Here is a 72,089-nt window from a genome sequence, read left to right on the forward strand (position 1 = left end):
AATTACAAACCTATACTACTGTACGTCAGTGGTGAAGCTGGTTCTGGCAAAACATTCTTAATCAGAATCATCAGCAAATTCCTTCAACAATTGACAAACAACAAACTGTCAGCTGTTGTCACTGCCCCCACAGGTTTAGCTGCCTACAACATAGGCAGTGTCACTTTACACTGATTACTACTCCTGCCAGTAGAACACCAAAACAAATTAGATTATTACAAACTTTCTACAGAAGCTGCAATGGAACTAGGCAGAGTATTAAAAGAAATGAAAATGGTACTAATAGATGAAGTGAGCATGGTCTCCAACCTAATGTTGGCTTTGATTCACCTCAGATTACAAGAAGTACTCAAAACAAACTACGAAGAGCTCTTTGGAGGAAAACACATTATTGTTTTCGGAGATCTTCTTCAATTGACACCAGTGAAAGTTGAGCCTATTTCTAAAACCTTAGAACACACACTCTGCCGTAAAACTGTTGGCAGCATAGGAAATGTCAACCTTTGGCATCATTTCCAATACAGAGAATTAACAGAAAACATGCGACATTCTGCAGATCTCACTTATGCCAACATCTTAAAAAGTATTAGAGTTGGTATGCTATTTCAAGAAGCACAAACAATATTGAAAACCCGGCACATTGATGCACCTTAGGCGATAATGCATGTGCTACGGATGTTATGGAACAATTAGCACACAAAAATATCAATTGTATGGCCTTAATGCCAACTCTTGCAAGCTGTTCCAAATTCAATTAAACAATGTTGAAAAAAGAAATGCAACCAATAATTGAACTTAGCGCCATGGACAAACTAGACGTACACGGTATGACACTACCCATGTGTGAGCAAGCCACAACAAGACTAAATAGTTTAGAAAATTCAATCTCCAACACAGCGGGTTGGAAAAAATCTTAAAATTATCCTTAAATTTTAGAGTAATGCTTAAACGTAACCTTGACGTGGATCAAGGACTAGTTAATGGAGCACTGGGTACAGTTGTTGCCTTTCAAACATACCCACGTGACAACAATTCAGTTTGTCAATATTCTCTTTGACAAACTTTCAGAAGTGAAAAGGATAGGACGCTCAACAGCTTGATTCCTTCTCTTCAAAGACATGTATGTACGCAGAGAACAATTTTCTCTAACTCTTGCATACGCAGTCACCATTCATAAATCACAAGGTCTTACCCTAGACAAAGCATTGATAGATATTGTTAACACAGTCTTTAAAGAAGGCATGAGCTACGTAGCACTATCACGCTTACGTTCACTTGACGGTCTATTTCTAATCAACTTTGATGCAAGTAAAGTAAACTCTGATATTCCTTGCATTTTAGAATACAATAGACTTTGTTCACTATACACCCCCCATTTAAAAACATATCCTGTTCCACAAAAAGTAAAATGTTGTAAAAGAAAACTAAATCAAACAGAAATGCAACAGGACGTCACTGCAAATCCCCCAAAGAGAGTAAAAGAAACTAATACTTCATCAATTACCACAACCAAAGAAGAACCTATTACTCAAAGTAACTCAAGTACTTCTTCAAAGAAACAACACACATTCCTTAAAAAATGACTTGGACACAGACTTATCTGGTCCATTTAAATTTTTAAATATAACTGGTTTAAGTTGCTATGCAAATGTAGCAATGAATATTCTAGTTCAATTACCACTAATTGTTGACAACATTTACTTACACAGTACAGACCAATTGTGTTTGCAAATGTTAGTACTTCATAGAAACTCAACAAATAATCCTGACAACACATATAGTGTTTATGGAATAAGACAACAATTGGACTACTGTGTTGGATTGCTGAAATTCACTATAAACTCACAGGAAGATCCACAAGAATTTCTAATGTACCTACTGCAATACTGGAAAACTAAAACATACCTAAAAATGAAATCTTCCAGATTTCATACATGTGGAAACTTACATGCACTCTCTGCAACAATGTGACACAGGAACAAATCCCAATGGGCGCTTTGTGTATGTATCCATACCCAATTGTGAATCTGTTCCATTTCAGCAACTTGTAAACAATGCAAACCATGGTAGATTATGTACTACCTGCAATTCGGATAATCGCGCCACCTTACTAATACAAACACATAGTAAATACGTAGTACTAATGCTTCTACGCTACAATGCAGATGGTACCAAAAACAACTGCAAGCTGACTGGATTCACACATGGTCAAGTATCACTTGGTAAGAAAACCTTCACAACAATAGGTATAATCTACCATACAGGAGCCACAACCAATGCAGGTCACTATACTGCATATATATAAAAAAAAAATGTGGATGTTCGAATGTAATGATAGTACCATTACTCTAAAGCATAGATTACCAGCAAATCTTACAAACACTTATTTAATCTTCTTAAAACCAAAATGTATTAACTAGTCTGTACTTAAACATTAACAACACTTCAATTAAAAAACTATAAACTGTTTAAATATGCCAACAAGTATCTAACTGCCCCAAGATTCTACAACAACTAAACAGATAAATGAATACCACTAAATCATATAAAAAAATGGCAGTTAGAATACGCCAACTGGTATCTAACTGCCCCAAAAGTTTGCAATAACTAAACAGATAAATCAATATCACTACATTATAACAAAAAATAGACATTTAGAATACACCAACTGGTATCTAACTGCCCCAAGATTTTACAATATCCAAACAGATAAATCAATACCACTTTATTATAACAAAAATAGACAGTTAGAATATGCCAACAGGTATCTAACTGGCCCAAGTTTCTACAACAACTAAACAGATAAATGCTTACAACTAAATTATATAAAAAAATAAACAGTTAGAATACGCCAACTGGTATCTAACTGCCCCCAGATTTTCAATAACCAAACAGATACATCAATACCACTACATTATAAATTGACAGTTAGAATACGCCAACTGGTATCTAACTGCCCCAAGATTTTACAATATCCAAACAGATAAATCAATGCCACTTCATTATAACAGAAAATACACAGTTAGAATATGCCAACAGGTATCTAACTGCTCCAAAAATCTGCAACAAGCCAACATATAGAACATTAGCCAGAAACAACAAGTGAACACTGAAAACAAACAAACAAATAGACTGTAGCATAACAAAAAAGCTTTTTTTTAAATCCAACATGGATTTTTTTTTTCCCACAGACCAAATGATTTTATCAACAAACACAGAAACTGAGCAAATTGCAGAGTACACTGGTTTGCAATCTACTAAATATGAGGGTCAAAAAAATAAAAAAAATGTTGATTATTCAATGTTATAAGCGGTTACAAACTACCAATACTAACATGATCTTTTCTTTTATCACAAAAATTAATAAGGAATATATGTACTCCAGTTACTAAACCAAACAGTAAGTATATTATAATAAGTACAACCATTGCAGCAAATCACACCCATAGTGGCTTATAACTTCGGTGCTTATAAATTTGGTCTTGGCCATGCACCCAAGACTCTAGGCCCTGGCCACAACCACCACAGCATATTACTCCCATAGTGGCTTATAACTTCAGTGCTTATAAATTTAGTCTTGGGTGCATGGGCTTATAATTTTGTTGCTTATAAATGTGTCCTTGGGTGCCAAACTTATAAGCCACTATGGGTGTGATATACTGTGGTGGTTGTGGCCAGGGCCTAGAGTCTTGGGTGCATGATATATATATATATATATATATATATATATATATATATATATATATATATATATATATATATATATGTACCTATATATACATATATTCAATGAAAACTAAAACTTTAGTTAATGATCAGTTAGGTTAAATAATGTATGCTACAAAATCCTGTTAATTCAGTAAGAGTAGAACTCCTGCGCACAGACAATGTGTTGACACCAGTGATATCATCAGTGAAGTAATCTGTGATGTCATTGTTGTGATCATAGGCTGTGCAACAGGGGGTGCAATGTTAAGGTGGCTTTAGGTGCATTTCCAGGGTTTTATTGCAATACGATGTTTACCTTAACTGATCATTAACTAAATATATTTTAATTGAATTTCAAGGTTTATGTTATTCCATAGATTTGTTCTGCCATGCCCACTATATAATTTAGAACACTACAAGACCACTAGCCATGGTCTTCACACATGGCCTGTTGGCCCGTCATTAGGTTGTGCCCCCTGTCCATTTTACAACACTACAAGACCACTAGCCATGGTCTTCGGCCATGGTTAGTGGGCATGACCTCCCGCCGTACCCACTATATTTTTAAATCACTACCTGACCACTAACCATAGCCTTCGGCCATGCCCATGTCCATTTTAGCACATTACCCGACCACTCCCATGGCCTTCATCCCTGACCCGTGGGTACGTCCGCTGGCTCTGCCCACCATGCACATTCCATATTTTAAAACACTTGCAATCTCCCATTGATCTCCCCAATAATACTATATCCTCTATACTGCCATTTTCTATGGCATTGTGAATTCCTTCTTTTCTATTAAATATTTCCTTTTTGACTTCGTCAAGCAAGTCCTGAGTTCCACAATGCATTGAATTTCAGGGGGTTTGTTGCAATACGTTTCTTACCTTGAATGATCATTAACTTAATTTTTCATTGAATATATACATACGTAAATATGTGTTTTTATAAAACATTGTGTTATCAATGTGGCTATGAGAGACGCTGTGGAATAGGTTCCCAGGCTCCATAGACATTCATTGTAGTTTTGGCTAATGGCATTACTGTCATTGTACACGCGGCTACAATGAAGGACACCTGCGGCTATAATAAAAACATTTAAACCATGCTTTATTTTTAGCACACAATATATTAAAATTACCAATGAAGGATTATTGATCCATTTATAGTCTGTGTTTTTTATTGTAAATTTTTTTAACTTAGAGGGTGGCCCTTCAATGGGCTATTTTTTGGTATGGACATAGGAGGGAGGAACTGGGAAGTAACGAACATTAAGGAAGGAAAATAACTCAAAATTGTACTCAAAAAACATTTTTTACTGTGACAATGGCCCACATTACAACTTTGAGGGTGTGGTATCAATGTGCCAGTAATAATGTTTATTGGAATGTTAACGCACCAGCAAAGTACACGCTTGCCAGTGAGAGGCCTAATTTACCTCCAGCTGAGAGATGGAGACAAATCAGGCCCCTAAGCAGCAAAACCTGCCGGTATTATGAGCACCAGTATTACCGCTATTATGGGTGCTAGTAATACTGGCAATTTCCCCTTATGGGACTCCATGGAATGGTGATTTACCACCCTTACTGGCACTTGTAATCTGGCGGTTATTGCGCCAGACCAGGTGCTGGTAATGGTAATACTGTTCGGTGGTATCCCACCAGATTTACCGGTGGGATTACACCAAACATGTACTGATGCCCAATGTGTCTACTTTAGTAATCCCTGTATTCAAATAAACTTCCTCTGTATCTCTGATATTCCTTCAGATGTGTTATTAATTTTCTCTTAATATACATAAAATACCCCAAACTCCCAACCAAAAATATCTGTCCACAGCTCTTACAGCTAGCTGCTCTTTCTAAAACGCCTTCCAGACTTCTGTGGTGATACCAGAAACAGGTACTTAGTCAATGCTTCTCCCATACTTTCCCAATTTCCTCACCATCACTGTTTGTCCTAGTTTGACAATAAATGATTTCCTCAAAATTATCTGAAGAAGTAGATTTATCACCTGACAAATCAGATACTGGATCACAACTTCGCTCCATTTCTTCACCTTTCTCCAAAAATAATATATACTTCAAATGTCCTCCAATAAAAGTCTGTATGAACTCCTCAACTCCTACAACTGCTAATGACAATGTTCTTTCCCAGTAGAATGGAAAATACATACCACCATTCAATAGCATACCTCCTTTCAACATGTAGCTTGGAGCAACCAATTAAATAATCACTTCAAACTACTATTGTGATGGGACAGAAATTGCAGATTTATAACTTACCTGTATAGCTGTGGCTATTCTGTACCTGTGGCTGCCAAGACAGTTTTAGATGTGACTAGACCATCATGACAAAATACACGATGTCCCATTTGCTTACCTGTAACCTTGAGTAATTCAAAGCCGCCCATATAGCCACAGCTACAAACCGTGCCACCTGATTGGTTGGTGTGCTGGACTGCCCATGTGGGCGGGACAAAGACTGATATGCAAATGGGTATTTCCCATATGTGAAAGGTACAGTGAGCAAAAAGCGTGTGCTGCAAACTCTCATCTCAGAACAGGTTATCATGCCATGTTTTTTCTGGAGAGGAGCGCCTGCTACCTTTTTCGAAGTATTTTCAAGGAACTTGGGGCTGGTCACCCTGAGTTACCTGGGGGCAACCAGACATGGACTCCCTGCTCAGTATGCTGAGAGAGGCACAGCTTCACCTCAGTGATGAGGCCCAATATTGCTGAAACCCGTGTGTGGGGTTGCTGTTGGTACTCTTGTTCGGAGAGGAGAATTGCCATAGCATTTCGGTGCTGGACTGCCTATGTGGGTGGGACAAAGACTGATATGCAAACGGATATTTCCCATCTGTGAAAGGTACAGTGAGCAAAATGCGTGTGCTGTAAACTCTCATCTCAGAACTGGTTATCATGCCATGTTTTTTCTAGAGAGGAGCGCCTGCTACCTTTTTTGACGTAGCCACAGTTATTCACCACACCCAAAGACAACTCCTTTAATTTTCCTCATTGCTTCTTCTTCTGACTAAAGAGCGGGTTGTCTGTAAAGTAGAATAAGGTAGGTGAATGGAGGTAGAGAGGATGGGGTAGACAGGGTGGGGTAGGGTGGGAGGGGGTTAGAGAGGGTGCAGGTAGGACACTTGGGAGTAGAGAGGTTGGGGGTAGAGTGCCTGGACAAACATTTCAAAATAGTAAATTAAAGTAGCCCATATATATATATAGACATGAAAGAGAGGCAGCCAGGCCAGAGAAATTTGGGTGTAAACACTATCAAAGGACTAGTTCTCCTAGAATGCTGCAAACCCAGAATTACATTTCGGCCATATTAGCCTAGTATTTTAGGTGAGTAACAGAAAACTGACTGCGAGTAATCTTAACATAGCTCTTTTTGTTTTGGCTGATAGTATGGCATATTCTATATATCTAGCTGGAGGACAGTTTCAGGGCAAGTGCCCATAAAGCATTTTTAATATTACACTGGTTTAAGAGACATTACACATGGAAATTGTGAGTATAAGCGCCATGTGTTAAGGCAATCTGCTGTAAAAGGTAAAGTGCTTAGTGCGTTAGCAGCATGTTCTTAACGCGATAAAGTGCACAGTGCCTCCAGACATTTGACATTTAGTCATTGCAGCTTTGCTTCGGTGCTGTGATTAAGTCGCATACCTGATTGTATCAAGAGTGCCTAATACATACCTGGCAATTCTTATAGAACATAAGGTGCATAGTGCAAAAAAGCATAATTAACTACATCACAATCAAATATCACCAATAGTTTCATAAATTGCATTTTTAAAGTGCTTCAAGCTCTAGCAGTGTATTGCCATTATTTCACAGTCCCAACTTTATGCCAGCTCAACAGTTTTTACATACCAATAAAGTGCATAATGCAAGTCATGGTTATTCAATCTGCCATGCCGATCTTAAGAGTGCACCAACAAATCAATTTAATACTCACATTTGCTTTATGCTGATCAGTATGCTCACCAAATAATTTTGCATGGGATTACAGCCACCTTTTTGTGACACCTTCTACACCTCTTCTTCCATCATCAATACATTCAATATTTATCATAAACATAAGTGCAAAGAGAAACAATCACCTAAAAAACACATTAGAAAATGTAAAACTTTTAAAACCTTATTTTAAAACATTGTTGGTATTTGTGCTGTTACGATTCACCATAATCACATCTTATCTTTGCAACCATTTAATGCGGGTACTGGAGAGCTTAAAGGAACTAAGGAGAGACTGCTCTTTCATATTAGGTAAGGTACTTTGATAACTATACGCCTGTTTCCCCACTAAGTTATTTAAATGTGTGTGTGACAGGGAAACATGGGAGTTTGTTAGCACCCCAGAAAGGTATATTACTCTTTGTCGATATTATGTGCATTGGGTTGTTTACTTTCAAAGTCCAGGGTACAACGGGTTTCTTTTTGTCTTAACATTTTCTCCTTGTTTCCTCCCCTCGGGCCCATTTCTATTTTGTGTAGTCCAAAGAAACTGAAATTCTCGATATTACTTTGGTGACAGTCAAAGAAGTGTTTAGCCATGGGGTAGTTTGCATCGTTGTGAAGAATTGCTTGCACCTGTTGTTGGATACAAATTTTTAGTTTATATATATTCTATTGAGCTTCGGAACAGAAGCACACCAAGTTAAGCTGGTCCTGAGTTCTCCAAGACATTGAATTTTCAGGTTTGTTTTGTGATAACCTTATCACCTTCTCCGCCCTGATGCTATATTCCATAATGCCATTTTCTAAGTGATTCACAATCCATTCTCTTCTAAAATATATGTTCGCTTGGACTTTGCAACAGGAATGCGCCAAGTTAAACCAGTGCTAAGTTCCCTAATGTGTCCAGTGTGCACAACTTTTCATGATGTCATCAGTGATGTCATTCATAATGTAATTAGTGAGGTCACCCGTGTAGTTTTAGCCATGGTTGATCATACAGATTTGACCATTTTATGGTTTCATACAGTGGGCACAGCCCAAGGCCATGCCCCAATCATCTGGACACTAGCCATGGCCACAGTAATATGTGCACAGTGATTATGTAATGAATAAGAACATAGTAAATAGAATAATGCAGATATTTGGCTTACAAATTGCATTAAGCATCATATTAGTTATTGACACTTCAATATGGTGAGAAGGGTATAATTTGTGTTTTCTGTCTGTAAAAAAAGAACATACTTTATGAAATACAATTAGTTACAGTTGTACACAACTTGTTTATTGTTTTGACCCTCATAAATAGTGCATTGCATGCACTGTGTTCGATACAACATTTGTGCATAGTACAGTGTTGTTGTTTTGACATATAATAATCATTGGCTCAATGGGATAAAATCCAAGGTGGATTGAAAAAACCCATGCACTGTCTCAGAAGTTATTGCAGAAAAACTTTAGGACAAGTGCGAGCAAATAAACCTTTAACCTCAGAGAAAGTTGTCAGTTTATTATTTCATTTAGTTATTTTCTTATTTATAAAAATATTTTTATTTTCAGTGGCATGGTACTTTTGTTCTCATGTTTTTTTCAATGCAATTGCATTTTCTTCGCAGGTCAGACATTGTCCACCGTGTCTGACCAAAGCAGTACAATGTCTGAAAAAACAGCTATGCTGTGGACTATCTAACATACCATCACAGAGCTTGGGGACATCCATTTTCATTCAACACTTATTCCACTGGGATGACATTGATGAGGACTACCGAAAGGCCCGTGAGCAACACAAAATAAAAGCACATGGGCCTAACTCTTTATGTTATCCTACAGCTGCCATGGTGTCAACCTCTGCACTAGCAACCATCACAGCAACCTCCACAGCATCCATCTCTACCACAGTACCTACCACGACTTCCCCTGGGAACCAACCTACCCTACTGCTGCCCAGACCACAGCTGCAGCAGTGCAAAATTGTCACAATTGGATCATGGTAGGAGATGCCATTTTATTCCAGATAAAGTTTAGAACAAGTGCAAACAAACCTTTAATCTAACCTTAAACACTCCACAAGAGAAACATTCTACATGGATCAGTGCACCAAATCAATATATTTGCAGTGGACCACAAGAAATTATTTCATCCAGATCTTCATGAATCTCCAAATAGAAGTCTGTAAGAGAGTGAACAATAGTTTATGATAGAGCAGGCTCTGAATCACAGTACAAATGCCCTCTCAGAATTTCCACTGCAAATTCACCTGTAAATATTTACTGAGACTTACTATCTGAAAAGCCATCCCTTCAAACAAATGACCATGCAACATAACAAAAATGACTGAATATAGCTGGCACACAATACACAGCAAATAAACCTTAACTTATGTAAATATTTACTGACACTAACTTTCACATAAGCCACAGACTCGGCATTTGCAAAGTACAAGTTCTGCAATCACAAAGGCAAACGTCTACAAAATGGTTCCTATGATACTTTCCAAAATTAATGGTACTAAAATGGCCGACAAAATCCCAATGCAACCTTTCACAGTCAAGTACAGACTTGCAACAGTAACACCAACCAATTACAAACACCAAAACACATACAAAACCATCTGTTTATAACCGTGGCTATTTTACCTGGAACTATAGGCACACACTCATGTAGTCGCAGATACACGTACATTTTTTACAAACTCAAAAACACACATTGCCAACCTTTCAAAGTTCAAATGACACAAGGGTAGAGGTGAGGTCTTGGAATCAGAAATACATGTAAACTTGTGTGGTCTAACATACATGGAAAGTATTAATTTTATTTATTTATTAGGTTTTATAATTTTCCTATACACAATGGGCCTCATTACACGGATGGCGGAGAACCATGGCGCTATTAGCGCCATGGTTCATGCCGGTAAAATACCAGCACCGCCTTGGCGGAAAGGGGAATTACCGCCCCATTCCAAGGTTGGAGGGGCGGTAATTCCCCCTTCCACCATTTCCCTTCCCCATTCCCATTTTTGCCCCATAGGGCATAATGGGAATGGGGAAGGTGCTAATTACGGTACCGCAAATTGCGGTACCGTAATTAGCTCCCTGGGTCCCTTTGCGGGTTGGTTTTTAATGCCTGCAAAAAGCAGGCGTTAAATCCCCCAACCCGCAAAGGGACCTCATAGTAAGGCGGTAAGGATTTACCGGTACCGGTATTTTACCGGTACCGGTAAATCCTTACCGCCATCCGTGTAATGAGGCCCAATGTGTTTCAAGGCACAACAAGAAATGGGGGGGGGCACAATTGACTAAACAAAAATTGCCCTATTAGACCTTGGATAATTCGGATTGTGCAAGTGCATTAAAGAGAAGTTCAGAGTAGAGGGGAGGGGGAAGTGTCGGAGGGTAAAGTGAGTGACATTGGAGGCAAGGTATACAGTGCCCAGGGAGAAGAGAGTGCAGGGGCAAAAAGGTCCACATGCTTAGTGCGATGAATAGGGCTAGCAGGACTCAGGGGAGCAGGCTCAGCCAGGCTAGTGGAGGGGAAGGGAGCCCAGAAGGGCAAGTTCAGGTTGATGGGGGGCAGGGGTCAGGGGAGACTAAGTGCAGGGGTAGACTGGTAGGGAGAGGCCTGGTGCCCTTTAGAAATCTGAAGGAACCAGGCAGTCAGTCAAGAGGCAGGGGAGAGATAAGCATGGGAAGGGGTGAGGGAAGGAGGAGGAGAAAAGGAGGGTCTTGAGAAGCTTCCCAGAATTAAGCAGATCAGATTAAGCCTGAGAGAGGCAGTCAGTAAGGTCATTCCAGAGGGAGGCACCTGTGAGGAGAGAGATCTATCCCCCACACTCTGCTTGAAGAAGCGTCTAATCTGCAGAGAGTTGGAGCTAGACGATCAAAGGGCTCCAGTAGGAAGGTATATCAGGGAGAGAGAGTTGGATGTAGCAGGTCCCAGAAAGCTGTGTGTATGATGCAGAAGGTTTTAAACTTGATCATTGCAGCAAACAGGATCCAGGGGAGAGAGTTTTGAGCTGGAAAGATGTGGTCCCTGAGCTTGAGGCCAAGGATAAGTCTCACAGTCCTATTCTGGATTAGTTGAAGGGCCGAAGGAAGGAGTTAGGTAGGTTGAGGAAGAGGCTGTTACAGTAGTCCAGCCTGGAGAGGACCAGAGATCTGTAGACGTTGAGTTTCTGGGGGGAGGTGAGGAAAGGCAGAATGCCTCCGAGGAGGTACAGCTGAAAGTAGGCCTTCATGGCAATGTCCTTGATGTGAGGAGAGAAGGAGAGAGAGGAGTCAAAGATAACACCAAGGTTCTATGCCTCACAGGCAGGTGAGGGGTGCGGGCCCATGGAGGGTTGCCAAAGAGTAGGAGGGAAGGAAGTAGCTGGAGTCCCAATGAGAATGATCTAAGTCTTAAGGGCATTAAGACAGCGATCATTAGCAGTGCACCATGCCTGAATAGCAGACAGACAGTTAGGAATGAGAGAGTATGAGGAGGAGGAAGATGAGGGAAGATTGATGGATAGTTATGTGTCGTCTGCTTAACATTGGAAGCTAGGAGAGAAGGCAGAGATCAAATTGGCTAGGGGTGCAAGGCAGATGTTGAAAGCCAAGGTGAGAGAATAGAGCCCTGAGGTACACCACATGTTGAGCGTGAGATGGATTGGAGAAAAGAGCCCAGTTGAACCTGGGAAGGTCATTTAGAGATGAATGAGGTCACACAGTCCAGAGCAAGCTCCGTGATGCCAAGGGTATCATGGAACCGATTTATAAGGGTAGTATCATTTCCTGTATCAAATGAAGAGGAGATTTCAAGAAGGATACGAATGGGAGAATAGTTAGAATCTAGATTTAGAGAGCTATTTTTCACAGGTGTTCAGGAGTGCAGTTTCCGTGCCTCTGGCAGCTCTGAAGCTGGACTGGTGGTCATAGAGATAACCAACAGATTCAGTGCATGTTGAATAAGCTGGACGATGGCCAGCTTCTCCAAGCATCTGCTGAGGAAGGGGGTAAGGAGATAGGGCAGTAGTTAGCCACCCTATCTCCATTAGGGTCAGCAGAAGACTTTTTGAGGAGAAGGTGCACAAGGGGGATCTTGAGGAGTGTAGGGAAGGATCCAGTGGCAAATGAGTGATTGGAGAAATCAGCCAAGGCTGAAGCAAGAAAGACCATGTTATCCTTGATAGTTCTGAAGGAGCAGGGGATGAACTCTTTGGATGAGACTTTCATAGAGCGGACTTGTCTAGAAACATCCTCAGGTGATATGGCAGAGAAAGAAAAGAGTAGGAGAGTAGGGGGAGCAAGGCCACGGGAGGCCTGAGAGCAGGTGAGGGCGATGAGTGTGGTGTAGAGGAGAGAGAGGACAGGATGTCCTGAGTTTTAGTAATGAAGCGAGAGGCCACAGAAGTGCAGAGTGCCAGGGAAGACAGAGGAAAATTGGAGACTGCAGTAGGATTGGTGAGTTCCTTTCAGATTTTGAAAGTTCAGCTGTGTTTTAAGTGGCCCCAGAGATGCAGGCTTTGGATATAGGCCCTTTTCTTTGAGCAAATGGAAAGTCTGAATTGCCTTTGGAGCAGGTGGCAGGCCAGTTTGCCGGAGGATGTGCTCAAAGCCTGTCACTTCCGCTCAGCTGCTATGCACTTGCATTTCAGAGAGGGCACATCAGAGTTATACAAGGAGGTGCTCTTGGAGGCAGGTTTCGTGCACATACTCATGACAGGGGCAGGGATGTCCAGAGTTTGGGAGTTGGTGAGTTGAAGGTTAGTAAGGCCTGTGTCCAAATGAGAGTTAGTGGCAGGAGTTGGAGGGGGAGTGAAGGTGGTGGCAAAAGCTGCAAATGACACTCACTTCATAGGTCGAATGATGGAGAAAGAGACTAGCAGTGTGGGCAGGGGCATAGCCAAGGGACCCAGGAGGTCCAGGTGAGAGGACAGGAGGGCATAATTCGACAGTAGAGAGGAGTAATGAGAGGGGTGGAGATGGTGATGTCTGCAGGGATGATAGCATGCAAGGTGTGTCCGGCTGAGTGTGTCAGGCCGGAGGGAAGAATGGCGAGGGAAAGAGAGTCACAAAGGCTGTGGAAAAGTCCAGAGGCTGCATCAGGGGAGTCGAGGTGGATATTGTAGTCATAGAGAGGATAGGAGAGACACCAAGCCTGCATTTGAGGCATTCAAAAGAGGAGTAGGCCTGAGTGGGTATGATAGTAGGGGGGACCCAATCAGGGAACATCAGGGCCACTCCGTCTCAGGACCAGTTAGGCCTGGGCTTAGAGAGGATCTTTTTGCCCTCAGGGAGGAGAGTGTTAAAACGTGTGACAGAGCTGGCAGTGAACCATGTCTCAGTGAAAGGGAGGATTTCAAAGTCGGGGTCTTCAAGGAGGTGGCAGATGTCACATGAGTTTTTGATGGCAGAGCGAGAGTTGAGGGTAGCTAAGTGAGCAGGTTGCCACTTTTGAAGGTCTCTGAGGAGGGATACAGGAGTGTGGTACACCCGTTGGAGGTTGCGGAGGGGCCCAAAGGGTGGTAGAAGGAAGAGTGGAAGGAGAAGGAAGGAAGTTGAAGAGAGATGGAAAACACCTTTCAAGAAGACAGAGGTTGGGCTGAGATACATGGACTATGAAAGTACCATTTAGGTAGACATTAATGTTTTCCCTAGAGGACAGGAATACTTCCCAATGGGTGCCACCATTAATGGGACATGAAAAGAAAGAGGAGTGCACTGCAACCATATGGGGAATCCAGAGGTCTGGAGAGGGAACAACAAAGAGGTGATTGGTGAAAGTCTGCCTGGAAGAAGCGTTGACAAAGGTGTTGGCGATGGGTAGGTTTGGATTAGAGACCAGGAGATCCTTATTGAACTTTTCAAGACTTTGGCCCTCATTACGACCCTGGCGGAAAGGGGTTTACGCCGGCGTAATGCATGGCGTACCTTTCCGCCTGACTACGAGTTCCCGTAGCGCCATGGTGCTTTTTTCACCTGCTTTTTCCGGGTGGAAAAATCCATGGCGCTACGGGACTTGTTGTTAATTACGCCACCGTAATTTACGGTGGCGTAATTAACGCCTTCCCCACTCCCATTATACCCTATGGGGCAAAAATGGGAATGGGGAAGGGTAAATGGGGATTGGGGACTTACCGCCCCGCCAAGGTCGGAATGGGGCGGTAAGTCCGCCAACCACCATGGCGGAGTTGGCCAAATTGCACCATGGTTCTCCGCCAGGGTCGTAATGAGGGCCTTTGACAGAGGGATAGGATAAATGATAGAATAGCAGTTAGAGAAGATAGGGGAGATAGAGAGCACCATTGAGGGAGATTGCAGAGAGAAGGAAGATAGGAGAGAGAGAAAGCGGATGAACTGCAGTGCACAATATCGAACTACACCATACAGCAAAGCAACAATCTCGAATCAAGCGTCCAGGAAATAATATAATTATTGCACAGAAATGTATCACTCAATACCCATGGCTATTCTAGAAAGCTGTGTATTCAATAGAAACCAATCAACTGTTGGGGTACGTTAACGCAGCTATGTACGCCTGCCATGATAGTGAATACTCCTACATATGCAAACAACCATTGAAACTACTTGTTTATGTTTGTCGTAGTCACACCTCTACCCTAAAAGTATGTTCCTGATTGTTCACCCGGAAATGGCCTTTTCTTGTTTTTTTTGTTAGCTAACCAAGGCTATAGCCGTGCTATCTCTTGCATTGGAAAGAAAATGGCGGCTGTTTCATAAATACCCAGTTTCTTGGCAATTTAACCGAGCTATTTATTTTGGAGAAGGGGGTATCTCCTTCTCCATCAATTATTTTTAAAATTACTGGACAGAATAACACCAAACCATAAAAGGATTGTCGGTCAAAGCTTTGTTTCCAAGTTGTTTCAAACCTGGTCAAATATGTCCACTGGTTTTGGCTGTGGGGTCTGACAAAAATTTACCTTGATTAAGGGAAAATTAATGGGGACACAGGAACTAGGCCGAAACAACATTTTTTTGTTCTCTTTAGCACTTTATTATTTTTGAAAGAATCTGCCTGAAAACATTCTAGGGGGTGTCTGGGTGGAAGAGGCACGGGGTGACCCAGGCACACTCTTTTTTCATAATTTCAACCACATCCACCTCACGAGTCAAAAGTTATTAGCAATTCCATTTTACCTTAACTGTAGGGCAGCAACTATAAATATAAGTCAGTAGGCAGTCAGAAGGATTGTCTAGGTGATTTGACTATAAACCGAGCACTCTTGCATAACATAACTTAATATATCATGGCGTAGCTAAACATCGGACAATATAGCCAACCTATAGTTGCTACATCTCCTCTGATTCAAATGGTTATTAAAGAAACTAAACAACAAAGGTATTATCGAGACAGAGCATGGATGCACTTACAAATAATGCAAAGCAAGTGAAAATGAAAATGAGCAGGGATAGGGAGCCAGCAGAGTTGAGCAAGACAACATACACAGCCATGTTCAAAATAGAATTAAATGGTGACAGAGCATACATAAGCAAACCAACATAACAGAAAAAGCAATAGTTTAAATGAGAAAGAAGAGAAAATTAACACATGACACATGACACATGTTTGAATTTTAAAAAGTTGAAACTGAAACCAACAAGTGCGCAAGTCCAAAACGATTTGTTCATAACAAGAAATATTAGAGTAAACAATGGAAACAACTGTTTTTAGAAACTGGACTTGTTTAATGATTGAACTAGATAGATAACAGAGTACAGATTGTACAAGAAGCTGGGAAAAAGAAATGTTCTCTTTTGAGGATTAAGACAAAGAAAGGGGGGAGCTATCATGGAATTAAATAGTCAATAAGCAAGAAGACAACTGCTAATGTTTTAAAAATCAGTTGAAGGAAAACAGAACATTTTTTTACCGTCATTGTACGATTTGATTGAAACATAAAATTGAGGATTAAAAAAGAAAATGTATAGTATGCAAAGTGAACTGGAGTCTCTTCAATACTGTGCCCTTAGGAATACCAAAAGGAAGTGGTGAAGATAAAAACATAAAACATGTTTAAGATAATGTAAACATACTGTCAGAGAGATAGTAGGATAAACAACAAAGAGCAGAGCTAGAAATCCTGAGAGGTGACAATGATTGGAACCAAATAGAATGGTCAACAGTGTCAAAGATGGCTCTGAGATCTAACAAGACCAAGATTGCAGCAAGCTTGTGATGACGTGCATGATTTATTGAAACAGAGACTGTTAAAAGAGTAGTGCTAGTAGAAAAATACAAGAGAAACCAGATTGAAAGGAGGAGAGATGTGTGAGTTTTCAAGAAGAGATGTGTGAGTGTACACTCCTCTCCAACACGTTAGATAGGTAATGGAGAAGGTATATTGGATGGAAATTGTCCTATCAAAGTTCCATACATATATACATACATTATTAACCAAATCAATTATAGAAATAACTATTAAAAACACTCCAAATACCCATCCCTGCAAAAGAAGACAGAGAAATGCAAAAACACTTTACATGTGCTTTGGATACGTTATTCGGGGAGAGAAGACAAGAAATGCAACAATGTTTCAAAAAGAATATGTTATCAAAGAAAATGAGCAACAAGCAGATCCTCCAGATATTGCAGCATGAAATAGAACATTCTGAGCATAAAAAAGCTAATTTTGCAGCACATTCTTTATTGGCTGCATGGTATAAGACTGTCAGGTTGCAGGAAAGACATAGGGGCTCATTACGACTCCGGCAGTAACCGTGCAGGTACTACCGGCAGGTTTCTGCCAGACCTTGGGTGATTTACCAGTGCCTGACTTGCCGGTAACATCGGGGGATTACAACCCTGGCCATCCGAAAAGTCAGGCACTGGTAAATTGTAAATCCCAATTCCGATGGGAATGGGGAACACAGAAGCACTGGCACATTTAATAATGGTGCCGGTGCTTCTGTGATGGTCTGCTCACTGTGGCGGCTTTGTCCGGCAGGGTCCGACCTGTCAGACAGAGCGGCTCTGGCATACAAATTTGTAATATGCAAGTCCAGAAACAACGGTGCTGGTAAGTTTACCAGCACCATTGTTTCTGTACCGGTAGACTCAGAATGAGCTCCATAGTGTGTGAGGCTACAAAAGAGCCAGGTTGTCATTATTTGCACCTTTTTATACCAATGTATTAGGAAGAGTCCCAGATGCCCTGGGCTTGACAGAACAGTGTTTGTTTTACAATATGTGTATGGTTTAATGTATGTGCCTATGCAATATTATTAACTTTATTGATCATTATCGGTTGTAATTGTGAAAATATAACCCTTCTATGTTCTCCAAGCACCCAGGCACCACACTCACTGACACCCCTCACTCTCTCCAATTCCCAATCACAATTTACAATCCCAAACCTCGATACCAGCTATATGCATACTCATGTGCTCTGTTCCAACAGAAATGGTGTCTCATGTGAATACATGTTTGTTTAGTTTTAAGAGTTTAGATCTAGACAATGGATCTGTTAAGGAAAACGTGTGAATATTTGTAATTTATTAATTCATTATAATTTAAAATCTTTTACAAAATCAATGATACAATGGACACACAATAAACAAACACATTCCATACAAACATTCACTAATAAGCATCAATAATAACTACATACCATCAATGTTGTGCAAAAATACACCTACAAAGTACAGATAAGCATCAACAAAGTGCAAACCAAATACTACCACATTCTATATAGAAGGTATAAACACTTTTCGATATTATTGCATGCACCCCTGATTTATGAAAATATATAGAATTATTTAAAAATCACAATTCTTTAAAGTTGTCTACTACTAGTTCAAGACAGCAAACCGCTCCTCACTATTCAATTTAGAACTTTCACGTATGCTAGTTTCGACAGTTAAACATCTAGAACTATAATAGTGCTGATGTCTGTCTTCTTCAGGACCAGACTGTTACATGAGAAGGTGCCAGATCACTGTCTACTTTTCATAGACCTTCATAAACCTTCTTAAAAATGTTCTTGTAATTTTCAAAACATGAAAACATATATAGCATTTGAAACATAATTGCTTATTAAAACACCATCAGTTTATATTCTATAGCACACTGAAGCAACTACTTCTCACATATTACTTAATAGGTGCATAACCTCAATCAGCAATTCAAACATTACAGATGACCGAATCCTGTAATGACATAACCAAATAAATGGTATAATTACCCTCTAATATTTGGTTGTATTTTCCACATATTTTATTCATGCGGCAGGGAAGGACACTCATTCAAAAGTATTTTTTCCTTTACGACAACCTTTTTCATTCTTATTGCAAACTAAATATTTATTGGCATTTATTTATTTATACAAAATTAAACAGATTGTGCGTGGTAGGCTCGGAGGCAGTGCAAGGGTGACTGATCAAGAAAGAGCTTGGTACCCAGTGAGACTCTGAGGGTAGCCAAGCAACCAGGTATGTACAGCAGACAGGTACGTAAGGTAGGTCACCAGGGGAGGGAGAGAGAGAAAGCAGAGGAGAAGATGAATGTTTTGAGCTGCTTCCAGAATTTCATGTGGTTTGGCGCAAGTTGGAGAGGGGTAGGGGGAGCCATTCCAGAGAGAGCAACATGTAGAAGAGAGAGATCTACGCCCACTCTTTGCCTGGAGAAGCGTCTAAACCTTAAAGAGTTGGAGGTAGGTGAGCGAAGGGCTTTAGAAGGAAGGTATTTTGAATGAGAGCTTTGGATGTGATGCAGGCACTGGCCCAAGAAAGCCTTGTGGACAAAGCAAAGGGTCTTGAACTTGAACGTTGCAGCCACCGGGAGCCAGCGGTGAGATTTCAAGGCTGGAGAGATATGGTCCCAGGGCTTGAGGCCAAGGATACATCTTTGAGTCCTATTCTTGATTAGTTTCAGAAGGCAGAGAGTAGTGGAAGGCAGATTGAGAAGGAAGCTGTTGCAGTAAGCCAGCCTAGAGAGAATCAGGGCTCTGGAGACAGTGAGCTTTTGGGGGAAGTGAGAAAGGGAAGAGTCCCTTTGAGTGTCATGCCCCGCATTCCTGCACACGGACGACTAGGGTCATCCGTTTCCATGTGGAAGTTGCCTTGGCGACTAATTCCAAGCCGCGGGACACGCCGCACTACATTTCCCAGCATTTCCCCTTTTTGCGATCATGTGACACGCCGGCAGCGCGTCTCACGTCCTGGGAAAGATAATCGTACTTAACTCAGCTTATCCATGCAACAGGTGCTCCTAAAACTAAGCAGTTAGTTTAAGTGCCCGATTCTCGTTATCCTGTTTGCTGAAATCTCCTGGACCCGGCTCATGCTTTAAGGACTATTCCATACGTCTCATCCCTTACCATTTCTGGCGCCAAAACCCCCGTCTGTTTTCCCTTACCATTTCTGGCGCCAAAACCCCCGTCTGTTTTCCCTTCGGTAATCGCACTCCTGGTTTTGTATAGGGATTGCTCTCTCCTGCTCCTTTTTCTAGTGACGCTTTCGGATTTTGCTTCCCCATCACTGAACTTCCAATTAAGCTCCGTTTGTCCCCTCTGGCTGCTATCATCACGGACTTCCTAATTCCCCTTCTTTATCTACGCATTCTGGATTGTTTCATGGTATTTTTCATCTTGTCACAAAAACACATCACTCCACGCATCAACGTGACTATATGAACGCTCTCCTGATTCTACTGATCACTATTTGGATTGCTTACCTTCACTTCAGGGACGCTTTGCTGAATGGAATAAGGGATTGCTTTTTGGACACTAGCTGCGCCCTCGTGCCGTTCGGGTTAGGGGAATCTCTGCACTAACTTCTACCAACTGGGACTTTCTTCCTGCATCACCTGGTTGTCGTAGTGTGTTTGGACTTACATAAGGTTGTGGGATTTCTCTCTGGCTAAGCAGGTAAGAGAGGGAAATTGTGGGTGGCTGGTCGCTGCATTTTGGGTAACCTTAGTTGCTCTCTTGAATCATTGTTTTGTTTGTTCCCTTAGCTCTGTTGTCCCTGCTCCTGCCTTTTCGCTCAAGCCCCTGGCCTGTTAGTTATAGTTAAATTCCTACAGGCTACGCTCTTGGGGGGGAAGTCTTGTTTAGCATCACGCGCAAGGTGTCCCGGAAGAATCTGGTTCGCTGCACGTTCAAGATACCCCAGAGCGAACGGCTCCCCGAAAGTGAATGCTGACTGTATCCTTTACACGGCTGTATCCTTTTATAAAATTTGTCTAAACTGTGACAATGAGGAGCAGCAGCTCATAGTGAGACTTCTCGGCAACGGCTGAGAGGTGAGGATCGAAAGAGAGAGTGCAGTCAAAGATGACACCTAGGTTTTTTTCCTCACACGAAGTCCCAGGAAGAGTGTCCAAGGTGGACGGCTATAGTGAGAATGGCAAAGCAGGGGCAGGGGTCCCAATGAGAGGGATCTTTGTCTTACTGGCATTAAGGCAGAGATTATTGGAGGCACACCAATCCTGAATCGTGAATAGACAGTTAGGAATGAGTGAAGAGGGGAGAGGAGGCTGAGGGGAGTCTTAAGGAAAGATGAGTGCCATCGGCATAACACTGAAAGTTAGAGAAGAAGGTAGAGATCAGGTGGGCCAAAGGGGCCAAGTAGAGGTTGAAAAACCAGGGTGAGAGGATAGAGCCCTGTGGAATGCCACAGGTAGAGAGAGGTGTGGGAGAGAAAAGGACCAAGTTGGACCTCAGGGTGGGGGGGTGGTCCAAGCGGAACAAGTTCTGCCACTACAGGGCTTGATTGGTGATGCCCCTGTTCTCACAGAGTCGATTGATCAGGATAGCATGGTTGATCATGTTGAAAGCCGAAGAACGATAAAGGATGATGAGGATAGAAGGAATGCTGAAAGCATGGTTAGAGAGCAGATCTTCGCAGGTGTTCAAGAGAGCAGTTTCTGTGCCTCTGGCAGCTCTGAAGCCAGACTGATGGTCATGGAGACAACCAACAGATTCAGTGTTGAGAGTAATCTGGGAGATGGACAGCTTTTCCAAGAGCTTGCCCAGGAAAGGGGTGATGGAGATTGGGCGATAGTTTGCCGGGCGGGTAGGATTGGCAGACGGCCTCTTTAGGAGGGTATGCACAAGGGAGTGCTTAAGGGGAGAGGGGAAAGTTTGAGTGGCAAAAGAGTGATTACAGAAATCAGCCTCGCCTGGAGCGAGTGTGTCAATATGGTCCTTGATGGTTCTGAAGGAGCAGGGGAGCACCCGTTTAGATGACACATTCATAGATCAGACTTGTCTAGAAACCTTGTCAGGTGTTGTCAGAGAGAAAGAGGAGAAAAGAGGAGGAGAGGGAGAGATGGCCAAAGGGTGTCCGAGAGAGTAAGAGGAGATGGAAGACAGGATGTCCTGAGTTTTAACGGAGACATGAGAGGCCAGTCTCATACAGAGGGCCTGGGATGGAACAGGAGAGGTAGAGACTGCCAGAGAATTGGCTAGTTCCTTGCAGATTGTTAAGAGTTTGGCTGTTTTGTTAGAGGCCGCAGAGAAACAGGCTTGAATGTCTGCTCTCTTCTTGGACAGGAATGAGAGTCTGAATTGCCTTTGGAGCAGTCGGCAAGCCAGTTTGTCAGAGGATGCACCCAACGCCCTCCACTTCCTCTCAGCCACCCTGCAGTTGCGTTTCAGGACGGCGAGGTCTGAATTATACCAAGAGTTGCACTTGGATCTAGGCTTCAACCGGATTCTCGTGACAGGCACAAGGATGTTCAGGGTGTTGGAAATAGAAAAATGCAGATTAGAAAGGGCTGTATCAGGGTGTGAGTAAGCCGGAGGAGTAGGAGAGCAGAGAAAGTAGAGTAAAGGCCATCTACTGACACACGCTTCAGGGGCCGAATGACTGAGAAGGTATGTGACAGTGCTGGGGGCAGAGCTTTGCCGGAGGGATAAAGAGTTTCAGATGAGAGGAAAGTAGAAAGTGATCAGTCCAAGAGAGATGAGTGGTGAGAGGGTTCGAGAGGGGGATGTCTGAGTTGATGAGAACATCCAAAGTATGTCTGGCAGAGTGTGTGGGGCCAGGCGGCAGAATGGACAGAGAGAGAGTGTTGCAGAGGTTGTGTAAAAGCCCAGAGGAGGCATTAGACACATCCAGGTAGATGTTGAGATCTCAGAGGAGGAGAAGTTGAGAAGTAGAGGCAAGGAGAGAAGAGGAGAGGACAGCCCATTTAGAGAGGAAGAGGGCGACCTGGCCAGGTGGCCTATAGATGCTGGCCACAGTTAAAGAGAGGCCAGGAGAGATAGAGAGCCTGAAGACTAGGCATTCAAAGGATGAGTAGGCCTGCATAGGGATGAAGGAGGCTGTGACCCACTCCAGAAAGATCAGGGCTACTCCACCTAAAGGACGCTTGGTTCTGGGCTCAATGAGGATTTTTTAACCCACGCGGAGGAGAGTGTCAAATCTCATGACAGAACTGGCCATAAATCATGGGCCTCATCACAAGTATGCCGGCCCAGAAATTTCAGTGCCAGTTGCTCCGTACTGGCACCTCTTCCCAGACCGGCATGCTCTGAGTCTCGATGCAAGTGACCTACTCTATCTGGCAGCGCCGTGAATGGAATCTGCGGAATAACACATCGGCCATTGCAGAGACACTAGCATGTCGGTATATGTGCACATTCAGAGTACCACATACACAGAAACACAAACATGAAAGTGGTGGTAGCACCGTGATGACTGCGCCGGAAACACCAGCATCACGGACCATGCATTCAACAGTGTCAAATGTGCAGAAACAGGCACAGGTGGCACAATTCAGCCCAGGTGGCCACCATAAACACTGCAAAAGCACAAAAGGACCACCCCCACACCCCTCCCAACACTACTATGCATGCAGCAGCAGTAGCAGTAATAGAGGTGGAGGCCCACAATGCAGTGATACAACTTGAAGAGGCAGAGAGGTGGAGGAGGCAGCAAACACAAGGAGGAGAAGGGGGGCCATCATGGCCATGCAAAATAACAATGGACAGCAGGATGCACCCCACAGGCAGCCATCCATACCCCGCATAAGGGCCACACCCTTCAACCTCACCCAAACCCAGATCCACACCCTGCACCGGCTAGACAGGGACACCATCACATCCATAGTCGACCTTATCCAGGATGACCTTGTCACCCTCATCCAGATCCGTACTGACATCCCCCTTTGCTCAAGGTAGTGTCTGTGCTACACTTCCTTGCCACCGGCACCTACCAACACACTGTGTAAATCCCTGCATCGGCTATCCCAACCATGTTTATCTTGGGTCTTCTTCCAGGTCATTGATGCCCTCCTGCGGCACGTGTGTGATTACATAGGCCTACCCAGAACACCTGGCCAATATAAATGCCACTAAAATAGCATTCCAAGCCCTTGCAGGCATGCCCAATGTGATTGGTGCATTGGACTGCGCACATGTGGAGCACCTGGCCAGGCATGCCATTGAGACAGTGTATAGTAAGCGTAAACTATATCACTCCCTCAATGTGCAGATGGTGTGTGATGCGCACCACCTCATTACCCATTGCTGTGAAAGATTTCCAGGTTCAACCAAAGATTCCATGGTCCTGAGAAACTGCAAGCTGCCTGGGTACATGGCTCGTCATAGCAGATAGCGTACCTGGCTGTTGAGTGAGTGTAATGATCAAAGCATGTGCTCTGTGGAATTGGGTGGGCATAATACATCTGAGCGTACCTGGCTGTTGGGTGAGTGTAAGGATCAAAGCATGTGCCCTGTGGAATTGGGGGGGCATAATACATGCAAGCGTACCTGGCTGTTGGGTGAGTGTAATGATCAAAGCAGGTGCACTGTGGAATTGGGAGGGGGTCCACAACTATCAGCAGTGCATGCGTCCAATGCAATGTCTGACACATGAACAGCATGCCTGAGTTGAAGGGCATGACTTGCGTGTGTCAAATGGACAGACAGAGCATGTGCAGGCATAATAACATAAAAGCTGTACTGCAACATAAAATGCATTACAGGTACCAGAATATATCACACCAATTTCCCAAATCCCTGCAAAAACACACTGTGCACAACCCACAATGCCTGCAGCACAGACTAATGTTATGTTATGTTATGTTACTTTGCATTTATATAGCACCTTATGTACCAGTGGTATGAGCTCAAGGCGCTGGTAGGTTGAACGCCCTTGGGAACTGTAGTTCAAGTCAGTAGAGCGAGAAAGTCAGAAGGTGTGTGTATGCACCGGATATGTGTGCAGCACGTGTAGCATTCGTATGATGGCTGCTTCATAGCGTAGGTGTGGTGGTTGGAAGATCAGGAGTATGTGTTCATTCTGGCAGGGTGATACTAGACTGATTCTGTCTGCGTTAGGCCTGAAGAGAACGCGTAGGATGGCGAATGTGCAGCACGCTGTGTTTAGTTAGGATGATGGGCAGTATGTGGCAGGTGTTGGTATGAGAACAGCTATACCGAATGTGTCATAGTATCGCTGTGTACTAGTTGAGTGGTGGTGTATAGAAGAAAGTAAGCGTGGTGATGTGATATGGTGGTTTTCAGTAGGAGCTTGAGATTGAGTGTCCATGCATTTCATGCATTCCAACCATTCCGTGCACTCCAGCTGATCCGTGCACTCCAGCCGATCCGTGCACTCCAGCCGTTCTGTGCACTCCAACCGTTTTGTTCACTCCAACCATTTTTGTACAATATCCATTCCGTGCCCCCTAACTGTTCCAAGCATTCCATTCATCGAATGTACTTACTCAGTTCTATGCACTCCATCTGTTCAATCAGATCAATGCATTTCGTCCGATCCACACTCTTCACCCGCTCCACACTCTTCAACTGCTCCACACACTTCAGCTTTTTGTCCGATCCACACTCTTCACCTGCTCCACACTCTTCACCTGCTCCACACTTTTCACCCGCTCCACACTCTTCATCCGCTCCACACACTTCACTCACTCCACACACTTCACTCACTCCACACTCTTCATCCACATCAGACCTTTCATCCACACCACACCCTTCACCCACTCCACACCCTTCATCCGCTCCACACTCTTCATCCGCTCCACACCCGTCATCCACTCTACAGCTCCTTATCCGCTCCACAACTCTGTATCTGTTCCACCCAGTTCACCCATTCCACCCATTTCATTTGTTCTACCATCGTCATCCGTCGCACGCAATCCACCCCACAACTCCTTATCCTCTCCACAACTCCTTATCCGCTCCACAACTCTTTATCCATTCCACTCACTTCTCCTGTTCCACTCACTTCATTCGTTCTACCCACGTAAACCGTCGCACTCATTCCATCAGTCCCATGCACCCCAACCGTCCCATGCACCCCACCCCTCTCATGCACACCATCTGTCCCATGCACCCCATCCGTTCCATGCACCCCATCCATCCCATGCCCTCCATCCATGTCATGCACTTGATTTATCTATTCCATTTGTTCCGTTCATTCCAGGCACTCTGTCATTCCATGCCATCTATCGGTTCCATGCACTCTATCTATTCTGTGCACACCATCCATATTATGTACTCATCCTTTCCATCCTCATGTCCACGTTATTCTCCTCGTCCACTTCAATCCTCTCATCTATTTCTTTGATATTATCCATTTCCTTTATTTCATCCACTTCACTGCTTTCATCGAGTTTATTCCTTTACCCACTTTAATAATTTCATTCACTTCACTCGTCCTATTCAGTTTATCCGTTTCAATTTACATTGGTGCTTGGTGGTTATTAGTTTTCGATTTCTCACTCAGATCATGATGCTGGATTGTTATTTATGATAAGGCAGCTTTGGGCTAAGGTCATTGATCGCTGTTATCCAGTTTGAGTTAGGAGTCGATTTAAGGCGAATAGCCGTGTTTTCAGTAATTTGCGGAAAGACATGAGGTCCTCGGTGAGTCGGATGTGGGGTGGAAGTGCGTTCCACAGAGTGGGGGCCAGGGCTGAAAATGATGATCCACCTAACCTGACTGAGTTTGTTTTAGGTATGACCAGGAGGCTGGCAGAGCTTGATCTTAGAGTGCGTGGAGGATGGTAGGGTTTTAGTTTGTCTTGAAGATATTGAGGTCCCGTTTTATGCATTGGTCGGTGGGGGATGCATACAGTCATGAAGGTCACCCTTCGGGCAACCGGAAGCCAGTGCAGAGTTTTGAGGGCTTGGGAGGTGTGGTCTCTTGGGCGAAGTGCTAGTAGTAGTTTGGCTGTGGTGTTTTGTGCTCTTTGTAATTTAGTCAGTCGGTACGTGTGGACTCCGAGGTAGAGGGGGTTAGCATAGTCCAGTCTTGACATAACAATCGATTGGACTGCGGAGAGTCTGTTGGGAAAGGAGAGGTATGGAAAAATGCACCTAAGAGTTTTAAGGTGGTAGTGGCAGGACTATGAGATGTTGTTGACTTGGAGCGAGAGGGTTAGGTCTGAGTCTAGGGTGCATCAAAGGTTTTTACTGAATTTGAGGGTGTCGGGGAATTGCCCATGGCAGATGGCCAGGTTAGTGGGTGTGGAAGAAGTTCGGTGTTGCAACATACCATGATTTCAGTTTTGGAGGGGTTTGCCAAGAGGTGGTTTGTGGTCATCCAGTGATCTATGTCGAGGAGGCAGGAAGAGAGATTGGGTTGGCAGTTGGGTTGTGAATTCAGGAGTTTTAGGATTAGTTGTGTGTCTTCGGCGTAATTATAGCACAGGATATTGGGCGAGCAGATTATTTGTGGGAGGGTGGACATATAGAGGTTAAACAGGAGGGCTGATAGGCATGCTCCTTGTGGAACTCCAGTGTTGACTGGTTGGGCGTGGGAAGCAAAGGTGGAGAGTAGGGTTATTTGGTTCCTATTGTTGAGGAAGGATGCTATCCATTTGAGAGCATTTCCACTGATTCCTAGGGAGTGGAGGCGGTCCAGGAGGATTGATTGGTTGATTGTGTCGAAGGCGGCTGATAGGTCCAGAAGGATTAGTGTGGCGCATCCGGCTGAACCAGCAGTGTTTTTAAGGTCATCCCAGATTGAGGTTAGGGTGGTTTCGGTTCTGTGTCAGGCTTTGAAACCTGATTGAGTCGGGTCAACCTGATTGAGTCGGCTTCGACAAATGCATTTAGTTGGGAGTAGGCGGTTCGGTCATTGAGTTGGCAAGGAACCTTGTATTTGATCTTGGGCGGTAGTTTTTGGTCTCGAGAGGGTCGAGGGAAGGTTTTTTAGGAGAGGCTTGACATGAGCAGTTTTGAATGAATCGGGAAAAATTCCCGAGGACAGGGAGTCATTTATGATGGTTCTTGCGTGTTCTCCTGCACAGGTGGATGCTAACATTTCTTTGAGGGCTGTGGCTGGGCAGGGGTCAAGCATTTGTGATCGAATGGTGAAAGAAACAATGAAGTGATCGGACCAGATGATAGGTGTGGGGGGTTTAGATTTATCAGGCTGTGGGAGCTGAAGATGGCATCAAGTGTGTGTCCTTTATAGTGAGTCAGCCTGTTTATGTGGGTATGGAAGTTAATCGCGTCTAGGCCGTCAAACAGAGAGTGGGTCATAGGGTTGGTGGGGATGTCAACTTTATGTTGAAGTCTCCTAGAAGGGTGAGGGTGGGATGGTTTAGTTGGAGGGTGGCAATAGAGTTGCAGAGGTTGTTTGAGAATTGTCTATCGTAGCCAGGGGGTCTGTAGATGATTAGGAAGCTGTGGAAGAACGAAGGGGGGAGGGATAGTTTTACGAGGAGTGATTCGCATAATCATTCAAATGCGGCACAACACCCCAACTCCAAACCACTAGCGTTCCCCACAGCATGTAGCCAGGCCCCCTGCTTGTTCCAAGTGCACAAACACATATGCATGTGACCATAAGGGCAATAAAATAGCTTGACATATCAATGAATGGGTAATATAACCAACATAGGGCATTCAAATCGGAACCAAATCAGAACACACATTAGTCTGATTTGTGTGTGTCATAGCGAAAGGGTATTAGGGCAAGGTGGGTGTGAATGGGCCATGGAAAAGTGACAGCAAACTACCCATCCACCACGCATTTTGACAAAGCATATTGGCTGCTTGCCAATCATTAGGCTGTCATAGCCTTCACAATCCAAACAATTCCTTTTATGGTACCCCTCTGTGTATACATCCATATCAAACATTTTGCCTGATTCATAGACACTCGTCAACCACTCCCATGCAGCACATCGTGTACATCAAAATGGAAGTATGCCTTCACGCATGTACTAAATCTCTAAATAATATCAATTATTTTTTGCACGTAAAGAAACGTTATCACCTGCGACAGCTCTGCCTACCAGTTCTGCAGCCCCCGGCACGGTCTGACAAAGGCTGTTTTAGGCAGATTTCTATTTTGCCGGCCCAGAAACATGGCACATGGTAATGCCACTGGCAAACTTACACCGGGAAGAGCAAATGTACTGTTTGCCTGAGTCATTAGATTGACATTGATGAATGCAGACAGACATCCATCAGATCACCCTGATTTTACGCAAAACTGCCCATATAATGCATAGACATCAATTTCCATTGACAATGCGCATGTTACCATGCTGATCTATGACATATGCTACATCTTCTACAAATTTCATGTAATAACTTGCATTAGTGAGTGAACAATATACTGACTGTACCAACATGATGCAAGCCCCACAATGATTTTCCCCCTTTCTGACCCTCCCGTGCAGGTGATACTGGATACCCCTTGATGCCATGGCTGATGACCCGGGTGAGGAAATCACAAAACCAGCACAAGCAGGGATACAACTGTGCTCACATCAGGACACGTTGTACGTTTGAGCAGACATTTTGCTTGTTAAAGGCAAGGTTCCGCTGCCTGAGCAGATCGGGGGCACTGGTGTACAGCATTGTGTCGGTGGGCAAGATAGGCCTGGCCTGTGCCATGTTGCACAACCTGTGCATCAGGCAAAACATACCACTGTCCCTGACATGGATATGCAGGCACCTGATGCGGAGGATGAGAATGACAGTGATGATGAACTGCCATTGGAACATCACGGGGATGCTGTAGATGGCAGTGAGGCATGCAATGCACTGATTGCCCACAATTTCTGAGCACATCACACATGCACATGGCCTAGGACAGCTAACACACTCAGCACTGTACAGGAAACAAATCACTCAGTCACACTAAAATGAATGTCCAGTCATGATTTCAATGCAACACCAAGTTTAATGTATATAACTGAATGAACAACAAATGTGGATCTACACCAACTACCCAAACTTTCCTTACCCACTACCCCTCACCAACTAACCATCCCCAGTGTCCCTCCCCAACTATCCCTCCCTACTTGTCCATCCCAACTAACCCTCCCCAATGCCCCTCCCCAACTATCCCTCCCCACTCACCCTCAAATATCTCTCCATAATTCTTGCCATGTTGTCCAAGTAGTCCTTGCAGAAGACACAGACAGGGCACATGTCTGTTGTGGGCCTATTTGCATCCCCTTTTACTTTCTGGCATGTGACTGTGTGCAGAGGTGGAGAGGTGCATTGAACGTTGCCTTGGGCTGCTGGGCACAGAACTTGCAGGCGCGGAACTTGTGGATGGTGTATGTGCCTGCTCAGTGCACCATCTGTTGAGGAAGCCCTAAAGGCACATTGCCATGGTCACAGTTGGAGGACATGCCAATATTACCATTGCATACCTTCCTGGCAATCTGAAAAATGGCAGTTGGGCAACGTCCAAGGGCATGGGCATTTTGCCGCCCATTGGTCTGCACACTCTCCCACATCAACTGTGCCTACTTGAGGTGATGCTGCACTACGGCAGTTAAGGCATCCTGTTGTTCCTCGATGTGCCAGAGTCTGCCATCCATTTCCCTGACACTTGGGAAGGGTGGGCGTTGTGGGCTTATTGGGACCATTGTGCTGAGCACTAAAGGCTCATAGCTGCTGTGGTCCCTGGTCTCTCCTGTATCGACTCCACCCTTGTCAGCTCATCCACTGCACTTGATAGATGGGCACGTGCATGTGGCTGTTCGGCTGGTGGTGGCGGGATGACCACATCTGTGCTGACAGTGATGGTAGGTGCTGGCGGGATGGCCACAGCTGTGTTGACTGGGGCAGTTGTGCCAGTGGAGACTGTGGTGTCCAGGGTGGTGGTGGTGGTGGTCTGTGGTGTCCTGCAGCAGCTGTTACCCCTTGAGGTGCTTGCCTGGGCCACTTCATTGTCAGATGATGTGCCTAAGGGAGTCAGAAAGGCATGTTGTCAGTGAACAGTGTGGATTGATGAAGCAGAGATACATGCATTATATTGGACGAGGATATGCTGTGTCAGGGACATGCCATAGTACATGGCATGGTGCACACATGCTTGTGTTATGCGTACTTAGTGGCAGGATGTGTGATATTTGTACATAGTAGAGTGGTGCACTGGGGATACTGTCGTGGTGTACTGCCAATTGCTGGGTACAATGTTATGGCGGGATGTTCACACTGTAAGATGTTGGGGTGGGGAAGGGTATAGTATGGATGGGGTTAGCATGGGCTTGCTGCCTGTACCAGTTACAGGGACAGTTGTGCATTTAGACTCAAAAACTCAGGGGTCAGGCTGGCTGGGACAAGGGGGGTCACATGTTGCCTTTGTTTGCAACCGTGGTCATTTGTGGGTGGAGATGGGGCTTAGTACTGCTGTGATTTTGTCCCAGGGGAAGCATGGCTGGCACACATGCAGTACACTGTGGCAGTGTGATGTATGTTTGTGTGGGAGCAGATGCATGTTCAGTTGGCCATATGGGGTGCTGGTGCTGGGTTCTACGTATATTACTAGGATGTGTCATATTTGGGTGGCCAGGGTGTATGTGTATATATGTACCCAGGTTATTTCATTTGGGCTGGGGCATGAAGGGTGTTTTTGGGGTTGTGGAGGATGCAATTACCATTTCTGTGATATGATGGTACAATGGTGGGTGCAGGCTGGCAAGGACGGTTGATATTACATTGGGGTTATGTGTACTCACCTGTCTCTTTGGGTGCCGTGGCTCTGGCCTGCACAACACTGACCCCTTCAATGGACTCTTAGGTGCCTCACACAGCTGCACATCTCCTACCAGGGCATCAGGCGCATTGGGGATGCGCCTCCTCCACCTGTGACCATCCCCTGTCTCTGCTGGGCCTAGAGAAGGTTGCGTACCCTCAGGCACTAGTCGTCCCATCACTTGTGGCTGTCTAGTACTGTGCAGGGAGTTGTGTCAACTGCCGACACCTTGTGGGCCACCTGCTCCCTAATGCTCTTCTTGCGCAGCTGGGTTTGCCTGCGCTGGTCATTGCTGAAGAGCTCTGTGGAATGGTGTACAATGGTGTCCACTAGCATGTTGGGCTCAGGCTCAGAGACGCGTGCCTTCCGCTTGCGGGTCTCACAGACTCTTGATGACATGCTGACAGTGGAGTTTGTCTGGTCATGAGGGATGGATGTCCCCTATGCTTTGAGGATTGCAATGGATTCTGTTTTTATAATGGCTGCTGGATGATTTCCTGTTCGTGCAATCACTTTATTTTTGGTCACAGTAATTGCGGGGCCGCTGTTACCGGTGCCGGTGGGTCTGAAACCATGATGCCGGATTCGGAGGTACCAGCACTGATGAAGGCAGTGGTGTCAGTTTTGGGGTATTTTGATCGTTTTTCAGTGATGCCGGTGCCGCCGTTTCCGGCATGCCGGAATGCGCGTGCCCGAATGCACATAATCATGCGGTGTTTCTGGAATCACGGGTTGCCGGAAATGGTGGCACCGGCATTACGGTCACTGGGAATACTTACCGGCATACTTGTAATGAGGGTCGTGTCTCTGTGAGAGCAAGGACATCTTGGTCAAGTTCTTCGAGGAGATGACAGACGTCACAGGAATTTTTGACAGCAGAACAAGAGTTGAGAGTAGCAACGTGGAGCAGGTTGCCACATTTGAAAGACTTCCGTGGAGGGGTACAGGCTTATGGTTCACCCTGCAGAGGTTGCAGAGGGGCCCGAGGGTGGGCAGCAGAGGAAGATGAGGATGCCAGAGAGGTGGCAGAAGGAGTTTCAGAAAGGCAGAAGTTGCTAAAATGCGGGACATGTCTATAACAAAGGAGGAGATTGGGCTGCGAGCCCTGAAGCAAGACGGTTACTAGTGAATGCATGCCCTATCAAGGCCCCATACATGCATGACCTGCCCTCTCACACTGCACACGACACCCACATACCCACGTAACTATGGCCATTAGTATGCAGTAGTATGACAGCAAAGCATATTGTCCCAACAAGTAACTCAAACACAAACCGACGACTACATGAACCACTATGCATAGGGCATACATATCTACACAGCCAATGCAACAGTTCAAAAGTGCACAAGAACAATGCACACTGCCAGTCAGTGATGGCATGTACACTTTAAACCATGTATGAGAATCCATTGTGGCAGGACTGCAGAAACCACAAACATTCACAAGATTACAACCCAATTTCCAGCAGGGCACTACTTGACAGCACAGCACAGGCCCAAAACAGACAACATGCATATTTGAAATCATATCACAGGCATGTCTGGCACAACTTGTGTCTGAGCTTTGTGCTTAGTATATCTCTAAGAGACAATGCACATATACCCCTGTAATCTATCACACATCTTTGAAACCAGGAATGAAAAAACACTTTGTATAAAGGCACCATAACTGCATCAAGAAATTGTCCATCAAGAAGACATACAACATGCCACACATCCTCAATGTGTGGTGACTGACATCTCTGTCCTATGCTCCTGCAGATGACTCTAGCCCCAGCTCCCATGTCTGATGGCACCTGGGCAAAATCCCTGCACACCAAAGGAGATGGTCTAAAGTGAAGCACACGTCAGGACCAGGCTCTGCACTGAGCGGACCTTTGGCCTGCTGAAAGCACATTTCCGGTGCTGGACATACCAGAGGTGCCCTGATGTACTGACCAGAGAAGGTTGGCCAGATATTTGTTGCTTTTGGCATGCTGTACAACATCTGCCTCGACATCTGGTGTGGCAAGAACTAATTAAACATGTTTTTTGAACACATTTATTTTTCACATGCATCACACATTTGTATATATGCACACATTTGAATATATCAATACCACACATAAAGTGTTGTCCTTGCATTTCTTCAATTCACTTTTTTTTTATTTACAACGGTAGTGAGCATCTATCCCCCACAACCCATTCCATCCACATATCAAATCCCCACCAACACTTCCCACCCACCTCCCTTGTGCCCAATGAAATAGTGTCATGTATAAAGATGTCATTTACGTGACCTATTGCCCTTGCAAGCCTGCTTGGGCAATGTACAGGCCACGATGCAGAGGAAGCTCACAGGTGTGATTGTAACAGCCGCCATGGACAACTACCAGCACTGGATGTCCAATTACCTTGTTATTCTCTGTGAGGAGCCCTGCACACCAGTGCCTATTGCCTGCATATGTTGCACCTGCTTCTCGACCAGGCTTTTGATGGTGACCTGGTGACACCCCTGGCTATCCAGCCTCCTCCAGATTGCATTCAGTGAATGCTGCTGCACAGCATGTAGAGTGATGAAAGGGCCAGGTATGAAGCAGCGGGATCTGAAGCCAGTGTCTTCTCTATCAGGTGTACCACAGCCATCACCCGCTGTATCCAGCTTTCCCTGGCAATAGGAAAGGGTGCTTGCCTCAGTTGATATGGGGCGAGCAAGAGATCTGATGGGTGGGTGCAGGTGCTGTGCCATGTGTGACACTGTCCTCAGGAATCACCACAGGGCTGGCTGTGGTGTGGTGGTTGCAGCTGCTGAGGGTGTCGCACCTGCAGCTACTTGTGGAGTGTCGATGGAGGGACCATTGGTTACACTTGTGAGGACTTTGGCTGTTTTACCACTTAGTATGGCTATCATGCTGCTGCTTTGCTCCCGTCCTTGTGTCTCACTCCTGCTCTTCCTCCCGCTTTTCCCACTGCTGGCCTGTGTTGGGGAGGAGGTTGTTGCATTGCCACCACTGAAGGTCTTCTGGAAAGGAGAGGTCTCCACCTCATCAGTCTGAGTCAACTGTGAACCTGTTGAGTGGGATAGTGACATGCTGTCAGACATCATGTATACCACTATGTTGGCTATCGAGACACTCAAGCAAAATGATGGATGGTCATCCTACACACATTTTGTCTGATGGGCAGAATCGTTTTCAGGGCAATGAGTACAGCTCGTGCAAGGTGAAGTAGGGACTGCTGAGAGTGAACCTGGCACATGCATGGCCTGTTTGCCTGTTGGCATGCCAATATGGCTTGTTGATGTTGTGTCGCAGGGGCTTCACTTTGCAACTTGGACCTTAACAGCTAATATGTGTGCTTCTCGTGGTTCTATGGGTCCACATGCACATTTCCCCTAGGGTGCAAATGTATTTCAAAAGTATCCCACCTTCTGTTGACATATCGTTGCCCATTCCCCTGACCATTGGACCATCTATGCTGGGGGGCACATGTGTCTGCCCAGTGCATTGTCATGGGGCAGGGAACTTAAAGACTCACCAGTATCTCCTTAGTTGCTTGCTCCCACTTCGGCACTGCTGATGCCCTCTATCACTTCCATGAGGAGGATGCTGCTGGCCTTCCTCCCATGGGGTCAGGACAAGTGGTTCTACGGTGCCACCTCCTGTGGAGGAATCTCACAGCTTTTGTTGGCAGTGAGGCTGCAGACCCTGGCATTGAGGTAATTCCATCTTTTGCAGTGGATCTTGCTGTCCCTGGGACAAAGCCCACTGAAACAACCTTGTCCCTATGCTGATCCAGAAGGCAGCCTTCGTTCGGTCAGATATCCTCCGCTGTCTGGAGCCATAAAGCTCATCTGCACGAGCAACCACCTCATCCGTCAAGACCTGCAGTTCCCCCTCGCTGAATTTCTGCTTTTTCAGCCTCATCTCTACCACATTGCCTTTCCCCTTTTCCTGTGACATGTTCCATATGACTAGTCTTGGGATGGCACCAGGAAATGGCAGATTCCGGGTGGACTGGATTTTTAAAGATGGCCACCACGAGTCTTCCTGTTCTTATGGTGACACTATTTCCACACAGCGTTAATTCCGCAGGCAGAAATAACAGCAGAATGGCCAGCAGTTACCATAATTCCGCCGATGCCAGGTGGAATTATACTTGAAAGTTGATTTGTTCAGTAATTCCACCATACAAAATCACCATTACCGCTGATGGTGTGTGCCCACTCCAGTCACCTTTTAATGCAGCGGTAATTCCGCCAAACACCATGGCGGCAAAAGTAATTCCATAGGGGATAATTATTAGCGTCATCCCGGCCCAATTTATAGTTAGTCCCTCTCTTCAGTTTCCCACCCAAATGCATTCAGTTGCACAATGCGTACCTAGCTGTCAGAAATATGCCCAACACACGGGTGTGACTGGGGGTCTCGCTGCGGGTATTTTGTGCCCTCACCCAGACACTCCAACACCTCACAAGTCCTAGTTTCCAATGTGTGACTTTTGAGGGACGAGCTCTGAGTGCAGCTTTGTGATGTACAAAGTGCTACGCCAGGCAATCTGCACTACAGTTATTTCTGAATAGGCACCATTTTGTATAAGCAAGGTCTCTCCTGAAATGTGCACGGAGCAGAATAACATTTTAAACGAAGACAGATTTTTTTTCGCAACACACGCCGCATTTAGAAAGCACTGTGTACTTCTTATTTTGAATCAAAGGGTAATTATTGTATCTGTCCAATTCCATTTTTCTACAATCCATGGCCATGTGCCAGCGTAGCGGAAACAGTTGTCTGCGAAGTGACTTGCTGTTTAGCATCAGGCAGTGCACAGAGAAAATAAACATAAATATGCACGAGAAGTGCTTTTAACAAACGTACGCACTACTCCTAAATCTGAAGATGGCGGTGTTAAGCATGCGTTTATCTCATCCTGCTGGATTTCTTTACTGCTGCAAGCGCAGATTCTCTGTAAGGGCTGTGACAAGAATCCGACGTCTGTCTTCTAAAACTAACCTACCCTTTGCAAGCCAATTATAATCTTATAATTAGCAAACGACAGCACGCTAATTAGGATCTCTTCAAACCTGGGAAAAGTTCACTGTCTGTATTTTGAGGTCTGTCTTACGAGAACTTTTCATCACTGTGACTTTTTAACCGTAACACTAATCAGCCCTCTGTCTATGTTAAAGAGAAACCAAATATTTGAGATCCTCAGATAAAAGGCTACTTCAACCGAAAATTGTAGAGGGTTCTCTCAGCAATTTTTCATGAGTCACAGATGTTATCGGATAAGGAGAGAGGTTAAGCAGAAGGTAAATGGACCGGAGAAGGTTCTAGAAAGACTTCACAGCAACACAAGGCACAGCAAAGACCCACTAGTTTGTAATGGAGCTGCGTACGAGGGACGTAAGAGTGCAGAACACATAATTCAATAGTATAAAAAATAACCGGGAAGATCGAAATGTGAGGATCGACGTGCTGATAGTTGGGCTCCCGTTAGCGAGTTCAAGGTCCACCTGAGATGTGAAGCAGGCCTGCAGTTTGAAATGTTTGATTTGGATATGGCCGACTCAAACCTTTATCCTTCTGAGGTTGATACATTCAGGAATTAAAATACTAACTCGTTTCTGGCACGCAAGACTGAATAAAACCGGCAAATATTTCTTTTGACATTATTATGTGCACTATCAATAATATTAATAATAATAATAATAATAATAATAATAATAATAATAATAATAATAATAATAACTATGAACCCTTTCTGCCTGAATCAGGAGACACCATTTGCACCAGATTTTATTTCGTCTTTATCATTGTATTTAATCATTTGGTCAATTATAATTTTATGAGTTCATTTTTGAGATAATCCAGGCTGAAATAACGTGGTACCAGAAGTAACACCCGGACCAGCAGGTAATTTATCTGTAGGTTTTATTAATAAGTAAATGCCAGGAAGACACTGGCATGTCCCTTCATGCCAGCTTAGATCTCCAACTGTAAATCATAGAACCAGTATTCAGAACATAACATCCCAGCACTCCACACTCGCTGACACCACCACATTCCACCGTCAGTGATCTCACCCACACACAGAGACACACTACAACATAGGCCAAGGGCCCCAGACTGCTTTTCAAATGAACAAGTGTTATAGGGAAGGGTTATGAGAGAAATATATAGGAGAGAGAGCAACAGAGAGAGAGAGTAAGATAGATAAAGAGAGAAAGGGAGACAGAGAAAAAAGAGACAGCGAGCGGGATGGAGAGAGAAAGAGAGACTAAGTGAAGGAGTGAGAACGAGACACAGAGGTAGAGAGACAGAGAGGTAGAGCGAGCAAGAGAAAAAGAGAGAGAACGTGGGAGAGATGGGTTAGAAAGGCGATTGATGGAAAGCTAGACTAAACAATAAGTAAACGAATCACAGCAACGTGAGGCAAACAATGAAGTGGGTCTTCCGAGATTCACCAGAAGGCTTGTGGCATCTACATGACAGAACAAATAAAAGCACCCAGCGGGGTTGCTGCATCTCTATTAGCCACTTAAAAAAAAAACTCTTAGACTTTGCCAGCATAGTGATCATGTAGTTGAGGTGTGGGCTGGTGGGGTCTACAAGGCTGGAGGGAGTAGGTGACATGATGGTGGCGACAAAGGCAACCTGTCAAAAAGCGCTCATTTACTTTACCAAGTTAGTGGCGCATTTGCTTCAAAATATGGAGGCAGAAGCTGGGTGCCCATCTATGGCTTGAGTCTGATTGCAACTAAAAAGATTGAAAGTCCCCGGCGCTGTCCCTGAGAGGGGGCATATCATTTTCCTTTTTGGAACACAGCAGGAGGTAACATGTGGTTTTGAGAAATGCTTCCAATTATGGTTAAGAAGATATTAAAAGAGCATCAAGTAAGACAAGACTAAATATTTCTGCAATAGAACCACAGTGTTCATCAAAGAACAATACACACATTGGCAGAGGACAAACATTATGGCCTCATTACAAGTTTGGCAGTAATTCCTTAGGAACTACATCCAAACTCAGATAACATTACCTCCACTGATACTCAGGCTAAATCGGCTTGATTATGAGTGGGAGAATGCTTGATGCCTGTACTTGGAGTCCATTTGACTCCACATGGGAATTGGAGGAATTTCGGTGAGTGATGATACCATCCATTGCACATTCACAGTGTCTGGGAGGTGAATGGAGGAGATACCACCAGCCAAGTACTGGTGCTGGAAGGATCTTCTCCACTTTACTTCCAAACTTGTAATTCGGTGGTGCTGAAAAAGGGTGGTAAAATGGTGGCATTGAAATTACTGCCATTTCAGCACCACGTTTACCCACACCACCACACTTTTACTAAGGCCCTTTATACCAGAACCATGTTTCAGGTCTACAAATGCTCTTTCTTCAGGAGACTCAACCTATATTGGTCCTCCTCTCACCAGTCCATACGTTTTGATAAATTGAATAACAATCCTGACAGTCTCGGTGTGGCTCATTATACATTTTGTTGACTTATTTCACCAAAAACTGAATGCCTAATCACATTTTGCACGTATGGCATGCAGGAATCTGTAGGCTGCTGCATGATTATGGCTTTTAACTCTACCAACAGTACAAATTCCAAGTTTTGGGAAATAATGCAGGTGATATATTTTACACAAATATGCATGTGACATGTTTAAACATTTTTAAAATCATGTCCATCACTATTTGTAGGCGGGCAATGGATTCTCTACAGTAGCAAATCATACCCTCTACCTAATATTTTAATGTATTCATGGATTTGCCCCACCATATCTTTCTTTAAAGCTGATTATCATCCAGATCTCTGTCTTTGACCCACAGGGCAACGTCTTTTGGTGGTTCCACCATCAAGATCTGTATCGTGGGGTGACAGACTCTTTTCCTGTGCAGGTCCCCGAGCCTTCAACTTGCTGCCAAATGATCTTAGGAAAATTGAATCCCTCTGCGAATTTAGAAAAAAGTCAGAGACCTTTCTGTTTGAATCGTTGTTTTTCTGACAATCTGGCTTCCGGCTTCTTTTATTATACTATCTGCGCCCAGATACACCGTTTTGCTTGGTTCCACATGGATTTGGGTGGTACAAATATAAAAATCAAGTCATACCATACCACTGCAGTCCCATATAAAAAAAAAATAGGGTTAGTAATGGCTCTTCTGTATAGCAAAGCTGTTAACAAGGTGGGAATCTAAGATGCTCACATGTTCATCTCCTTTGTTGGACCCAATGGACATTTTTGTCTTTTATGATGCAAAGCTGCTCAAAAAAGGACAAAAACTAGTTTTAATTCTTAGGAAGGGCGAGGATATTATGTAGATGTGAAAAATTGATATTTTATTCTGAGGTCTATCTCCTCGTAATAAGCCAAGCTACCATTTTGTCAATTAGTTCTCTTGTTGTTACTTCACAGTGGCACAATTGGCCGCACATTCATACTCCCCCCACAGAGCACATGAGTGCCTTGTTCTCAGGTAGATAAGGGCTCAACTGTGCCTCATATAACATTGATATACCAGAGATTAGGACACTCAGGAGGAAAGCGAGCAGAAAATATTCTGGGTTTGAGCATCTTCTCTGATGCTCTCGTTTAACATGATTTCTTAGTCTGGCCATTGAGGGTGGATAAAGTAATGATAAAACGGTATAGAAAAACATGGAGGCTTTCAGGATTTAAGACGAAAGGTTGAATTGACAAAGATTCAGGATTTTGGGGCTGCAATGCCAACCACAAGGCTTCAACCTGAGATTTATGAAGGAGAAGTCATTTGCAGCTTTCCAACCCACAAATCATGCATTTGGGTCAATTCAACCTTTTTAATATCCTGTCTACTGCCCAGTGTCTACTTCCTCACACAGACTGTGTGTACAGTTTATTTTAGGGGAAGTACCGGGGTGCACAGCAGAGAAAAGTGTTTCAGAATCTAATCTTGCGCTGCAGCTGCTTAATATCGGAGATGCATTTTCAGGCACAGCATTGGTTGCCAATCGGGACCTGGAAAGGCATATAGAATGCCAACATAATCTAGAATGTACACAGGTTATCGAGTTCTGTACTCATTGGTCAACCAAACCACTTTTCTGTATAATGATTTTGGTACAGCAATCAGCCAATAACACAATTCCTCATTGGTTAATCAATACAGAGTTATCCGTCAAAGATGATCGAGATCACCCAAGCACCTGAAGACGTCTCCCTCCCGCTGATGGTGGACATACGATAATCTGGCACCACCTAAAATAACACCAGTGTCTTTAATTAAACAGATACAATAATACAAGCTTGATTGCGGCTATATTTTATAGTTTGCTCATCTAATGCCATATTTCTGCAAACAGCGTTCTGAAGGCATCATGTCTTCTCTTGCTTTTAATTCTGCCTATTTCTCCTAAATTATAGCCTACATTCCTCGGGTAGAGACTCAAGTGCCACTTGGTCACTGCTCTTCCTTCCCTTCCATTCACACTCAAGACAATTTCAGAAGCAAATCCCATGTAGCATCCATGCTGTGACACAGCCAACAAGGAATAGGTTTTGAATAATCGCAGGGTCGTTGATATACAGCTATGTATGCGCTCAAGCACACATTTTATTCTGATTTTTTACGGACACCTGATTTGAATGTCTGAGGGCAAAGTCACTAGCCATAAATGCTTGGGTAGAAAGGCATTAATGATGTTCACCTTTTGCTCTCCTTTTTAAGTCTGACCATCTTGCAGAAAACAATAAGAGGTGCAGTACAGTAAATTAATTTCCACATTTTGAGTAGAGTATTTCATATTAGTTCCTATGTCTGTACAAGCAACCTTTTGCATAATTTGGAACACAAGCCTACCCTGTTGCTAATGTTTGCACATTTGGACTGTGTTCAGGTTGGTGGCTATGATAATGTGCTGTCTTTGCCACAAGTCATCCTGAGCCATTAATTCAGAGAGTGACCTCTGTCTCAGTAACTGATGATCCGAGCGTATCGTCTAACACTCCCTCTGCCATAATCCTCACTCATTGGAGGTCATTTCTTTCTTTCCAATCCCAACCTGTGTCTTTTTTGCCAACTGTCACCATGGTCACTCCTAGTGTCATGCATGGGCCCCAGTTAGTTCAAATGGAGTGCATATCCTGATTATCACCCGCGAAATGTAGCAGTTTATTGAGAGGCCACCCTCAACACAGGGAGCTCCTCCCCTCCCCACTTTAGGTGTCACAAAAATAAATGGTTTAATGTCAGTTCTTAATTCAGCTCTATTTCTGATGCACATCATACCCCTTGGATCCCTCCCAATGAGCTACCAATGAGCCAAGAACCAGGCCGGTTTACATGAACTATATTTATATTTATTTGGATAATGGGTAATAGAAATTCACACTAAAATGTCACACATCTCTTCATCTGTGGCACAACACAATAAACATCTCTCTAAATAAATAACTCACACAATTGGGTTGGAAAAACTTAAATCACAATATTTTAGTTTATATAAATTTCAAAATAAATAATCATCAATACTGGTCACTGAATAAAATCACTTTACATTTGCAATGCTGTACAATGTTGATTTTCCTGTGTGCTTGAAAGGCAATCAGTAAATAAACACAGAGTGATTTAGCAGTGGGTTTTTCAGACACCCCCCCGTACTTTTGTCTGTGTTGAGGAAGTCAGAAGCCAGACTGAAAAATTGGGATGATTTGAGAATGTGGGATTTCGGACCCCCCTCGCTTAAAGGCCTGTGTTGGGGAAGCTGGATGGTGAAAATTGGTATGATTTGAGAATGTTTAAAGGCTTGTGTTGGGAAGCTGGATGGTAAAAATAGGGATGATTTTATTTAGTTTTGGTTTAGGAACAAAGACACCCCTCTTCCTAAAAGAAGTAAGGGTTAACAGCCAAGATAGGATAACCCAATTACATTACAGTTTATAGTTTTCAGTGCACACTGAGAATGGGCTTTGAGTTGTGTTGAATTATATTACAAAGCACCCTGTGGTGTTTCGCCAAGGCAAATCAATTAAATTCATATTTTTTGTGAAATAAGCTAAGGATCTACACAGTTTGACCCCCACCCACTATAAAGGGAAAATATTTAAGGCCAGCAGATTCCCCCACCTTTTGGTGACAAGGGGCTCACACCTACCTACCTCTGTTTAAAGTTCAGCAAAGCCAGCTGCATTTCAGGGCCTTCTGGAAAGACAGGACAGGGGTCTGGTCCCTCCACTCACAAGGATGGCCCCATTCAGCTTTCAGGCCTTCCCAGCAACAGAGAGCTCCACCCAGGGGCAATCTCTGCAAAATCTCATTTTGGTGTTTCTTTGTGGCTGTCAGATGATAAGTTTTAGTAGCTCTCTTCCTGATGGTAATTTTAGGAGCGCTCTTCAAGAGGTTCATTTTAGGAGCTCTCTTCCCTTTTTTCATAGTGCATCCACTTTATATAGCAGTGAGGACTCCTTCAAGTTTACAATCTTGGCCAGCTCCATGCAACAGATCTTGAACCCAGGTTTGGACAGTTACCCTTCTCTATCCTCCAAACTCCAGCCACTTTCTAAGGATTCCTTTAGGAGTCTGGAATAGACATATGGCAACTTTCCTTTGAAATCCTATTTTATTTTCATATCCAAAACCTAAACGCCATGGCAACACAGAGATCCCCCCTCCCAACATTCCTGTCATGCACCAGCTAGAACATTTGGTCTGCACAGAACTACCCTCAGAGACAGCAGGACTAGGGAAATGTGGCTTTCGACACCCTTTTGGCCACATTTTATTGCATTTGTAAACAGTTGAGATGCAAGTCAGGCTTTCAGTCCTTTGTGAATTTTGTGGAGAGGCCCATCATTTTTCCTTGTCTGAAAGGAACTCACATATTGTATTTTCTAACATCAGCATTGCTTCTTTGACATATGGTGCGTTTCCAGGGTTCACTTTGCATTTGCGCTGAAAGTATAGGGCTGTTCCTTTCCGTCATTAATTAAATACACTTTTAATTATCTGCAGTTTGTTTTCCTGCTGAAATATTTGTCTGAATTGTCACAGTGCACCAACTCTTGATGGGTGTCAGTTTCAGTGAAAATGCTGCATTTATTTCTCACTCAGTAATGTGAAGTGCTCTTCCAATCTGCATTTGGATTACATTTTATTTTTGTTTTAGCTTTCACTGGATTTCCACTACAGAAAGGCACCTATATACTCTGCCTTGGGTCTACGGGAACCTTTCATGGCATCAAAGTGGGCTTTTCTTTTCAAAGGTTTTCTGGTATTTTGCATGTGAAGCATACTATACATTACTATTTTTCAACACACACACACACCATGTCTTTTCCCTGTTGGCTGGAGAATGTTTTTTTTATGTCTTACTTTAACTTGCAAACACACATGCAAAGCCGTGGTGGTGTCAGTGTTTAAAAGTCCTGTTTTTCATGTGAAAGGGACCTTTGAATTTATTCTGCATTTGTGAATTAAAATGCTGCATTTCTTTTGGTAATGACAGGTAGGTCTTTTTGACATGACCCTTCAGTTATGTTTGTTTGGGTCCTTTGATTACTTCCCACATGCATCCAAAACTCATTTAATCCTGATGCAGGAAGTGCTGTAATCCTCCCTGTCGTGAGTATTTTTCCATACCATAACATCACCCAAATACATTGTTTAAGGGCTTCATCTCCTTTGTGCCTTGATCTTGCTCGTCGGGCACTAACAAGCCTGGTAAGTTGATTAGTTTGTGGATAATTGATCAAATATACATGCCGTCCATAGCTAGTTATAGTTTAGAGCACAGAGGAAACAGTGCGAGTCTGCTAAATGTGTAGCCAGTCTGGTCATCGCTGCTCAATCAATGATATTTACTGTAGGTCTATTTTGACTCTGTGGTCTGATGGTAACACAATTTTTCAACAGAAGCAATTGGTAAACTAACATATTTCAGACTTTAAATACTTACTGTATGTACTTAAATCCTTGTGCACCGATTTATCAATGGCATCCCCAGCAGGAGAACTCTTTCAGCCCTTAGAAGGTCATCATACATTTGAAACCATGCAATGTATCCCGTTCGGTACCCTAGGCTCTGCCTCTTTTATAATTTCAATATGTTGGTGTGGCAATGTGAAAACACATTTTTTGGAGGCTTCCCACACTAATTAATGCATCAGTCACTGGTTTGCCTACTCCTCGAAAACTCTTCTGCATCTGACTTGTGAAGTGGCTCCAGTGTGCCAAGCTGTGGTCACTGATCTTCTATCCCCTCTCATGCAACAGGTCAATATTAAGTGGTCTTCAGAGTAACCTGCTGCCATTCAGTAAAACAACACGTTGTTGGCTTATCGAAACTTGAAAATGTATAATATAGTCTCACCATGTCTGTAAGTGCCACCGATATTCTTTTAAGAGGATGTTACCATGATGATGACTCACCTGAACAGTATAGTTTACTCGTGTCATACCACATTCTGTTTGGCAATGTTCTGTGGATTCCCTTTTTAGTTCAACCACTTAACTGTATTCCTCCCAAATCCCGCACCATCTGCATTGCGCAATGGAGTCATCAAAGCATGTTACTTAGTAGACATACACAGCCACAACAGTCACATGTGTGTGACCTCATGGTCATAGGTACAAATCCCAGCTGGTCCACTCAGCCCTTCATCTTTTTGAGATCGAGATCACAGAGTACTATTGAGTTGTGTAACAACGCACATCTGTTATTAGTACCTATTTAGTACTATGGTGCTAAAAGTATGTTTTTGAATACAATTAGTTTTTAAGTACATTGTTTGAATCAAGAATGCTTGTATGGAATGATAATAGTGAGATTCATATAGACAGGTAATTTGGTTACATTTTGTTGATTATTAGCTTGGTTTTCCTATATTTTGGTGTTGATCACCAAGATGTAAATCTGGAGACCAAGTTGCTTGAAGTTGCATTATTCTTTTAAATACATTTTGAGTTTTGACTACCTCACTGTCTGTTCCTTGGCCAGAATTGTGGGTTGGGGTTGTACACATGGGAGAGTGAAATCTGTGTGTCACATCTGCATGAGCCAATATTAAAAATCTAAACTATTTCTACACCCCTTTGGTCTACCAAACTCAATAAATTCACCGATTACGTCAAGGTGCAGGGTTTGAATAATGAGTTGTTTCTTTTTACATCCACATTGGACTACAATTACATATATTGAAGCTGTTAATCTAGTCATTGCAGTAACCAAAATAAGTGTTAAGTCCCCATTGTGTAAAAGAAGTACTCTCATATAATAAGTTACATCAAGAGCATATGTATTAGCATGACAGAAAAAGAGACAAAGTGACAATGTGACATGTGAAATTTAAAAAGAGAGTGATTCGAACTTTTGAACAGCATTGCTGGTTCAAGTGGGAATCAAAGTATGTGATAATATCTGATTAGGTGAAAAAAACAATAACTGAACAAAAGCAAAGCCAACTCTAAACTCTTGCACTTTTCCCAAAATAGGTTATCTTCTCCTTGGATATACTGGAGAAAGTTTAGAAAGAGAACATCCAAAAAAGGCCAAGAAATCAGCCCCTCCCCTTACAACAATACATTCCTATTTATCGATTATAGTGAGTTCAATTAACCCAATCTGTATAAAACATAATACAGTTAACCACATTGCAATATAAAGCGCAACAATGTTGTATGACACTCCACCTCTGTCTCTCCCTTTCTTACAATCTACACATACCTTTGAGTACATTCAAGTGTGTCTCTCCAACCGTCTCTATTTCTCTGACACTGTTGCTGCATTGTACAGTATGTACTGTATGTCCTCCTAAGATGTACACAGTACTATATTCTGCAATCAGCTACACATCTGTGACAGTACCTGCTATATATTCTTTCCTTCCCTTTAAACCCTAAGGCCGACCTAGCCATGGTTGACATCATATCAGAACATGTTCTGAAAGATGAATTACAACATAATGGGAAGTGGTGCACAAGTGGTGTTGTCAGTGGAGGACCCTGGCTAGCTGCTGCTGGACTTTTAAAACGCTACGATTTGGGCGTTTTTTTGTTGTTGCAGAAACTGACTGCTTGCCTGCATGCTGTTGAGCCCGTGTTCTAATAGCATTTTGTACCTTTAAGGAGGAAAAAAGGAGGAGCCACCTGTAGCCAGCACAACACCCAAAAGCGCCCACTCCAGCGTAAGTGGAGCGGAGTGGTGCGCAAGTGGTGTTATCGGTGGAGGACCCTGGCTAGCTGCTGCTGGACTTTTAAAACGCTACGTTTTGGGCGTTTTTTCTTGCAGAAACTGACTGCTTGCCTGCATGCTGTTGAGCCCATGTGCTAATAGCATTTTGTATCTTTAAGGAGTAAAAAAAGGAGGAGCCACCTGTTGCCAGCACAACATCCAAAAGCACCCACTCCAGCATAAGCAGAGCGGAAGTGGTGCGCAAGTGTTGTTATCGGTGTTGCCGGTGGGGACGCGGACAAGGAGCAAGGTGGCAATTGCAATAAGACGTGGTGGAGAGGAGCTGCACTACGCGAGCAAGTATGCGTGCGACCAGCGTCTCAACTGACCCGGAGGAGGACTCCCGATGAAAAACGCACCAACAGGTAAGACATCGTCTAACCTCCTGCCCAGCTGTGCAATCCCTGAAGCCATCACCAGCGTGACAGAGACATAAAGCCCCCCCAAGCCTCACACAAACCCGACTACCATTTATGAGTTTGATCTCCTGGGGTGAGGAACTTGACTCTTTAGAAGTAGGCATTGGGGGAGGCAGGGATGAGGAACCCATGCAGGTGCCGGAAACTGAAGTTTCGCTAAAAACTGTGCCCGCTGAGAACACACAGCAGGCTGAATCTCAGCAGGGAGGCAGGGATGAGGACCCTATGCAGGAGCCGGAAAGTGAAGTTTTGCTAAAGACTGTACCTGCTGAGAATACGCAGCAGGCTGAATCTCAGCAGGGAGGCAGGGATGAGGACCCCAGGCAGGCGCCGGAAAGTGAAGTTTTGCTAAAGACTGTACCCGCTGAGAACACGCAGCAGACTGAATCTCAGCAGAAAGAATCCTCAGTGTTGATTCAGCCCTCTAATAACATAGAGGAAGACAAACTGGATGACAAAAGTAGCCATAAGTCTGGAACGATCGATACTGTGCCTGCTCTCTCTCAGGAAAGGATAACAAACAAGAAAGACAAAAGTCCATTAAAAAGAGATATTACTGAACGTCTAGGGGAGATGCCAGAACAAATACAACAGCTGACCTTAAATATACTAGCTCAGCTGTCTGTTGAGTCTGATACAATAACAGAAATGACCATACCTACAACTGAAGAGCCCGAGGCTGAAAGACACACCTCTGCACCTGGAATCAATGGGAGCCCTATTAAGGGAAAAGATACCATCCTGCAACAAATAAGGGAAAAAAATCTGATCGAAATCCAGAAGGGAAAAAACAATGATGAACAAGAGGTGGACCTGCGAGAAGAGACGGTCGACCCTGAGGCAGAGTCAGCACAGACAGAAGGTGACCAGACAACGCAGAAAAATGAACACAATGGAGAAATACAGCCTCAATTAGATTAGCACTTGAATAAGCATTCTTTATCTAACACGAACGTCTATGAAGAAGACAGGGAGATAATTCCAAGCCCCTTTAATGAACCAGACTGGCAGAAAGATCTATGGCAGGACTCAATACAGCAACCCATAACTCCACCATATACAGAGTTGGCAAAAGCTTGCTCTAAGAGCCCCCGGAAACTAGGTACAAAGAAGGAAAAAAGGGGGAGAATGGAGCCCTTGGCTGTGGAAGAGGAATATATCCGAAACCAGGCTAGCAGAAGCTATGTAGCTACAAACCACGGATGCAATAGCCCGGTATCACCGACTCGGAAAAACTCAACCTTGGCCAATAAATTAATCCAAGATATCTCAAACCTAACAGGAAAAATTGTGAGAGAAAAAAGGCAGAGTTTCTCTTTTACTATGGAGAAGATCGCTGCGCTGGACGCAAAGGAGCAGCTCAGTCCGGCCACCCCGAGGGGCCTATTTCAGAAGGAAACAATTAACCAAACTAAAGGGCTCATGACTAATAGCTCACTGGATGGGACAACTACAAGATTGGAACATACCACTCAGCCTCTGTTGGTCGACGACGTGAGCTTGAGGAAACTTAGCGAACATTGCAACAAAGGGAGGATGGAGGATCTTGCGCACATCCAAAATGTAATAATGGCAGTGCTGAATACAACTTTGGCCCCCTATTTGAAACTTTATGAAATGCTAAATGACAATGTAACTTCGACCTATGCAATGAATTTGGAAATGAAGGAGCAAATCAAGGAACTGGTGGGTTTCACAGAAAGATTGGACGTAAGGCTCGCCAAGACTCGAATGACAAACATCTGCTAATGGAAGCTATCTTAGAAGATCATAAATGGATATGGAAGTCCTGCGAGCTGAGGGCAACAGTAAATGAAATCCTTAAAGATATGCAGAAGAACAACCTACCAACTAATGATACAAAACTAGATCAGGAACCTGAACTAAAAGAAACAAGGAAACAAAAAGAGGGGCCAATGATCTTGGGAAAGGAGCAACTAGGCACAAAGCAAAAGAAAACAGTCGCCGGCAATACTTCAGGTGATAAGAACCCAGTATCAACATACTCTATATTCCAAGAGGCAAATATACTTCCCAGGCGATGATAAAAGAGAAAGAGAACACTTTACCTCCATCCCCACACCACATTGCCAATAAGAAAATGAAAAAACAAGCAATAAAAAGAAAAGCAAATGGATCCTGAGCATTCTTAAGAAATATAAGAACTCCATCAAAGGAAGATACAAGACCTCCCTCTAAGAAACCAAGGTGCAAAATGACTTTAAGTAATCTCCAGCATCAAGATTTTCGACACGAACAAGCCACTGAAAGAGAGAATGAAATAGACTCAAGATCAATAGTCAATCTGGACGCCTTTGAATGCCTGAGTGATCTTATCGAAGTTATCAAAGATAACAACGAGGATGAGACATGGGCGAATATCAGCATGTCGGATTGGCAAGTGATTGACAAATATTCAAATCTAGAAGAATTAAAAGAAAGAAATATAAAAGATAAGTCTACTGTTAATAAAAAGGAGACAAGGAGGAAAGGGACGGTGGTAAGCATCGAAGCACGGAGAACTTACAGTAAGGACACAAGGATGACAAGTTGGCTGAGGGATCTAGAAGATCAAAGGACCTCACGCCGAAAACTTCATTCATCTAAGCAGGAGGAATCTGAAAATCGAAGTTATACAAATAACCAGGAGCCCCGAAAAACAGAAATCATAGACTTGACGTGGGGAAGCAATAAGAAATCGCAAATAAAACAGGACACCAGAAGAACGGGGAGAGAGGCTTTAAAGGAGAAGATATCCAAATCCTTTAAATTAAAACTAGAAAGGCTCACCAAAGATCACAAAAAAATCATGCTAAACAGGAAAAATACAACGACCCTGATAAACAGTCTGTTAGTGAAATAGAAACTACGGCCGTAAGATATTGTAATCATTGAATTTCTAGATGACAGAAGGATGGATTTGATTATGACGCATCTCAGATCTGAGAGAGTAAGAGATATGGTGTGGCGAACAAAAAATACTTTAAGGGAACTAGGCTTGAAGTTGAGTTTAGTGGACAATAAGGAGATTAAAGGGAAAAACAAAGACAATTCGCAATACTGGCAAAATTTGCATAACCAAAATAAAAGGCAGATGGAGAAAAACTTAATTAAGGATGGACAAAAAAAATTCTCAAACAACAAACAAGAGAATATTACTCAAAGGAAGGTAAAGTGGACCGAGTGACTCCCCAAAACTGACCGGAAGAGGACTAGTCAGAAAATAATGGAGAATTCTCTGACAAAAATGAAAAGACTGTGGACAACTCAAGAAACCAACGGCTACAAAGCAAAGCAGAACCCACTAAAGAAACTCAAGGGGAGAGGATTGCCAGGGCATCAAAACCCACATTGGAAATAAAGAAACAATAGGAATCATAGCCCAAGCAAGGACCCCTACTAGCCTCACGGAACACCAGAGGGTTTGGCCATTTGTACTCTGGTGAATGTGAATTTTTGGAAATGTATGCCATCATATGCATACAGGAATCCTGGGTAAGATCTAGGCCTGTATGTGAAGGATATCAAATATGCATGAATCCAGCCTTAAAAGGTGCATTGGGACCTATCAAATCCATACACTCAAATGGTTAAATTGGTTAAAAACAGAGGAAAAAGGGAAATAAGATTGCTCCTAATAAATACATATTGGAGTCCCACAGACTGTGAAATAGAGCAGTACTTAACAAAGATCATGGAAATGATTGACACATCAATGTATGAAGAGCCAAGTCAACTGATTCTAATATGCAGAGACCTGAATCTAAAGCTCTTGGACTCGTTGGGAAGCGTGAGACAAAAAGAATATCTAGAAACATCGGAATTGAGATGGATTCGGGAAATGAATATACGAGACATGATGATGCTAAATGGGCAGATTACAGGAGACATCCCAGGTGAAAATACGTGGTTCTGTGGCAAAAGGAATGCCTGCCTAGACTATTGTTTCATGGCTGAAAATACAATTAAATGTATAAAATCAATGCATGTAAAGAAACAAACTACGAGTGACCACACACTCCTAGAAGTAGAACTTGTATGGCCCTCTAAGGAACTGACAAACCCCATGAAGCAACAAACTGAACTGACATGGGGCAGGAATAGAATACGCCTTAAAACCACCATTATTCCTCCGCTGGCAGAAAAACCTGGATAACAACATAAGGAAGAATCAAAATGGCAACACAGTGGAATATGGATGGCTCCTGAAAGATTTTGAGCTGAAGAAAGACATAAATAAATCTACAAGCTTAACAAGGAAACACGCATACAATAGCGAGGTGGCAAAAAAGAAAAGGGAATATCGAGCTGAAATACGTAGAATAAACCGAAGTAACCCGTTGGATAAAACAGAATTGCTGAGGCTGACAAAGCAAAGATATAGAACTGGTTTAAAGCGACCAAAATTTGGAGAGCACATTGTGATGCAGAAAAGATGCTGGCTGCGATTACAACTGCCAATGCTCGTTCCCTTTGGGAAATAATAAAAAAAAGGAGATGATCTACAACCTGCATTAACCAACAACCAAGTATCTAAAGAAAACTGAGTGAATCACTATACTGCACTCTTTAAGGAGGAAATGATTATAACATCACCTAGCAAGAAACCTAACTCGAAACCCTGGGCCATTGATATAGACAAAGTGGATATATCATTAAGACTTACTCAATTGAGCTCCTCAAGAGCAGCTGGCCTGGATGGAATATCGAATAAGATGTTAAAAGAAAATAAGGAGGAGGGGCAGATTTCATACTGATCCTTTTTCAACAGATCTTGCGAGAGAGAGTAATACCTGCATCTTGGAAAGAAGCACTGATAGTTCCAACTTTCAAAAAGGGGGACCGTACTAACCCCAGTAACTACAGACCAATATCTCTGCTGGACTCTATTGGCAAAATATTTTCATCTATCCTGGTAAGAGATCTAGAGAAGTGGGCATTGAGTACTGCCATTTTGGATAAACGCCAGACGGCCTTCATGAAGGGGGTGGGTACCTCCCTTAATGTGTTCCTATTAAATCTACTGAGAGCCCGGGCCTTGAAATCAAAGGGGAACATTTACCGAGGCTTTATAGACCTCGAGCAAGCGTTCGACGCAGTGAGCAGAGAGCGGCTGTGGACAAAATTAAAAAAATGGAATTGCCCGGAAGTCCTATTAGAAGCAATCCAAGAGTTGACAACAAAGGGCATTAAACCGGGCTGTGCCTTAGTCCCCTTTTTATTTGTCCTGTATATGGCGTACATGCAAACCTCACAGGAAAATATAAGAGCTTTTCCACCGAAAACAGAACTTCCATGGGTCTTGTATGCGGACGATATTGTCTTTATCGATCAGACGGCAATAGGGCTTCAGAGGAGAATCAAGGAATTTAAAAACTACCTGGATGAAAATAAAATGAAAATCAACAACGAAAAATCCATGATTCTCATAATGCAAAAAACAATAGGTAGAAGGAAGAAAATCCCTTTTACCTGGTCAATTAAAAATCAGACACTAAAAATTGTGGATACCATGATCTATCTGGAAGTCAAGTTAAAAAAAAACAGCAACAAACAAGCTCAACTGAATTTCCTTAAAGGCATAGTCCAGTAAAAAATGTTATTGTCCCTACGGGTCGGCCATGTTTTTTTAAGCCTAAGTGGCTCGATTTTAGAAAACTTTCCTATGGACCTTACCTGAGTTTTCGTATATTAAACGCACGCGAAAACAGGCACCAGGGAGCCGCCATTTTGTGATAATCCTATCACTTGCTGCATATCCCTGGCTGACCTGCTTCTGCGGCACTAAATCAATTCCCCCGCCCCTGAGCCTGACATTATCAAAACATTCATATTCCCCGCCTCTCTCCATGACGTTACTGTGCTGCGTAGGCAAACGCGCCCAGTCATCTTCTGCGCGGCTCCACACAGAACCCGGAAACCAACACAGACCATCTCACAACACAGCGTGCCACAATTCGGAATATGAAACTGTACTTTAAAATCAAACAGCAACACAGTACATTTGGTAAAGTACATTTATTTGACATTAAATGTTTAGAGAATATTCAGCAATTGCCCTATGAACTCCGAAAGCCATTAATTTTCTTTTATCTGTATCTGCAATTGTACACAGGGTGTTGCTTTTCGTTAAAAGAAGCACTTTGGAAGCACGGTGAACCGCAAGGCTGTTCCATCAACTAGGCACTAGTCCATCGTAAAGGTTGATATGTTGCTTCTAGCCACTAGTACAGCGTAAGGGCATGTGGGCCCTTGGCGATCGTCCCATAAAATTGTCAGTGTGCTCCAGTTGTTCACAAGAAGCTGTTATGAAAACAAAAAAAATATAATTAGTCTCGCCAGCCGATCTTCATTACTATTACTCATTTTATTTATTACGGCCGATCAGAAACTATTTGCTTGCAAGGATAGTTCAATGGAGTATGTTCGACTCTAAAATCAATACGAAAAGTAACAAAATAAATCGAGGCCAACACACAATGAGAAACGACAGTTAGTCTACATGCGTGTGGAATGATATGATATATGATATGGAATTTGTAACGCGCCTAAACACAAGTGTTTCAAGGCGCGACGAGGCAGGGGGGAACAAGGGCAGACAGACAACGATCCTACTAGGCCAGGTGTCTTTCAGATCGCGCATGGGGAAGGGGAGAGGGGGGTAAAAGTGCTGTACATGGTTAGTAGAATACAAGATAAATAATAGGGCCAGCTGGTGGCAAGTGGAAGCTACATGCTGGGAGAAAGGGCCTAAAGGATACAGAGACAGTCCCGTAGTGCAGGTAGGCAGTGCAGGGAAAAGTGGCTGGGCCAAGGACCGAGATCGGTGAGACCAGTGGACCTGCATGCCCATGTGCCCACTACGAACACATTTTCCTTGCTTTTCCTAGCTCTTCATTCATTCATTTATTCATGCATCCATTCATTAATTCTACATTCCGGTATAAAAGCGTCTAAAGATTTACTCACATTATATTTGAAATTTCCATTGTATCTCTTCGTAATGCAGTCTGTAAAACGGACCGTGCTCTTGACAACGATTTTTCGTATACTGAACTAAAATGAAACTCAGTCTAGTTTCTGAATTTTCTGCCTTATCGTCTCTTACGTTATTGCGCACCCCCTTCAAATAAAGTTCTTTCGGCATGGTCCCTGTCTCAAGGTCAAAAAACAATAGACCCTTATACTTCCAGTGTGACTTGTGGGCCTCTTCTGGGCGCGAGCTGAAAATCAAAGCCGCTGTCCTTCGCATTCTTTATTTGCAACATCACGTAGTAAAGGCATCTGTGAGAACTTGAAGTTTAGAATCCCTCCATGTAGTGCGCCTCAATGTGCAAATGCGAACTGGCTTCTCTCCCAAATGCCACGGCCCGCTTGGCGCGTTCTAAGGCCCCCAATTTTATCCACGTTGTCTGCGAGCTTTGCAGCTCCAAAAAATCATAACTATGGAGACATTTAATTTTTGGCAGAAGGTCAGGGAAAGTATAAAGTACCACAGGAGTTGAGTTAAAAGTGAGATTTATTGTTTGTTTGTTTGTTTTATTATTTGCAATACGCAAGCCTCCCCTCCGTTAACAGTGCGCAACAGTGTGCAGCATTTACATTTACATGAGATGAGACATGAGAAAAATATATACATACACATATATGAGGTGAATAGAGAGAATTCAAAGATGACACCCAGCTTGTTCGCCACCCATGATGGTGAAGGTAGGGGTTAGGGTTACAAGTACACTGTACAATAACATTTATTTACAAAAAGACAATCATATTGCAATTATTTAAACCGGGATTTGTACTTCACAACCAGCTGTGCTTCGGGTGGACATGGCACAGTTGCAATGTTCGGTGGCAATGGATCACTGCTCTGCACAGAAACGTCCAAAATTCCATATGTGTGCTTCTCTAACACAGCAACAATAAGGCCTTTCACAAAGTTGAACTGCATTTCATCATAGACTGGTTTGATCACCCATTGCTTACTTTGTTTTGAAAACACCTTAGTGTAGCGAGGCATCCTTACTTTACCCCTAGTCCTAGATTGTTCACGTCCGAGATTGCTGTTATGGGCCAAGACCGCTAGTAGAGTGCAATGTTTCATGCCCCAAAAGCTAAAATGCAAGCGCTTTGGCCTGTACTTTAGGCACATGTTGTGGAACACCTCCAAATCTCCTGTGTGACAGAATTCTGTCAGTCCTCTCAAATCTCTTGATAGAGTTTTGTCGAAAACAATCTTCTCAATGGCTTTGTGTGTCAGTGAAGATGGAATCAACCACTTCTTCTTCCGTGCCTCCTCTGGGGACAAAGGGCCATGTACACATTGGTGGAAATGTTGGTTTTCTGTCCAGCGGTGAACGTTGGTACAGTGGTGCATCAGTGACTGCCATTTTTCAAGTAGTATTTCCACTGACCCTTCACAGGTTTTTGAGCTCCACCAAAGATGTTTGGTGATAGACTGGGAACACTGCAAAATACTTTCAAAACCTTTTTTTTTCCTGCAGCCGAGATTTTCTTACTGATTGATTTAGCAAGATGCCATACGTCAAATTGATGATTAATATGTGGGAACTGCTCTCTCATTGTCTTGGCAATAGAAACGTGTTTGTCCGTGGCTATGAGGTCGATGTGCATTCCCCTTGATTGTAGATATTCCACTGATTTTATGAATCCTAGTTTCTCCATGGCCACTGAGGATGTACATTGTGTTACCTGCACGACCACCAAACTCACAATTTTCTTACTATCCATGTCCTGAAAGTGGTAGGTGCAGTACTTGGCAGAAAATCCAGTGCTGTCGCACTGTCCATCGCCGGAAAGCCTGAAATGTTTCCCTTTGAATGTACTTACTAGAGACAATTGTTCAATTTTACAAGCATCACTAATGGCCGGAAACAGATACTCACGTTGGTATATGTAGTACAGCAATTTAGAAATGAAATGGAGTCCCACAAACTGAAAGAAAGCCTCTAACTTTCTAAAACTGGAGCCACAAAAAAGTGATGCAGCTGCACACAGTAGATTGCCTGCTGGCATTTTCCCCAGCATTGTTTGTGCAAACCATGAGAACCTATGATTTAATCTACAGGCAGCATTTATTTTGACGTTACTGCCTTGCTTCCCACATACTTTCCCTCTAATGGAATGCACACATTTCAGCATAATTATAATTTCCATCAAACAACTGTCGAATACAATGTATTTGCTCTCTTTAATTAGACTGGCATCCTGCGTCAACGTTGTTTCGGCCTGTGACGTTGTGGAGATTTCAACAAATTGGAAAGTAATATCGCTGATATCAAGTTCTGATGCGTCTATGGATGCTGCGGCTGGTTCATTCTCTGTCATTTCGACATCTGTTACTTCAACATTGATGGGAGAACACAACAATGTCGACAGGTTTTTGGGTGGCAATTTTTTAGCGGGTGTAGATTGTGTGAATTGATCTGTAACTACTTCAGAGCTATCTTCAATACATTCAAAATCATCTTCTTGTGGTGGTGCGGTCGCACTGTAGCAATGGTCCAATGCAACTTTGCTGTATTCTCCAAACACAGTTAATTCATGTTCTGGCCATTGGACATGAGCATCTCGAGCCTGAACACGCCTTGCCTCAATTAATAGTTCCTCCATAGTGTACATGGTCTGGCAAGCAACATCTCACATTCGCTTCACTGTCTGTGTATGTATAGTTCTGACACCCACGGGTAACTGGAGGAGAGATTGGAAAAGGGATGTTCAGTTTAAACACAAGATAAAGTGTAGTCCAATTGACTGGAAAAAAAACATAAAATAGTCCCCAGCTACATTTTTTTAAAGTTATGAACTGTTTGTAACTAACCTTTTTTTGTTTTTTTTCTTTGCAACTTTTTTTACTCGACCTTCAACATCTGCACGCTGTAGCTCTGATTAATTTCCGCATGTCCTCCCTTCCTCTTGCGCTGCAACGACTATATTTTCTGTATCCGCATAGACAGCATGGAATGAGGCTCCATCGTCTCCCTGAAACATAGTACTTTCATTACTATGTATCAAAATATTGTTAGCATAAAACACACGTGAGGACGAACACACAGGTACATCTCAATAGCCAAACATGATTTAAACACTGTGTGCAACAATCAAACGACAAGTATTCGACCAGTGATGATCTATTTCGATGGAGCTGTCAGTATCCATACCTCTGGCTCTGCATGGACTGCCATGAATGGTTGTATTGGAGAGGAGGCATCATCATCTCCCTGAAACACAGTACTTGCATTAGTATGGTTTTCAATATTGGAAACATAAGACACACTTGGGGTCGAACGGACAGGTACATATAAAGAGATAACCACAAATGATGCTTTGTCTAAAAGAATCAAGGAAAATCTAAATATTATCACATTTCATCGACTTATTTCTCTGATTTATTTACATCTGCATCATCTAAATGGGATGTTGTGATTGTAGTGGAAGCTCCGTTGTCTCCCTGAAACACAGCACTTGCGTTAATAGGGAAGAAAGTATAGCAAATGGAATCACGTTATATGATCACGCATGATGGAGCTGTCAGTATCCATACTTCGTGCTGCTGAAGAATATCTATGGATGTTGCAAATGTAGTGCGCACTTCCGAAAGCTGTTGCGCCGATTCGTATATGCATGGTCCCGCTTCCACTTCCCCTGGAATTACTTGAATGTTAGGCTCCGCATCAAGTGCAGGGGTTGACGCTCCATCAACTGCCTGAAACATAGTACTTGCATTAGTGAGGATTACAATAGTGAAAACATAACACACACCTGGGGTCAACAGCACAGGTACATATCAACGGCTAACCACGAATTAAACATTGTGTAGAACAATCAAACGACAAGAATTCCAGCTCTGATGATGACGCTCGATGGAGCTGTCAGTATCCCTACCTCCTGCAGGTGAAGAACATCTAGAAATGTTGTAGATGTGGCGGACACTTCAGCATCTCCCTGAAAGACAGTACTTGCATTAGTATGGATAACACTAATTATAACTGAAAACGAACACCAGTGGATGATAACTAAGGTATATATCAATTGGAAAGCACTAACCAGACATTCGGTAAAATAATTACACGATAGAATAAAACTATTACTGGACATGCATAAAACAAGTCTGTAGCGGATTAGCCTGGTAAGATTACCTGATACGCGCTAGAAGTGGTTGATAACTGCGACCACATCAAGGATGTAGAATGTTCTTGCTTCAGATTGAAGGGATTGTCAAGAAGTTGTAAAGGTAAATTAATGATTGATAATGAAATGCCAATATTAAAAATAGCCATGTAAGGCGACAGAATACTTGAAAAATGCTCAATACAGCACAGTTCCCTGTTCCCATATATATACATTGCGTTTGTGGGTTATGCAATCGAAAAGAATATATTGATAAATGTCATTATTCAAAAAACTATACACTCATATCAATATCGAAATTATTACAAGGGATAGAACACCTACAATATCAATTAATCCATTCAGCTACCTACACACTACTGCAAGGCCTAAAGCTAAATCTGGACACTTGACTCACCGGTGGTGGAATGTGGACGAATAGAGTGGGAATAGCGTTTCCGAGCAATTTCCGTGTCACTCGCCGTTTATTCTTCTTTGTTACCCAAGATGTTGTGTACATGTCCAAGGAAAAGTTCCGGCTGCAGATGCGGTATCGATCACCCCTCTTGTCCTGTAAGACTTGTTGGACTCTACTTTCCAGCTCATCCAGTGGATATCCGCAATGTCTGACCCATTCTCTTATTCGATCAACAGTTTTCGGGAATACATGCATTGTAGTGCCTTCAGATTTCCCATGGGTCTTCGAAGGGCAACCGCTAATCGAACAGGCAGGCATTGTTGATAAATCTGAAAAGTAAATATCAACATTATTATATAATCTTCAAGAATAAAGATTTGATACAAAAGTAAATGAATCATACAATGATCAATGCAAGGTTTGGTTTGGTCGCAGGATCTATTCCAGTTCATTATGTGCGGCTTAGTATTTGCATAAGTTGCAGAAATGTATAAATGATGTGACTAAAATCTGAACATGTGACTCGTCCCTTGGATGTTCTGTCTTGCACGAGAAGGAAACATGCTTACATTATAGACTGGACCCCCAAAGGATGCAATTCGATGACAATAGACACAGATGAAAATAAATAGATCTATTGATAGCATAGCAATGGAAACTCAAGTCAATAGCAATGAGACCAATGAACATAGCACTATTGTGTACTCTACTCGCAAATAGATAGAAATTTAAAAATCTGTGAAATATGACTACGATACATGGCCTTACCCTGACCAACAAACAGTTGGATTCAGCAAGCAGAGCAGTATGTTGCAGGGGAATAGGTGGGTGGCCACAGGTAGCACACTGATGGGTTTGATCTAAGCGGTCACAGAAGTTCACGGATAGCACGACGACGAGCAGATTAGAGTAGATCTCAGTGGTTGCCAGGTAGCACGTTCAGGAGTTGACTTGCAAAGCACAAAGATGTTCTCATGAGACATATCAAGTGGTTTATAAAGTATTAGAAACAGGGGTGTGTTTGTGAATGAATGACGTATGTATGTCGTGGTATTAGGGGGGCGGCCTGCTTCAAGGGGAGGCCTGGCTGGAGACACGGGGTCTGAGGAGGCCATGTGACCGATGCTCCCTTGGCGTGGGAAACCTTTTGAAGTGTACATGTAGTTTGGCACCTTGGCCTTTCGCGCCCCTGACAGCCCGTATCCACTGGCGCGAACCGCCTTTGATAGAGGGTGGGTGGGATGGAGGGGCCTGGGGCATGCAGATAAGGCACAGGAAGACTGCTGAATGGAGACACACTTATGATGTGGATTGCAGAGGGGCGGCCTGCTTCAAGGGGAGGCCTGGCTGGAGACACGGGGTCTGAGGAGGCCATGTGACCAATGGCCCCTTGGCGTGGGATACCTTTTGAAGTGTACATGTAGTTTGGCACCTTGGCCTTTCGCGCCCCTGACAGCGCGCATCCACTGGCGCGAACCGCCTTTGATAGAGGGTGGGTGGGATGGAGGGCCCTGGGGCGTGCAGATAAGGTACAGGAAGACTGCTGAATGGAGACACACTTATGTGGATTGCAGGGGGGTGGCCTGCTTCAAGGGGAGGCCTGGCTGGAGACACGGGGTCTGAGGAGGCCATGTGACCGATGGCCCATTGGCGTAGGATACCTTTTGAAGTGTACATGTAGTTTGGCACCTTGGCCTTTCGCGCCCCTGACAGCGCGCATCCACTGGCGCGAACCGCCTTTGATAGAGGGTGGGTGGGATGGAGGGCCCTGGGGCGTGAAGATAAGGTACAGGAAGACTGCTGAATGGAGACACACTTATGTGGATTGCAGGGGGACGGCCTGTTTCAAGGGGAGGCCTGGCTGGAGACATGGGGTCTGAGGAGGCCATGTGACCGATGGCCCCTTGGCGTGGGATACCTTTTGAAGTGTACATGTAGTTTGGCACCTTGGCCTTTCGCGCCCCTGACAGCGCGCATCCACTGGCGCAAACCGCCTTTGATAGAGGGTGGGTGGGATGGAGGGGCCTGGAGCGTGCAGATAAGGCGCAGGAAGACTACTGAATGGAGACACACTTATATGGATTGCAGGGGGGCGGCCTGCTTCAAGGGGAGGCCTGCCTGGAGACACAGGGTCTGAGGAGGCCATGTGACCGATGGCCCCTTGGCGTGGGATAACTTTTGAAGTGTACATGTAGTTTGGCACCTTGGCCCTTCGCGCCCCTGACAGCGCGCATCCACTGGCGCGAACCGCCTTTGATAGAGGGTGGGTGGGATGGAGGACCCTGGGGCGTGCAGATAAGGCACAGGAAGACTGCTGAATGGAGACACACTTATGTGGATTGCAGGGGGGCAGCCTGCTTCAAGGGGAGGCCTGGCTGGAGACACGGGGTCTGAGGAGGCCATGGGACCGATGGCCCCTTGGCGTGGGATACCTTTTGAAGTGTACATGTAGTTTGGCACCTTGGCCTTTCGCGCCCCTGACAGCGCTCACCAACTGGCACGAACCGCCTTTGATAGAGGGTGGGTGGGATGGAGGGGCCTGGGGCGTGCAGATAAGGCACAGGAAGACTGCTGAATGGAGACACACTTATGTGGATTGCAGGGGGGTGGCCTGCTTCAAGGGGAGGCCTGGCTGGAGACACGGGGTCTGAGGAGGCCATGGGACCGATGGCCCCTTGGCGTGGGATACCTTTTGAAGTGTACATGTAGTTTGGCACCTTGGCCTTTCGCGCCCCTGACAGCGCGCATCCACTGGCGCGAACCGCCTTTGATAGAGGGTGGGTGGGATGGAGGACCCTGGGGCGTGCAGATAAGGCACAGGAAGACTGCTGAATGGAGACACACTTATGTGGATTGCAGGGGGGCAGCCTGCTTCAAGGGGAGGCCTGGCTGGAGACACGGGGTCTGAGGAGGCCATGGGACCGATGGCCCCTTGGCGTGGGATACCTTTTGAAGTGTACATGTAGTTTGGCACCTTGGCCTTTCGCGCCCCTGACAGCGCGCATCCACTGGCGCGAACCGCCTTTGATAGAGGGTGGGTGGGATGGAGGGCCCTGGGGCGTGCAGATAAGGTACAGGAAGACTGCTGAATGGAAACACACTTATGTGGATTGCAGGGGGACGGCCTGCTTCAAGGGGAGGCCTGGCTGGAGACATGGGGTCTGAGGAGGCCATGTGACCGATGGCCCCTTGGCGTGGAATACCTTTTGAAGTGTACATGTAGTTTGGCACCTTAGCCTTTCGCGCCCCTGACAGCGCGCATCCACTGGCGCAAACCGCCTTTGATAGAGGGTGGGTGGGATGGAGGGGCCTGGAGCGTGCAGATAAGGCGCAGGAAGACTACTGAATGGAGACACACTTATATGGATTGCAGGGGGGCGGCCTGCTTCAAGGGGAGGCCTGCCTGGAGACACAGGGTCTGAGGAGGCCATGTGACCGATGGCCCCTTGGCGTGGGATACCTTTTGAAGTGTACATGTAGTTTGGCACCTTGGCCTTTCGCACCCCTGACAGCGCGCATCCACTGGCGCAAACCTCCTTTGATAGAGGGTGGGTGGGATGGAGGGCCCTGGGGCGTGCAGATAAGGTACAGGAAGACTGCTGAATGGAGACACACTTATGTGGATTGCAGGGGGGCGGCCTGCTTCAAGGGGAGGCCTGGCTGGAGACACGGGGTCTGAGGAGGCCATGTGACCGATGGCCCCTTGGCATGGGATACCTTTTGAAGTGTACATGTAGTTTGGCACCTTGGCCTTTCGCGCCCCTGACAGCGCGCATCCACTGGCGCGAACCGCCTTTGATAGAGGGTGGGTGGGATGGAGGGCCCTGGGGCGTGCAGATAAGGTACAGGAAGACTGCTGAATGGAGACACACTTATGTGGATTGCAGGGGGACGGCCTGCTTCAAGGGGAGGCCTGGCTGGAGACATGGGGTCTGAGGAGGCCATGTGACCGATGGCCCCTTGGCGTGGGATACCTTTTGAAGTGTACATGTAGTTTGGCACCTTGGCCTTTCGCGCCCCTGACAGCGCGCATCCACTGGCGCAAACCGCCTTTGATAGAGGGTGGGTGGGATGGAGGGGCCTGGAGCGTGCAGATAAGGCGCAGGAATCTACTGAATGGAGACACACTTATATGGATTGCAGGGGGGCAGCCTGCTTCAAGGGGAGGCCTGCCTGTAGACACAGGGTCTGAGGAGGCCATGTGACCGATGGCCCCTTGGCGTGGGATACCTTTTGAAGTGTACATGTAGTTTGGCACCTTGGCCCTTTGCGCCCCTGACAGCGCGCATCCACTGGCGCAAACCGCCTTTGATAGAGGGTGGGTGGGATGGAGGACCCTGGGGCATGCAGATAAGGCACAGGAAGACTGCTGAATGAAAACACACTTATGTGGATTGCAGGGGGGCGGCCTGCTTCAAGGGGAGGCCTGGATGGAGACACGGGGTCTGAGGAGGCCATTTGACCGATGGCCCCTTGGCGTGGGATACCTTTTGAAGTGTACATGTAGTTTGGCACCTTGGCCTTTCGTGCCCCTGACAGCGCGCATCCACTGGCGCAAACCGCCTTTGATAGAGGGTGGGTGGGATGGAGGGGCCTGGGGCGTGCAGATAAGGCACAGGAAGACTGCTGAATGGAGACACACTTATGTGGATTACAGGGGGGCGGCCTGCTTCAAGGGGAGGCCTGGCTGGAGACACGGGGTCTGAGGAGGCCATGTGACCGATGGCCCCTTGGCGTGGGATACCTTTTGAAGTGTACATGTAATTTGGCACCTTGGCCTTTCGCGCCCGTGACAGCCCCCCATGCCAGCGCTCATCCACTGACGCGAACCGCCTTTGATAGTATATCGTTGCTTATCAATAACAAATGCCACATACCGGAGATTCTTGTGAGCACAGACCCACACCTCAACCGGTGTATTATAGTGGTCAAGACCATAAGGCCTGTATAATCCAATGGTAATTGTTAGTATAGATATATGTGTGACTTTTATAGAGACATAACATACTGAAAGACTTTGAACAAGTGTTATTCAGTGCATGCATTATTGAGAATATGTTATGTTAGCTTAGATAGATAGTGACCACCCTGATTCACAGCGACCAGACCTTCACCCATTCGGAGCACAGATGTCTGACGTCCATCCTTGAATGGAGACACACTTGATTCATTTAAAAAATTGAAACAACCGTTGTTAAAATATATGTGGTGTTTTATTTTGTATCTTATTTTCATGACACAAAAATACAAGACTTTAAAGATTATACAGGTCAGGTTGCAGCACAGCGAGAAAAAACCCCGTACGGACCTCTGTCACTCGGGAACATTTCTCTTATGGCACGAACGGCATAGGCGGGTATCACTCTTCGAACGCGGTGTCCAAGCCTCCCGTGGAGCCACCATGTAAAGGAACAATAGGCCACCAGCCTGTACCACCTGTGAAAAGGAATGAAATAAACTGTTTTTAAATGACCAAGATAAGTTTAATAAATGTTTGTTGTCAATGACAATTCTTGTAACTAATGGCATTCTGCACGGACAAATGCTATCTAGACAATGCACACTATTGAACGACTTTCATGCGTTACTATGATATGAATATATAATTTTGGATATAGTAGAAGACCATGAATTAGGAGTGGCATGACAAGCAGAGTATACTTACTTATTACTCGGATTACGAGGACGAACAGTTGCGCGAAGTTCGTGCATAAGCAGCATCATTATTCTCAACACGGCCCGTGTGAGGCAGGCTGCCCTGAAGTCTGGCAGCTCGGTGATGCATTGCGGTCATGGCTCGCCTTTCCGAAATGTAGCCCAAGCATCCCGAGTTTTCTCGGCAGCAGCAGTTCTCCTCCTCGGTTGGCATTAGCTTACACCGATTGCATGTGCACCAGGTGGAGATGCCGTCCATGCGACTAGGCCCAGGCTCTTCATCTGTTGATTTGTCCTGCCAACTGCCGTCCGAATCCCATCGTTTTCGCGTGCTTCCCTTTCCAGTAGTTCCTCCTCGGTATACTCAGGCTCGTACATGTAGGGCATTATTGTAGCCATTGTGTGGTAAACAAAGTAAAACAATTTACCGAGATGGTACAGGTGTTCACACGGGCTACAAGCGGCGAAGGTAGCTGACCAGAGCACAGAAACGAGTCACAAAATACTCTAAGTAACACAGAGAGAGGAATGGAATCGAAAATCTGCTGCTGTGTGTTGGGAAACGGTCTGTTTATACTTATTGAGGAAAGAGGCGTCCTGCCATTTCCATGGCGACACGTCATTAGCTGAAGCGCAGCAAATGTTGACACAAGACGTGCTTTGGCGTTGGGAAATGGGCAGTACGAGTCTGCTGATGACAGGCTCAGGGGCGGGGGAATTGATTTAGTGCCGCAGAAGCAGGTCAGCCAGGGCGATGCGGCAAGTAATAGGATTATCACAAAATGGCGGCTCCCTGGTGCCTGTTTTCGCGTGCGTTTAATGGACGAAAACTCGGGTAAGGTCCATAGGAAAGTTTTCTAAAATCGAGCCACTTAGGCTTAAAAAAACATGGCCGACCCGTAGGGACAATAACATTTTTTACTGGACTATGCCTTTAAGGAAAGACTTGTTAAACTAACAAATCAGGGGAGAGCACTGCACCGCAGATATGGCGTATACTCTATGATACCGATTACAACATTCTGGAAACAAAAAGTTACACCAATCCTTACACACAAAGCTGAGACCCTCTTAAATTTTCCATGGGAAGCATGGGGAAAATTCGAGGGGTATTTCTGGAGAAAAATTTTAAGACTACCGAACTGTCTGAAAATGGCAACAATCATGCACGAATTGAGGTTGCAATCCATGGCCTCAATAGTCCTCTGGAAAACAATCTCCCTATTCCGGAAATGTATCCGGGAAAAAACATCAATCCCATTTTGAAATACTGGTAGCTCACCCGAACACCAATGAGGACAAACTCCTCAGAGCATGGAAGCAAAAATGTCTTGACCAACTCCAGCATAATAACATCAACTTAGAAATGCATAAAACAAATCCTGAAAAGGCGAAGAGATGCCTAAAAGAAAGAGACTGGCTAGAAACAGACACACTAAAGGCAGAGAATGGAGACTGTCTCAACATTGTATGGGAAAGGAAAGCTCTGAATCATCTCCCTTCATATATTATAAAATTTCCATCTCCCCACTACAGAGATCTGTTGATGCGATGTAGACTGGACCTATTACCATCAAAAGAAGTGACATTTCTAAGGAAACAGATAAGTGAACAAGAGACTCTCTGTCGCTTTTGTAAAAATGGGGAAAGGATGGAATCAACAAGGCACTTAGTGTTATCATGTCCGAAACTACAAAATTTAAGAAGAAAATATTTGAAAATGGTACCCACATGAACGGAGCACAGTACAGAAGAGGAGTGGTGGGAACGCTTAATGACGGTCGATAAAATCGGCCAGACTCTAGATGTACTGATGCTAGTAGAACGGATATACACAGAAATAAGAAAAGATGACAAAGATGATGAGCTGACCTCTAAAGTGGAGGAAGAAGGAGTAACTTGAAGGTCACTGAGAAAGACTTTCTCCTGTACTGTACTGTACTGTTCTCCGCCTTGGAGATGGAAAGGATTATTACATGTAACATTTGTTAAAGGTTGACAATTTGATTAACCAATAAAACAATTTAAAAAAAATAATAATAATAATGGCCAACAGGTGCAGGTGGATCTAGGTCACCTGGCCTAAGGCCCGCCCACCTAGTGCCTTCCTGTTTGCTGCTCTTTTTCCAGACTTAGCAAGCCCCACCCACCTGGTGCCTTCCTTGTTGCCGCTCTTCTCCCTACTTAAGGAGCCCTCCAGCCTCTTTTCCTTTGCAGATGGGGAGCAGGTGCAAATGAATCTAGGTCCCCTGGCTTAAGCACCGCCCATATGGTGCCTTCCTGGTTGCCTCTCTTTTTCCCCACTTAGCAAGCCCCGCCCACCTGGTGCCTTCCTGGTTGCCACTCTTTTCCCTACTTAAGGAGCCCTCAAGCCTCTTTATTTCCTTTGCAGATGGGGAGCAGGTGTAAGTGTATCTAGGTCACCTGGCTTAAGCCCCAGCCACCTGGTGCCTTCCTAGTTGCTGTTCTTTTCCGCCACTTAGCAAGCTCCACCCACCTGGTGCCTTCCTGGTTGCCGCTCTTTTCCCTACTTAAGGAGCCCTCCAGCCTCTTTTCCTTTGCAGATGGGGAGCAGGTGCAAATGAATCTAGGACCCCTGGCTTAAGCACCACCCACCTGGTGCCTTCCTGGTTGCGTCTCTTTTTCCCCACTTAGCAAGCCCCGCCCACCTGGTGCCTTCCTGGTTGCCACTGTTTTCCCTACTTAAGGAGCCCTCCAGCCTCTTTTCCTTTGCAGATGGGGAGCAGGTGCAAGTGGATCTAGGTCACTTGGCCTAAGCACCACCCACCTTCTGACCCCTGCCTCTTCCTTCCTGCTCTTAACTCGGGGACGTCTATAGCCCGGGCGTCTGAAGCAAAGGGCAGACGAAGAAAAGGGCAATTCCTGTTTAGACCTGTTTTGACCAAGAGGACCAAGGGCCCGAACCCCTGCTCCGACAGCAGGTAAGCATGCACCAACATGTGTTTACTCCCTTGTCCCCACAGGCCATTCCCGCCCCCTCTAGTCCCCCGATGTTCTGTGTGCCCCCCTTTGCGCACACAGGTGTTGCCTATTTTGCTTGATTCTTCTACCCTGCTCCCTCCGGTGCCCCTCCAGTCGACTTCTGCAGGAGTCTGTCCAAATACATTCTGGTTTCACCATCACCGTCTTGTGGCCAATGCTGCATTGACTTTTATGGACTTCATTGATTCACAATGCGTCACCCTTTCTCAACTCTCATGCTGAACTTCCTTTGCATCTTGTACTCATGGTGGCCCTGAATCATGCTTTTCCCCTCTTCTTCTTCTATCCTCTCTTACACCATTATGTGTTACTACTGACTTCTGCAATTGTATTCGCTCTCCCCTCTTGCTTCTCCACTCTTTTTGACTGCTTACTCTCTGTTCTCTCCTCCTCTCCCTTTCTCAATTTTCTTTATCTTCTCCCCTTACTTTCGTCTATGCACTCACTCTATCAGAATTGTCCCTTGACCTAGTATGATAGCAACCTCGTCTGTCTCCTACCCCACCCCCTTACTTGTCCCAACCCTTCTAGCACTATCTAAAATGTCAACAGGCCTAGCACGATAGTCGCTTGTTTGGTTCCCCCCATCCCTTTCTGCACCCCTCTAGCTCACCTTTTGTTTTTCTCTGGGTCCAGCAGAAATGTTGTCAGGCCTAGTACGGTAGTCACCAGTCAGTCTTTATTTCCTTCCCACTCTCCCCCTCCCTTCCTTATATATGTCTTAGCTCTTCCACTATCTGAAATGTCGTCAGGGCGAGTACGATAGTTAATTTCACATCTTTACTGTTCACGGCCTGTAAGTATGCCATTGTATTTTTTCTTGTTCCCTCTCGTGCCTTGAAGCTCTTTGAAACACATTGTGTATAGGCGCTATATACATAAACTATCATATCATATCATAAGGACTTACACAATACCATTGCATGACCAGAATTCAACAAGATATTGAGCAAATGTAAAAGTGATGGAGCAGAGTTTCAATCTACTGCAGACATTCATGCCAGAAATATGAGTACCTACAAAGTGTGTGAGCTGCATTTGGTGGCCCACCACCAGCGCTGACACCTTCAGAGCACTCTCTCTTCCCCTGGTGCCCAGATGAGTTGCACGCTTAAGCAAAACGCAAGTGTTCTGCCTTCTGGGGATCATCATGCATCTTTTGAGAGAGGCAGTGAAAAAAGCAAATGAAGCACTGGGCTTTCCACAAAAAGCTGCACGGCTAATCATACATCTGCTAGCCAGTGTAATCTCTTTTAACAATCACTGCATCATGCGGTAGGCATCCAAGGCAGAACGGGTAATGCCTGACACACTACCATTACCAGATATCACTGACATCACACTCCTGACTGACTTCTCGGGCAAACCGCGAAAACGTCAAACCCACAGCAGTGCAACTTTCTCTCGCTCTGTGAAATTCTTCTCAAGTAACATGACAATTCACTGGAGTACATCTTCCAAAACCATGCCAAAATGGCTATGCCATCTACATTAATAGTGGTCGTTAGAGTTACTATTGTTCACTTCCCTCTGCACCAGATATAAGCATTTCAGTGGATCTGGTGAATGTTTCAACCGATTTTGAATGAGCAACTGCCCCGCCACTTCAGCATAGTCACACTTATCCCATGGGCACACACAATGTTGCAAAGGAGAAAGCACTTAGGAACATCCTCACCAAGCTATCTGTTGACAACCATTGCTTTTAAAACGAGGACGAAAATGTTAGAAAATTATTATGTGGGTGAGATGGCATCATTTGCTTCAAATTAAAAATCTGTTATGATTTTTTCTTTTGAACTGAAATGTACTTCAAAAGCTATTTTCCCAGGGTGTTAGAGCGGCACTGATTATGATACGCCAGAAGTGCACTCAGGGGTTGGTCTGGGGATGAACTCAGTATCCTGGGCTGCACTGATGGATTTAGGACAGACAGTTACTCATATTTGCAGGTCTGTATATGTTATCATGGCTCTCTGACTGCACTAATATTGCTGGTTCAAAATGTCATGTATGGTGCAAGGATAGAGTAATGGTCGTGGGGATGGACTGTTGGTGTTGAAGTAGGGTAGCACCCTGGTGAAAAACCTTGGTCTTAGGGTACTATGTTGCACTGATGGAAGCAGGCCAGCACCCACTTGTGTGTGAGAAAGGGTGAAACGCCACAAAAACAGGTTCATGCTCTTTGACAACCCAGAACACTGATTACCTACCCAATCATGACTGGATGGCATAACACTTGAAGGTTTCATAATACAACTTGCCCCAAGTTCCAAATCTCTAGTATTCATTATTGAATCCAACATCTCCCTCAAACATCAGAACACCGACATACGACTTGGTAACAGCAAAATCTGCTGCACAAATATCAAGCCTTGCTAGCAGCCACCCTCTTAGTTCAGACCAGTCGTACAATCCCTGGTACTATCCACTTGGATGGTGTCAACACACTCTTCTCTGACTCCCCTGTGATGGCCCTTCCACACTTGAAGAAGTACAGGGAACCGCAACCAGACTCATCATGGGAATCTAGCAGTTCAAATTCGCCCCAAACGTACTAAGATAAAGTGGCTACCAATATGTAAAAAAAAATATTTTACATACATGTAATGTGTTTCATTAAACAAGCTGATTATGCATTTAAATATGTTATGTTATCTTATATTTGTATAGTGCCTAAAGATATAGTTTCTGGGGTTGAAGTGTTTTGGCCTGCCAGAGAGGAAAAGAAGGAGTATGATAGAAAATCTGGTAGTTTCGGGAGGAGCTAAATCCGGTACGTAGTTGGGATGAGGGTGAGCAATAGATAATATTTCTCAGGAAGGCATGAAGGAAAAGCTGCAAGTACTATGTGTACAATTGGACTACATTTATTGTGGGGTTCAACTGTATTCTGTGGGGTGCAGCACTAAAAGCAGAGATAACTGGAGAAGAGGTGTTCGCTGCACCAGGGGGTATTGTCTGGAATGTAATCACTGCATGGTGAGCTGGGGCATGTTGAAGCCATGCACAAGAAAACACAAGCAACAAAGTGCTTCTACTTACTTCCCTAGGGCCCCCAACAACATTTGGCTAGGGTTGTATGTCAGAAATCCGAATTTGCAAGTTTTGCAACAGATCACTGCAAAGCGAGCAAGGAAAGGTGGACTTTTTGGGTTTCCTCATTTATTTACGTCATGATTGCAAAACCCTAGGCTTGTACGCAAAGTTAAGTCTGTCTTTGGCTTAGCTGTGGGCAGACTTCTGAGCATTGCAGTGTGTCATGGTGAACCAAGGCATGTAGAAATCATGTCCGAGAAAACACAGCTTTCAAAATCCCCCCTATTCACTGTCTTGAGCCCTGAATGGCGACAAACCCCAGGTAGTATAGATGGGAAAGCTGGAAGGAAATATTGGCACATTTAACTGAGGGTGGTATTTTAACCACGGCTTCCCTGGAAGCAGAATCCGCAGTCCAGCCTTCCTGGAGGTTCCTGAATCCTGCTGGGGCCTTTCGGGTAGTGCATATATTAGTGTGTGAAGCAGGAATCTTCGTAGGCTGAGGCTGGGCACTTATGGGAGATACATTACATCATCCTGATTTTGACTAGCCTCACCCTGGGCTGCAGTTACTGTTTTCTGTTAATGGAGGGCATCTTCTGAAAGCTGCGTCTAAACAGGGGTGTATGGTCTAATTAACAGATTTGACTTTCTAGTCCACCCTCGCAGTTTTTCTTTTTTTTTTCGAACATTTTTAGGAGGTTACTACATTCTGTCTTATGGCACCATTAAAGGCGCTTGGAAATTAGCAAAACCTTATAATGAAACCTCAAGGGGGGGCGTGGCTTGGCGCCGATGGCGAGCGGTAGCTGATCTGCCGAGCTCCGGCCGAGACGCCGTTTCCTGATCCTTTTTCTCCAGCTCACGTGCGGCCCCAGCCCTTGCAGAGGGATGTGCGGTTGGGGGAAGCGGTTCTGCATCTGAATAACTATTCGGCCCGCCGAGTTGGACCCCCGGACGCAGCTGCGGCCCCAAAACGGCTCTTCCCCCTCCCGCTCTAGTCGGATCCAAGATGGCACCTTGCATTGCATAGCGGAGCCTACGAGGGGTATCCCTCCCCCAACGGACTTCCAGGCCTGATGGGGAGAAGCGGAAGCACGAGAAAGTAAAACGACTCCCCCCGGTGCCGCCGTCTGACAGAGGACTGGCCCGGCTCGGGTCACTCTACCGATCCAGCCCCACAAGAAAAGGCGCGCGGCTTCCCGCCCACCCTTACTCTTCTGAAACTCGCCTCTGTGGGCCGCACAACCAGACACGGGGGCAAAATACAGCTCACGGCCCGAAATTCGGCTAAGCAGAGGGCCCCACTAGCAACTCCGCAAGCGATCTATCCTTTGCGGCGTAGGACATCCGCAACCATCACCTCAAGATGGCTGCCAAGAATAAGTCCAGAGCCGCCACCATGGACTCCTTTGTTTCCGCTAAGGTGAAGACCCCCGCTCTGGCCGGGGCCGGCTCCTCTGAAGCCGCCCGGACGAGCGAGGGGGTGGCCGCCGATAACCACTCGCAGATACTTGATGCCATAGCCTCATTAAAAACGCACATTGACTCTAAGATCGACGAATTCAAAGTTGAAATTCAACTGATCCGCCAAGACGCTCGCAACTTAGCGGAGAGGGTTGCGACCGT

Source organism: Ambystoma mexicanum, chromosome 5p (assembly GCF_040938575.1).
Source record: "Ambystoma mexicanum isolate Mex_15411 chromosome 5p, UKY_AmexF1_1, whole genome shotgun sequence".
NCBI classification, from domain to species: Eukaryota; Metazoa; Chordata; class Amphibia; order Caudata; family Ambystomatidae; genus Ambystoma; species Ambystoma mexicanum.